This window comes from Setaria viridis, chromosome 2 (genome assembly GCF_005286985.2).
Source record: "Setaria viridis chromosome 2, Setaria_viridis_v4.0, whole genome shotgun sequence".
Classification (NCBI taxonomy): domain Eukaryota; kingdom Viridiplantae; phylum Streptophyta; class Magnoliopsida; order Poales; family Poaceae; genus Setaria; species Setaria viridis.
In genome coordinates this window covers 3,018,195-3,087,603 of record NC_048264.2, presented here as the reverse complement: position 1 = coordinate 3,087,603, position 69,409 = coordinate 3,018,195, and the positions used below count along the sequence as shown (strand labels likewise).

The 69,409-nt window shown below is 46.6% G+C and overlaps 7 protein-coding genes across 9 annotated transcripts; 5 read left to right on the top strand and 2 right to left on the bottom strand.

The window, feature by feature from the left end:
* The first annotated feature begins 4,439 nt into the window (after positions 1-4,439).
* Positions 4,440-9,060, top strand: LOC140221786 (uncharacterized). Its single transcript, XM_072291755.1, has 4 exons — positions 4,440-4,568; positions 5,181-6,456; positions 8,631-8,755; positions 8,845-9,060. The coding sequence occupies exons 1-4, from the start codon at positions 4,440-4,442 to the stop codon at positions 9,058-9,060; spliced, it is 1,746 nt and encodes a 581-aa protein (XP_072147856.1).
* Positions 9,061-29,745: 20,685 nt separating this feature from the next.
* LOC117845749 (uncharacterized) lies at positions 29,746-30,807 on the top strand. The gene has a single exon (XM_072291754.1). The coding sequence runs from the start codon at positions 29,977-29,979 to the stop codon at positions 30,520-30,522; it is 546 nt and encodes a 181-aa protein (XP_072147855.1). The 5' UTR covers positions 29,746-29,976; the 3' UTR covers positions 30,523-30,807.
* A 5,418-nt stretch (positions 30,808-36,225) lies between these two features.
* On the top strand, positions 36,226-38,597 carry LOC117844570 (F-box/kelch-repeat protein At1g30090). Of its 2 annotated transcripts, none has more exons than XM_034725284.2 (2): positions 36,226-36,533; positions 36,823-38,597. In XM_034725284.2, the coding sequence occupies exon 2, from the start codon at positions 36,957-36,959 to the stop codon at positions 38,181-38,183; it is 1,227 nt and encodes a 408-aa protein (XP_034581175.1). In that variant the 5' UTR covers positions 36,226-36,533; positions 36,823-36,956; the 3' UTR covers positions 38,184-38,597. The 2 variants fall into 2 exon arrangements, with proteins under 2 accessions (XP_034581175.1, XP_034581174.1); XM_034725283.2 differs by having other exon boundaries at positions 36,226-36,591.
* A 584-nt stretch (positions 38,598-39,181) lies between these two features.
* Positions 39,182-42,978, top strand: LOC117844572 (uncharacterized). The gene is made up of 5 exons (XM_034725285.2): positions 39,182-39,820; positions 40,048-40,165; positions 40,248-40,340; positions 40,634-40,837; positions 42,356-42,978. Exons 1-5 carry the CDS (start codon positions 39,525-39,527, stop codon positions 42,614-42,616), a joined length of 972 nt encoding a protein of 323 aa, XP_034581176.1. The 5' UTR covers positions 39,182-39,524; the 3' UTR covers positions 42,617-42,978.
* Positions 42,979-47,536: 4,558 nt separating this feature from the next.
* Positions 47,537-50,244, top strand: LOC117843869 (protein TIFY 5). The gene is made up of 2 exons (XM_034724613.2): positions 47,537-48,259; positions 49,589-50,244. The coding sequence occupies exons 1-2, from the start codon at positions 47,972-47,974 to the stop codon at positions 49,922-49,924; spliced, it is 624 nt and encodes a 207-aa protein (XP_034580504.1). The 5' UTR covers positions 47,537-47,971; the 3' UTR covers positions 49,925-50,244.
* Positions 50,144-52,773, bottom strand: LOC117843867 (glycolate oxidase 1). The gene is made up of 10 exons (XM_034724610.2): positions 52,616-52,773; positions 52,334-52,508; positions 51,975-52,099; positions 51,803-51,849; positions 51,602-51,679; positions 51,367-51,491; positions 51,138-51,204; positions 50,929-51,061; positions 50,631-50,836; positions 50,144-50,549 (listed from the first exon to the last, which is right to left on the bottom strand). Exons 2-10 carry the CDS (start codon positions 52,468-52,470, stop codon positions 50,361-50,363), a joined length of 1,107 nt encoding a protein of 368 aa, XP_034580501.2. The 5' UTR covers positions 52,471-52,508; positions 52,616-52,773; the 3' UTR covers positions 50,144-50,360.
* Positions 52,774-53,387: 614 nt separating this feature from the next.
* Positions 53,388-56,369, bottom strand: LOC117843868 (peroxisomal membrane protein 13). 2 transcript variants are annotated; one of them, XM_034724611.2, is made up of 5 exons: positions 56,231-56,369; positions 55,139-55,375; positions 54,743-55,053; positions 54,050-54,142; positions 53,388-53,961 (listed from the first exon to the last, which is right to left on the bottom strand). In XM_034724611.2, the coding sequence occupies exons 1-5, from the start codon at positions 56,235-56,237 to the stop codon at positions 53,773-53,775; spliced, it is 837 nt and encodes a 278-aa protein (XP_034580502.1). In that variant the 5' UTR covers positions 56,238-56,369; the 3' UTR covers positions 53,388-53,772. The 2 variants fall into 2 exon arrangements, with proteins under 2 accessions (XP_034580502.1, XP_034580503.1); XM_034724612.2 differs by lacking the exon at positions 56,231-56,369 and having other exon boundaries at positions 54,743-55,047; positions 55,139-55,403.
* Positions 56,370-69,409: the final 13,040 nt, after the last annotated feature.

Genomic DNA, 69,409 nt, shown 5'->3' with positions numbered 1-69,409 from the left:
GGGGAAGGGGAAGAAGGGGGCGGCGGCGGCCGGATTCGGAGGGGAAGAAGGGGGCGGCGGCGGGCGGGGCCGGGCGCCGGGCGGCGGAGGGTGCGGGCGCCGGGCGGCGGCGGGGCCGGGGGCCGGGCGCCAGGCGGTGGGGCCGGGGGCGCCGGGCGGCGGGGCGTGGGGGCCGGGGGCGCCGGGCGGCAGGCGGCGGGGCGGCGGGCGGCGGGGCGGGGGGCGCCGGGCGGCGGGGCAGGGGGCGGGGAGGGGAAGAGAGGAAGAGGTTCGAGGGAGTAAGGTGCGGTGCGGGTGAACAGTGCGGTGCGGTGCGGGGATAAGGATCGGTTGGGAAAAATAAAAGGTCGCCGAGTGTCCTAGGGTGACACTCGGTGAACGGTTGTTTGCCGAGTGTCTAACCTAGGACACTCGGCAAAGATATTTTAAAAAAAATTTAAAAAATATCTAAAAGTTTTAAAAAATTGTCAAAAATTTAAATGAAATAATATATATTCTCTAATGACTATACAAAAAGTTTTGTAGTCAAATCAAAACTCGACCGTCATTTTAACTCCAAATCTTATGCAATCCTTCTCAACGTTACTATTCTTCTTCTAAAATGCTTCGGTTTGTAAACATCGTACGTGACGAAATGTGCAAAACATTCTCAATTTTTTTTCCACAGCCTCCACCTATGATATCATCACATCATGACAAATCTCATGATTTTCAGACTTTGCTTTTTTTTATAATTTAAAAATACCACTGCCACACGTTCGTGGTCGTGTTCCTGAACAAGATGTTCGAAATTTCTTCTCATTTCATGGGTCAGGTCTCAAATTGGGCCGAATAACATGAATATCATTTTTCTACTCATTTTGTTCCATATTCTGAATCACTTGCAGTTCAAATTTGACTTATACCAAAAATTTCCTTGAAATGCAATTAATTAATTAAATAAATATAGCAAATAAATCCTAAAATATACCAAATTTTAACATGGAGTACCACATGTTGTATGTGGGGAGTAGAAAAAAATTCATGGTGAAAAGAGGAAAAAAATTATTATGTTGCCGAGTGTCAAAAAAAAACACTCGGCAAACCCCCCTCTTTGCCGAGTGTTTTTTTTGACACTCGGCAAACCCTCCTCTTTGCCGAGTGTTTTTTTTGACACTCGGCAAAGAGGGGTCTTTGCCGAGTGTTTTTTATTTGACACTCGGCAAAGCCCCGATTTGCCGAGTGTATTTTTTTTGCCGAGTGTTTTTGGCTTGGCACTCGGCAAAGAGCTTGTTTGCCGAGTGCTCGCAAAAAAACACTCGGCAAAAAAAATACACTCGGCAATTTTTAGGTTTCCCGTAGTGATTCACTTCTTCCGTAAAAATCATCTTAGTATTTACTATATTGGCTACTAATATCAGACAAGACAATCACTAATTAACCTCACTACTGGAAATAGGAACGTTGCGGAGTGTAAAATCTTTCCCGAGTGCTTTCTGTCAAGCATTCGGCAAACACCTCGTTTGCCGAGTGTATACTGGAGGACACTCGGCATAAATAATACACTCGAGAAACAATAGCTTTGCCGAGTGTCGCAAAGAAGACACTCGGCAAAAATCCACACGACACTCGGCAACGATTTGACACTCGGTAAATCTCCAGCATGTGGCTCGCACATGCGCCGGCCATCAGGGCAGTGTGCCGGCCGTTAGTACTTTGTCGAGTGTCCGACACGGACACACGGCAAAGCAATAGGTTTGCCGAGTGTTTTCCACAGGCACTCGGCAAACTTAGACTTTTGCCGAGTGTTTTTGTAGGCACTCGGCAAAGGCAAAACATTTTTTTCTACCTCTGTCCTCCACACTTTTTCTACTACCCACATACGACTTTTGGTAATCCATCTTAAAAGTTGGTCTATTTTTTGGTCTGTTTGCTATTTTTAATGAATTGATAGCATTAATAGGAATTTGTTTATTTAAGTCAAATTTTAACTGCAAGTGATTGAAATAATGGAATAAAATTAGTGAAAAAATCATATTCATAATATTGAATCCGGATTGAGGTCTCAACTAGAAAATGAAAAGAAATTTTGAACATTTTTTTAGAAAACACGACCACGAACGTGTGGTTGAATGGTTGTTAAATTCTAAAAAAAGCAAACGAAGTCTGAAAATCACAAGATTTGTCAAGATGTCATGATATTATATGTGGAGGCTCTCGTAAAAATTGAGAAGGTTTCGCCCAATTTCTGACATATGATGCTTACAAACCGACACATCTCCCGAGACGATTCGTAGAAGTTAGAAAGGATCCGATAAGATTTGGAGTCCAAGTGAATTGAATTGGGGTTTGACTTCAAAGCTTTTTGTATAGGCAATATACAACATAGATTGGTTCATGTCAAATTTTGGAATTTTTCGGATCCGTTTGATAATTTTTATTTATTAAATGCAATTATAGATTTTTAATAGATATAAATTCAATTTGAGCTATAACTGCATGAAATAATAGAATAATATCAGTAGAAAAATTAAATATCCATTGTTGAGTGAATTTGACAAGGTTTTTCCCAAGTATATAAGAAAAAGGTTAGTAAAACACGTTATTGAAGAAGTATACATGAAATATAAGTGTACTTTGCCGAGTGTCTAGTGAAAACACTCGGTAAAGATAATATTTTGCCGAGTTTTTTCGCTAGACACTCGGTAAAGTATGTACACGGGCCCGCTGGCAAGCGCGTGTTCCGATTGAAAATTTAAAAAAAAATAAAACTTCACTTTGCCGAGTGCCAGATCCAGGGCACTCGGCAAAAGATGACTTTGCCGAGTGCCAGATCGCGGGCACTTGGCAAACCTCCTAACTTTGCCGAGTGCCAGATCACGGGCACTCGGCAAACCTCCAGACTTAAGCCCCGCAGCCTTCTGACTCGAACACTCAGGCGCCAAAACATTCCGCTACCCGGTATCACTTCCGCTGCCGCTGCCGCCCTCCGACGCCGCAGTCGGCCGTCCCAGCCTGCCTGGCGCCCCGCCCGCCGCCCGCCGGCCCCTTCCTACAGCAGCCCGCCGCGCCCGCCGCACCCGGCGCCCCGCGCCCCGCCCGTCGCCCCTGCCCCGGCGCCCTCTTCCTCCGGCGTTCCGCCCCGCCCGTCGCCCCTGCCCCGGCGCCCTCTTCCTCCGGCGTTCCGCCGCGCCCGCTGCCTCCGGCCCCGGCGTCCCGCCCCGCCGGCTGCCCCCGCCCCGACGCCCCCGCTACCGGTGCCCCCAGCCCGCCCGTCGCCCCCACCCCGGCACCCCGCCTCACAGGCCGCCCCCGCCATCGGCGCCCTCGGCCCCGACCGCCCTCGGCCCTGGCCGCCCCCGCGCCCCCGCCCCTGGCGCTGCCGCCGCCGCCGGACATCCCCTCACCTCTCTAGGCCGACGTCCCTCACCCTTCCCGGTAATCAATCTTTGTTCTTCAAGTTAGAAAATTGGAATTAGAAATTAGAAAAAGGTAGAGAGGTATCAGGATGAAATAGAAATTAGAAATTACAAAAGTAATTAGTAATTAGGAAAGGATAAGATAGAGAGGTGGTAGGACTTTTGTTTTAGAAATTAGATAAGGATGTTTGACTTGGCAATCTAAGGTATAAGAACTGTATGTGGAAGTCAGCCATCGTGCCATTCCGTTGTTGTAGATGTGGTTGTCGGCCATCGTGCTGTTTTATTTGATGCAGGTTATGGAAACCTCCACATGCAGGGGAGGTGCTGTCAAAAATTTAACTTGACAGTAGTATGTTCTTTTTTTGTAGGAGAGGCTACGTTACCGTCCTTGAGTCGTCACTTTGCAGGATAGCAAGGTGAGGCATCCTACACCTCTATTTTTGTATGATGTTCATATATCACGTAACCTAGTTAGGCGTCTCCTGTTCGAAAGAGATACGGTTGGAAATATGCAGATGTTTGCATATCTATAACCATATCTGTTTCGAATTGTCCATGTTTTTTGGACAGCCCGAGGATGTGTAGGTGGGTTTAGTTTCCATGGTCTACTCTGATCCGAGATAGAGTTTCAGTAGCACCTCCCTATTGTTCTCCGAATACACAATCTCCCTTCCAGAATGTGTATTTGGAGAACAGCGGGGAGGTGCTACCAAAATTCTATCTCGGGTCAGAGTAGACCATGGAAACTAAACCCACCTACACATCCTCGGGTGGGATTAGGACCTATCTTCACCTAATAGACAGTATAGGAATGTGTAGATGCAACATGATTTTTCATATTACTCGCTGATATGCTAGAGGATGGAGGATCGTCAGTGGATGTACACGGGCCGCTCTAGTCAGAATTCATTGACCGATGAATGGATTAACAAGACCGATGCTTTCTTGGAACGAGCATTTGTAAGGATCAAAGGAGCAAGAGATACTTGGTGTCCGTGTAGCAAATGTGGAAACATACGTCAGCAAACCAAGCTGGACATGGGTAAACATCTTGTTAGGCATGGATTTATGTCAGACTATACCAAGCGGATCTACCATGGTGAAGCCGATTGTGGGAGAGACAAGGTCGTCAGACAACGCATCGAGGAATATGATAATGATGCCGAGGTGGGAGACATGTTAGATGGCTAGTATGAAGCACGTAGGGAGGATGAGCTAGAGGCTACCGCAAAGGTGTATTACGATATGTTGTCTGCGGCACAGCAACCCCTTCACGGGCATACCAAGGTCTCTCAACTGGATGCCATTGCACGTCTAATGGACGTGAAGTCCCAGTTTAGCTTGAGTCAAGACGCCTTCGATATTATGTTGACAGTTTTTGGGAGCCTGCTCCCGGAGGGTCACATCTTGCCAAAGACCATGTACGAGGCACAAAAACTCCTTCGTGCACTTAAGATGCCATACGAGCAAATACATACTTGCCCGAAGGGATGCATCTTATTTAGGAAAGAGTATGCGGATGCAAAGTACTGTGTGAAGTGCGAATCGTCTAGGTTCCTGGATGTAGACTCTGGTGACGGTCAGAAGAAGCAGCTTGCAATCCCTGTGAAGATCCTACGATACCTACCCTTCATACCGAGGATCCAACGGCTTTACATGAGTGAAGAATCCGCGAAACAGATGACATGGCACAAAAACAGACGTTGATACAATGCTGAGAAGCTCGTACACCCATCCGATGGTGAAGCCTGGACAAAGTTTGATGCAATTTATCATGAGAAAGCTCTAGAGGCCCGTAATGTATGTGTTGCACTGGCAACAGATGGGTTCAATCTTTATGGAATGGTGGCTGCCCCATACACTTGTTGGCCCATGTTCGTTATCCCCCTCAATCTTCCCCCTGGTGTCCTCCTTCAACGACAGAACATATTTTTATCATTGATAATTCCAGAACACCCAGGGAATAATATGAGTGTGTACATGGAGCCTCTGATTGATGATTTGGTCCATGCATGGGAGGAAAGGGTATGGACATACGACCGAGCTACAAGGACAAACTTTAAGATGCATGTTTGGTACCAGTACTCCCTGCATGACTTGCCGGCATATGGTATTTTCTGTGGCTGGTGTGTTCACGGGAAGTTCCCATACCCAATATGCAAGGCTTCTTTGAAGTTCATTTGGTTGACGAAGGGTGGCAAGTATTCTTCATTCGACAAACATCGACAATTCCTCCCTCCTGACCATCCATTCAGACGAGACAATAAAAACTTTACGAAAGATGTCGTAGTTAACGACCTCGCACCGCAGATGATGACCTTAGCCGCGGTTCGTGCTCAATTAGACACTCCTGAGGTCAATAATCATGAAGATGGTTTTGTGGGATATGGCGAGCAACATGCTTGGACTCAGAAGTCTTGTTTGTGGAACCTCCCCTATTTTGATGACCTTCTCCCACATCACATTGATGCAATGCACACTGAAAAGAATATCGCCAAGGCAATTTTTGGTACAATCATGGACATTCCTGACAAGAAAAAGGATAACGTTAAGGCTAGAGTGGATCAAGCAAGGTTATGCAACAGACCAAAGCTAGACATGGTGCCTCCCAGCGCCGACAAGTCATGGAGAAAGCCTAAGGCCGATTTCGTCCTGACGAGGGCCCAAGGGAGGGAGGTACTAGAATGGTTCCAAACGTTAATGTTCCATGATGGGTATGCAATGAATCTGAAGAGGGGAGTGAACTTAGCTACTATGCGAATCAATAGGCTCAAAAGTCAGGATTACCACATATGGCTTGAGCGCCTACTTCCGGTGATGGTTCGAGGCTATGTCCCTGAGCATGTCTGGCAGGTGCTAGTGGAGTTGAGCAATTTCTTCCGCCAGCTTTGTGCCAAGGAGTTATCTTGGACCGTGGTTGCAGAAATGGAAAGAATCGCGCCTGTGTTGCTCTGTAAGTTGGAGAAGATCTTTCCACCTGGCTTCTTCAATCCGATGCAGCATATGATTCTGCACCTCCCATATGAAGCACGAATGGGGGGGCCTGTGCAGGGCCGTTGGTGCTATTCAATTGAGAGATGTCAAAAGGTTCTTCAAACTAAATGTAAAAATAAATGCAAAATTGAAGCATCCATTGCAGAGGCATACATTCTGGAGGAGGTGTCAAACTTCACAACAAAATCCTATGCTGACAACCTTCCTAGCGTGCAAAATCCACCCCCTTGTTATAATGACAGCGAAGCTGAATCGAGTCTTAGCCTTTTCCGAGGACAACTCGGAAGTGCAAGTGGTGCGACACAGAAGAACTTGAAACATGAAGAGTGGCACACTATCATGCTGTATGTATTGACCAACCTATCCGAGGTGGAGCGGTACATACTGTAAGTTCTCAACAAACTTGTTTGTTCTCAATTAGTCACTATTCTGCGTCCAACTCACATGTTTCTCGTTGGTATAGGGAATTCCATCGTCACTTCTAGCGTAATTCAAGGGAACCTACCCCGCACGAAGCGGAGGCTCTTCTCAGAGAGGGTGCGAGAAATGGAATGCCCGATTTCATTTCTTGGTTCAAACATAAGGTACAATCCAATTTAGCTCATACTTAGTTTGATATTATAAGTTGCTCGTACATGCGAATAATATAACGAACCACCCTACTTCAACTTACAGGGCCAAACCGATGCGTCTATGAATGTCGAGTTGAGACAGGTTGCCAATGACTGTGCCTATAGGGTGAGATTGTTTACCGGTTATAACATCAATGGATATCGCTTTCACACAAGAAGCCATGAGCAGAGTCGGCCCAATTGAAGAACCACAAATACCGGAGTTTTTACGTCAGGCTTTGATGGTGTCGAGTACTACGGAAGAAATGAAGAAATCTACAAACTAAATTTTCATGGTTGCAAAGTTCTTAATCTAGTCATATTCAAATGCCATTGGTTTGATCCATCAGTCATGAGACGGGCCCCTAATCTTGGGTTAGTTGAAATTCGGCAATCATCCGTCTTACCAGAAGACGATGTCTATATTGTGGCTCAACAGGCCATGCAAGTTTATTATTTGTCATACCCGTGCCAAACCGATGACCGTCTTAAGGGTTGGGATGTTGTGTACAAGGTATCACCACACGGTAAACTACATGTACCAAATAATGAAGATTACAACATTGACCCCAATACATATGACGGAGATTTTTTTCAAGAAGATGGGCTTGAAGGGATTTTTGAGATTGACTTAATCGAAGCTTTCGGAATGGAAGTAGACAATGAAAGGGTTGCTGACGATGACGCTGGAGATGAGGTTCATAATATGAAGGAGTTAGAATTACTTCAGCGATTACAGTTAGGATAGGACATTGATGACGACATTCCTCCTTCAGAGCACGGGAATGATTTTATTGACACGCGTGACAGTGATGATGAGACTTATGATCCAGCTAATCCCAATCATGATGATTATTTCTAATACAGGTATGGGCCGTACTAATTTATTTATTATTTGTCATACCATGTTATTTTTTAAGTATGTTTAGTTTATTTTGCATATCTTCCTAAGTATGTTTTGTTTATCTGTGTTGATTGGTTTACTCTTTGTAATTGCAGGTGATTGAACAATGGTGGACGGTACGAGGAAGATCGCAGCGCTTTACGAAAAATTCAAAGCTACAACTTCAGGGTTAGGTACAAGGTCAGACGCATCGAGGGTTCGAGGGAGGCGTCGAGGCAGGGGTGGAGGCAGGGGTGACGCACTGGTCGAGGAAACAGAGGAGGCACAGGTCCAGGGTCGAGGCAGGGGTCGAGGAAAGGGTAAAGGGGTGAGGCCCCCGTTGCCTGTACCTTCGCCCTGGTCGTCTGAGGAGGAGGAGATACCTTCCGAGCACGCCTCTAGTGACGAGGCGGAGGTACAGGAGGAGCAGGAGCAGGAGCAGAAGAGGGACGAAGGGGAGGAGGTAGAGGATTTGCAGTTCAAGATTTGGTTGCGAGGTCCCTCGTCCCTCCCGAGGTGACCAATCCCTCTTCATAGACGCCCACTGATTCAACCCATTGGGGCAAAGTAAGTTGCTTTACATATTCTCAGTACTTTTGATATGTTGAAAATTACAATAGAAACTAATAATTTATATTAATCACTTGTGCAGGAGTTGGATTAAGCTCAGTGAGGGTGGCCACAACCGCAAGGTCAACGGCATCCTTGGTCTTTTGTGTAGGCTACACTTCCCTGGTCTAGTGGTCTTCGCCGAACAGGAGGATCCGGCCTACACGTGGGACCACTACGTCGCCGCCGCTGACGTCGATGATCGTGACCACAGGACATTCGCCAACAAGGCAGAGCGGGTGAAGGCCGAGCTATGGGTAAGTATTCGCAGCACTACATTGGTTAATACATCAGCTTCACTGGACATTCTTGAAATAATAAATGTATGCAACGTGTCTATACGCAGGACTTCTATAGGTGCCAGGAGGGATTCGAGGCTAGGGCGGCCTCCGTCACTGAACAAGCCTCCAAGAAGCTCGTCAAGGACATGCACTACGAGGCATGGGTTCAGGCCATCATCGACTTCTATGATGAATTCAGAAAGATGAAGGTCACAAAAGAAGAGGCAAGGACAATGAACCTGACCAAGGAAGAATTCATGGTGGTAGATACAGAACGTTAATACTTATTATTTATAAGATTAATTACGCTTAATTTCTTTTGTTATATATCACACACTTGATGATGTAGGTGCCTCCGTGGTGGTGCCGGGCCTATCCCCGGTGCTGGGAACAAATGGTGGATGTGTGGTTGCAGCCCAGGTGGTTGGAGAACCACCTTGCTTGCCGGGAGCGGCGTCTGCAGATGCCATATGCATCACACCATCAAGGCAGTCTGAGCCTTGATGAATACAAGGAAAGTTGGGTACACGAATTCATTTATTTATTCTCACGCTCAATACTGCATAATTTCTAATCCTTTTGCATTTTTGCCGCAGACGTCATCACATGATGGCCAGGAGTGCTCCCGGTTCAAGGCATGGGTTATGTCCAAAAAGGGCAAGGCGACGGCCGACATCGACTTCAACCCGGAGGACCCGCCCGAGGTGTACAGCCATCCAAGCATCCACAGCCGCGTCACCGAGTACACATCAATGGCAAGGGAGGTTCATGGGCCAGAGTTCGATCGGAGCTCCCAGGATATTGATGCAGAAATTGTGATGAGGGTGGGAGGAGGCAAGAAGCATGGCCGGTATTGGATGGGAGATAGCGTGATCGACACTGCCAGTACTCCCAGTCTCTCCCAGATCCGAGCAAGGAGCACGGACTTGAGCGCTGCGATACGGGCATGGCCGACCACTGCACAATTACAGATGCAGGCTCTGCAGGTTATTTCTGTTTGCTTCATCTTTCGTTGATTTTTACGTACCTTTTACTTTGCAATAAGATATTGGGATGAAATATTGTAGGCCCAGGTGGAAGTAGAACGGAAGCGACGGGAGGACCTAGAGGCGAGAATCGAGGCGGATCGGCAGATAGAAAGGCAGCGGACGGAGTCGATGTTCCAGTACATGCAAAGTGTTTTTCAGAGTTTAGGTCAAACTCCATTACCTATGCCACCGAACCTATTCCCGCCACCTCCACCTCCTACAGCTACTCCTGTGAGTCACTTGTCAACCTTACAATCAATCTAGAATTAAACTAGAAACTACAGGCACTGGAAACTTACACCAGAAAAGTGACTAATGCAATCTCTTTAACTTTGTGCTGAATCAATCAGCGGCATCCAATGCAGAATCATTTTTGGGGCAGTGGCCACCTACACATCCTCCTCAGTGACTTGTTTGAACGGCTATTGTGTTAAGCAAACTTGTGAATTACTTGTTTAGACTAGAACCTATATGTATTTCTGAATGTTATTTGTGTGCTTGTGATGCTTGTGATGCAATCTATATGCCTGTGATGCTTCTATGGTTGTTATTTGAGAGGGGTACTTTATACGTAATGAATCTGTAAAACAGGGTGAGGAATGACACTTTGCCGAGTGTTAACACTCGACAAAGAGGCCAATTTCTGTTATTTTGGTACTACTTTGCCGAGTGTTTTCGATACAACACTCGGCAAAGGCGCCATAAAAAACTGGCGGAAGCGTCTTCTTTGCCGAGTGCCACGAAATTGACACTCGGCAAATAGTAAAAGTTCGCCAAGTGTCATGAGTACGACACTCGGCAACATTTGAATCTTCGCCGAGTGTTTGTAAAACGGCACTTGGCAACATTTGAATCTTCGCCGAGTGTCGGGAAGGAGGCACTCGGCAACACGTAAACGTTTGCCGAGTGTTCTTCCGTTTGGCACTCGGCAAAAACTCCATTACAGTGACAGTCCGTCAACGCCTTTTTGCTGAGTGTTTAGTTTTGCCGAGTGCCTGACGTTTGACACTTGGCAAATCCACTGTTTGCCGAGGGAAAGTTTGCCGAGTCCTGTTCGCCGAGTGTTACACTTGGCAAACGCTTTGCCGAGTGTTTTTAGACCTTCGCCGAGTGCCCCGCCTGGGGCACTCGGCAAACGCTTTGCCGAGTGTTTTTGGACCTTCACCGACTGTTTCCCGTAGTGCCTGTTGCAAGTTAGGTCGATCAGTTGAATTTGAGATCACCCCTATCACTAAGTATCTACTATCTAGTGATCACCCCTATCTAGCTAGCTATTTGTCGTATCTAGTCGTACGGGAAGCTTATTATCCTTGTCACTACTCACTTAAAGTGACAAACCCTACAAACACGCTCAAATATATGCACGTACACTCGCTTCTACAAACACACGCATGTAACCATACCTCTATAAACATCTTTGAAAGCCTGAACCAGTAAATCCTCAAGATTGATGAAGACACCACTAGGGCCTCGATATTGACAGGCACGTCGCCTACCACTGAAACAATAATACTATTTAAATTTTGAAATAAATTCAGAAAAATGCGAGCACCCGTGCTGAGTCGAGGAGACTCGAACCCGGAGGGGGGTTCCACCAGAAGAAACCTTATCAGCTGAGCTATGCTCAATAACAATTAGTAAAAATTAATTAAAATTAGCAAAATATAGTTAGAATTGTAGACGGGCTGAGGGTGGATATACTGAGTTGCAAGATGGAGCCAAATGTTCCTTATGGTCTTTCACAACCTTTCTAGAAGTTGTGGGGGTGGATATGAGAGGAGAAGAAGCGATACAATGTAAAGGCACCCCGCTGATGATAGACATAGCATGACAAGGATGTAGATGACGATGGACTCTGACAAACATGTTGGAAACATAGTATCTATATTACTGTCTATAACTAATGATAAAATAATCATCAGCTTTAATTTGAGCGACCATGATCCTCTTCCGTACCTGCCGAAGCATGCAAATAACTAAAAGTGGGTAGGCCGGCCTGACACAACATGGCCGCCCACCCGAAGCTTATTAATTGCTATGGACATGAAGTAGCTAGCATCATGCGCCGCATCCTTCTTCCTGTCATCTTTTGAACATCCTGGCAGCATTGCATTGGCACCAGTTATCAGCTGCTCAGCTCTAGCTTTCGTTGCATGCATGGCCACCTTAATTTTAGCCGGTATCCTTAAACCGGCCAGAAATAAAAATGAGTTAACCAGGTTCGCAGGAGTTCTGATCGATGATGTAAGGTCTTAATAGTCAATTGGTCATGCCATTTATTATTACACCGTGAAATGGCAAAGTGGGGCCCGATTGGCGAACGACTATGCATCGCATACACGACGACACAACATTTGTCGCCTGAAGATGAACGTGGCCCAAAGAACATATCGGCCCACGACAGCCTTCTTCCTCCTCTCAAGCGCCACCATCTTCTCGTTCCTCCACTCGTCGCCGACCAACGTGCTAGGGTTAGGGTTCGGGGCTTCGGGGTTCTAGGTTGTAGGGGGCGAAGGTTATCTCCGGTGTGGCCGAACATAAAGAAAGGTCGCCAGCAGCAGGTAATGAGCGGTGGTGGTGGGTTGTGGGTGGGGCGGTGATTGTGGGCTATGCATGGAGGACATCCGGTGGCCTGTGGAGGTGGTAGGGGAGTCATAGTGAGCTCCCTGCTGGGGTGGCGCAGCGCGGAGGGCAGTGGCGAATCCGGCAGCAGGAGTTGCCGAAGACAGAGTTGGGCGCATGGGGGGAGGGGCAAACAATGCCTTGATTTGAAGGAGAAAAGAGCTCCTAGTGGAGCTGGGTTATGGTGGTGGCAGCACAGGGGCGAGCAGAGGACAAGCACGATAACGATGGAGGAAGACAATGCAGGTTTCATGGGCTGCGTTGGGCCGCTCGGCTCCTTCCCTTGAGGTGACGCGTGCATGCGATTCTATGGTCTTCGGCATTGCCCCCCTCCCCTCGTGCCTGAGTCCGACCAATGATTTTACGCACGAAATCATTACAAGCTAGAAAATGTTGTCCCGCACAAAAATAGCGGATCCTCTTGAGGCTCACTGCTATTACTTGGATGATCCCGTTACTCAACGTGGTCTATGAAGCTTTAATATCCGGGTCACGCGCGGTGCACCCCAATCCAAGAAAATCTTCAGAGAAGATCACCTCCTTTTCCCCCACATGTTGTACGGGAAAAGCCTTTCCTCATAGGCACATAGTCACACATAGGCCAGCTACTGATCGCTGCTGCATAATCTGACCCTTGTGCTATGTCCAAGGAAACCTAGTACAGTACGAAGTTATTCATATGTCTTTTTCATACTGTTAGCCTCTTGTGGGGCCGAGGGCATCTCAAATATTTTGTCCTGAGGAAAAAAACCGTAGAGTAGCTACTCCTATTTTTTAAAACCTTATGTCTAGGCATGCAAGTCATAAATATTTTAGGTTATTGATCGGATCCAACGAAAAACTTGATAAATTGACCAATAATGGCATTTCACGTAGTATATTTAGGAGGAGAAATGGACTGGAGTGTCATATCATTGTAACTAATCAGCTGGCCTAGAAAACCCACTTGCATCCCTAGTTAATGTCTTACGTCTTTTGAGAAAAAAAGGTTGTTCTTGCAAATATATATTTGATCTGTCGTTCACAAAAGTATAAAGACCTATGAGTTTGTCCTATGTCAAATAATGCTAAACCTGACCAATTTTGTACGGAAGACTATTAACATCTGTCACAGCGATAAGAAAAATATGAAAATATATTATATAATGGATCTACTCATTTCATATTATAAATAAAAACTATTCATCTTTTCTATAATCTTTGATCGAGCTTAAAAATAGTTTGACTAAGGACAAATGCAATGATGGTTAGTGTGGCGGAGGGCAGTGGCAAATCCGGCAGCAGGAGTTGCCAAAGACAGAGTTGGGCGCGTGGTGGTGGGTAGGGGGAGGGGACAATGCCTTGATTTGAAGGAGAAAAGAGCTCCTAGTGGAGCTGGGTTATGGTTGTGGCGGCGCAGGGGCGAGCAGAGGACAAGCACGATAATGATGGAGGAACACAATGCACGTTTCATGGGCTGCGTTGGGCCGCTCGGCTCCTTCCCTTGAGGTGACGCGTGCGTGCGATTCTATGGTCTTCGGCATCCCCTCCCCCCCCTGTGCCCGAGTCCGACCAATGGTCTTCAGCATCCCCCCCCCCCCCTGCCCGAGTCCGACCAATGATCTTACGCACGAAATCATTACAAGCTAGAAAATGTGTTGTCCCGCACAAAAATAGCGGATCCTCTTGAGGCTCACTGCTATTACTTGGATGATCCCGTTACTCAACGTGGTCTATGAAGCTTCAATATCCGGGTCACGCGCGGTGCACCCCAATCCAAGAAAATCTTCAGAGAAGATCACCTCCTTTTCCCCCACATGTTGTACGGGAAAAGCCTTTCCTCAGAGGCACATAGTCACACATGGGCCAGCTACTGATCGCTGCTGCATAATCTGACCCTTGTGCTATGTCCAAGGAAACCTAGTACAATACGAAGTTTGACTAAGGACAAACGTAATAGTTTGACTAAGGACAAACGTAATGATGGTTACATTTATGGACCGGGGGAGTAGATTTACATGGTCAAATTTATATTTTCTGTAAACCGTTCAATGTCGGTGAAAACAAGTAAATAGTGTTCTTTCAGATAGAGGTACAACTTTCATATACTATACCACAAGATATATGCAACGTTTTCCTTTCTCGGACAGGAAATATGAGCAACATAGAATATGAGCTGAGCTTCCACTGAAGCAGGAATAACTACAAACAGTCATCGTCGGTACTTCAACTTCCATCAGTAATTTTGGAACCAACTTCCATTCATTCATAGGAAAATTACAACCATACATAATACACACTCCGACGTGTTGAGGTAAGCACCACCTGTCAACAACACCTGACGACGGCCGGCACTTTGCATGGTACTAGCAGTCATCAGTAACCCGGGATAATGAAGAAAAGGCACAGAGATAATTAATATCAAGATACGGGTAGTACCCAAGCAGGAAGATTGATTTTTAACTGGTGATGCGTAGTCAACGATCTAGAGTCGCAGCTCGAGGTCAAGCTCATCGCCGGAGCTGGACGGCGCGGTGCTCTCCGGTGGGGCAGAGACGCGGGAGGTCCTCCTCCAGTTGAGCATCCCCACCCCGGCGGAGGGGTCGGCGGCGGCTGCCCTCGGGAGCAGCACGTGGTCCGCGAATAGCGGCGAGCCGCCGTCCGGCACCTCGAGCTTGACGTCGGTGAGGGCCCCCCCGCGCGAGGCGATCGGGACGGCGGACAAGACAGCGGCGGCAACTCCGCCGAGCGCATCCGGCGGCGCCGCGGCGGCGGCGGCGGCGGCCTCATGGTGGCCGTAGACGTAGGGGTTCCAGCCGGCGGCGGCGCGGTCCTTCTTGTGCGCGTTCTGGTGGCCGCCGAGCGCCTGCGACTTGAGGAACTTCTTGTTGCAGAAGAGGCAAGGGAACAGCCGCACCCGCTTCCCGGCGACGTACGCCGTCGGCACCGCCGCCACCTCGTCCAGCTCATCACGGCGTCCTCCGGCCGCCGGTGTCACGGCCAGGGACAGGTGCAACCCTGCCCCTTGCAGTGGCGGCGACGATGGCTCCTGCTGCTCCATGCCAATGCCAAGCTGCCGTGCTAACTGTTCAAGGAAGGCAGGAGGTACCTGAACCTGGCTAGATGTGCGTGCGTATTACCAGCAAAAAGATTAAAAATGTCGTCAGTCCCTACCCACGACCAATCGTGCTTGGTTTTGCTAAAACTGGAGATGGCGGCGGCGAAGTGTATGTTCAGAAATGGGAGGAGAATGGGGGAGACACATTGCTAGGACTTAGGTGAGTGACGGCCTGGTGGGGCACGCTGTCCTTTTGGTAGCAGTGGATACCAAGTCCCCTAAGCCAATAAGGTTGATCAAGGACATATATAGGGCAAAGAACAGCACTATTGTCTCCTCTGTAACTATTTTGTTTCATTATAGACCATGTACATCACTGCACAATTCCTTATTTGCCATTAAAGAAATTTGTAGTCCCTTGCTATCGGTGCACATGAGGTCCCTTGTGTTACTACAATATTGGAAAATTTGGAGTTGATGAGAGAATTGATGATGGCAGGAAAATATTTTTTCTTATAGTTGTTTTGTCCATACTCCTACTTTATTTTAGTAATGTAAAAATATACTCTACTATTTAATACTTAATGGATACCGGTGGGTAGAATAATTAAGAACGAGGTTTCATCAGGAGTTTCATAGCAATTAAATAACATGCCATATCAGCTGATATGGCAAGGTCATTAATTATGAGGAGAGAAGAGAGAGAGTTTCATCCTATGTGAGAGAAGTTTCATCACCATGAAATCCAGTAAAGCATAGTTACCAAATTCTCAGCCTTAGTAACTGTGCACGGAGACTGGCCTAAGTAACTACAATGATATGTGTTATCTGTCTTATAGATTGTCTTACAATGGTATGTGTTAGCTGTCTCCTGCAATTCCACATAGTTTTCATGGTGGTTGTTTCAAGAAGCAAATGACTCATATTAGCTAAAATTTAGGAAAACAAGACCAGCTCCCGAGCATTGTATGAGTTGTTATCGTGCAACTCGTGATATTTCTTTTACTATGAATAAATTAAGAGATTATGCTATTATTAAGTGACAATTATTACAACTTAAAAGACAACACCAATAATGTACGTGCCCTAAGGGTGTCTACAACTATGCAAAATCAGCTAACCATAAAATCTGTTTATATCAAATTTTGCTCTTTTTTAGAAAAAGGAAATGTTTCCGGCTTCTACAACCGCACGTAGCCCAAGTTTACAGCATTCTCAGCTCAAAAGCTGATGAAAAAAGGGAAGGAAAAGATGTACGCATATAAAGGGAATAAATCAAAAGCAAAGTCCATCATTGCTTCTCCATCAATTCTTGACAAAGATATCCAAAGCGACACAAATTTTGCTTATTATGCGAAGAAATTTAGAGTTCACGACAGTAATTTTGGAATTCTAGGGATTGAGTGACTATAACCAACTCTAGTTATACACTTTTCCCACACATCTCTAGTAGTAATACTACACAAGTTCTCTATTTGTTTTGAAAGATAATGTTAAAAGTAGGGCAGCTTGTCAAGATTTCTTGAAGAATCAAACTCTACCTTTTCCGAAAGGCATTGTCAAACATCAGCTAACATTTGACGCATTCTCCCACTATTAATTTGAATCGATGAGGAACTGAGTTCCTATCTAGCTTTATTAGAGCAACTCCAACAGATTGATTTCTCCCTTTCCCCTTTATCTTCGTATAGGGAATTCCCTTTCACAATTCGGGAGAGTTGCTGCAGCAGATCCCATTTCTCCTTTCCAACTTCTCTTACACATGGACCTCACATGTCACACTAGTAGAGAACTCACCTTCCATGCGCCCCATTTTATCCCGGTTTAAAGTTGGCCCGGGACAAAAGGCTCACCAACCAAGACTAAAGCTCGGTCACTGGCGGGGGGCTCACCAACCGGGACCATTTATCCCGGTTGCAAAGGCTATTGGAAAAAAAAAGACCCTGAGAGGTCTTTTATCCCGGTTTGAAACACCAACCGGGATAAAAGACGCTCCTTACCAACCGGGATAAAAGGGTCGAGGACCTTTTATCCCGATTTGTAATACCAATCGGGATAAAAGGGGGTCTTTTGTCTCGGTTGAGTGATCCGGGACAAAAGACCTCCCTTTTATCTCGATTGGTTTATCCCGGATGGATTTTCGGGAGATTTGCACCCTACCAACTGGGACTAATACCGAGTTCTCTACCAGTGTCAGTGGCATAATCAATTTTTTCTTTTTCTTCTTCTTACCTGCTCCTTTCTTCCTTCCTGCTGGGCACGAGCTCGCGAGAGCAAGCCGGCGGCCTGGGCAGGGCCGGCGCGTGGCGCGCCGCCGCCGGCCAGGGAAAGGCGCACCGGCAAGCGGCGGTCAGCCCGCAAGGAGGCGTAGGCGAGGGGGGGCACGGCCGGCCGGCGAGCAGTGGCCGGCCCGCAAGGAGGCGCGAGCAGGGGGCCACCGCAGCCGCCAGGGCACGGCGTGCTGGCAACCGGTGGCTGGCCCGCAAGGAGGCGCGGACAGGGGTGGTGGGCGGCGCCCATGGCAGCGGCCAAAGTAGGGCCCGCTGACGAGGGGTCGAGCCGCGGCGGGCAGTGCTCCATGGCTTGCGTCGGCGGCTGCGATGGCGCTCACTGCCCTGCACGCAGGCGAACAGGCGGTGGCCGGCACGGGCTGAAGGCAGCGCGGAGGGTGGCGGCAGCAGCGGCGCGGCTTGCATGGTGGCTAGCGCGGCGCGGACGTTGCCGTGCGTGGAGCGGTGGAGGGTGCTGCAGATCGGACGGCCATTAATTCGTGGATCGTGCGGTTGACAGCAGAAGGGAGACAGGGAGAAGGGAAGGGAGATGGCTGATTTCCCCAGTAGAAAGGGAGAGATGGGAGATCAAAGGGGATTGAGAAAAAAATAAAGGAAAAAGGGAGATGGAAAGGGAATTTGTTGGAGGAGATTTTTCTCCTATAAATCACCTTTATGGGTAAAAGGAGGAAAGGGGAAAGGGGATCTGTTGGAGTTACTCTTAGTAGGCATATGAGGTTGTTGTGCATCTTCCACCAAAGTTGGATGGCTCGAAAATTTTTTAACTCAAAATTAGGTGTCTATTGTAGATTCAGAACATGCATGTGCATGTATTTCATTAAAAGAAGAGAAAAGAGGAGTTTGCTACAAGAGATGTCATGCGCTACCAAAACTGTATGCACGGTAGGCGATTGCATTGCTTAATCTGTCGTGACCAGGACCTACACCCATACCCTGTAACAATATCAACAGAATGCTCTAAACCTGGCTGCGACTCATACATTCCCTTCATCCATGATCGCAGCGGCAGGCATCCAAGGCATCGAAGCCCTCCTGTCAAACACCCTTGAATTCATTTTTTTACATGAATGTTTACATTTATTTTTTCCCATTATTTTGCATGGTACTCCCTCCATCCCAAATTACTGTTTGTTTGGCCTTTTATATATATAGCTTTTGATATGCACATACATATATATTTTATCTATATACATAGCAAAAGTTATTACTAGTAGAAAAAATGACCTTCCATCCTCAACAAAAATCTCGGTTGTTTTTGGACCCAGAACTAAAGAGGTTTTAGTCCCGGTTGATGACACCAATTGGGACTAAAGATGATCCTCAATAAAAAGCTCGTCCATGGAGACACCTTTAGTCCCCGTTGGTATTACAAGCCCGAACTAAAGCCTATGACCGTGACCTTTAGTCCCAGCTGGTGTTACCGAGGCTAAAGGGTCCCCACGAGTTACTATAAAGGATTGCATCCCCTACTTAATCAGATTACTTAGTCAGATGTGTTGTGTAGGTGAGATGGTAAGGAAGCTACGCGCAAGGTTTGAGGTCGTGGGTTCGAATCCCACGCATCGCGCACGCGCATATTTCGCGTGAAAAATCACGTGACTTGTGACTACGTGGGACCCTCCTAGGAATTTCTAATTTTTTTACGCAAAACCTTTTAATCTGGTTGGTATTACCAACCGGGACTAAAAATGTGCTTTTAGTCCCAAATGATTAGTCCTGGTTGGAAAAATCGAGATCTATGAGGTTTTCTAATGGGAGCTGATACCCGTTTCTCTACCGATGTATATAGTACTTAGAAAAGCCATAACGAATGGTAATTTGGAACAGAAGGAGTAGTCCACTTCTCCAACGTGGTCAATCTGAAACCTGCATCCGGAACCCTTGATGGACTGCTAACATGCTTTTAAATGGACTGCACTACATGGAAAAGCTATGATGACAAGAGAGCAGCCTGAAAGATGCACATGTGGACCTCGCTATTTGTACGGAGAACAGCTTGTTGGGTTATGATCCAAATTCTTGGGCCGAAGTGAAGCGGGCCGAAGCTAAATGGCCCATTAGCATTTGGAGGGACTACACCATCTATTAGTACCATATTGCTAATAGACGAGGCTGTGGGGGTTTTTCCTCCCTATATATATGGACCACCTCCCTCATGGAAAATATGCACCATAGACTTCTATACGGGAAGGCCCCAAGTTAGGGTATCCCCAAGTTGTAAATCTCTGTTGTAACCACACCCAGATATAGTAAAGATTGTTGCTGGCTGGCGCCCGTGGTTTTTCCCTCTCGCATTGGGAGGGTTTTCCACGTTAAATCTCGTGTCTCTCTGCGATTGATCTTGTTTACTTCGTCATTCCTCCGCCATCGCGTATAACAAGTGGTACCAGAGCTGAGTTTTTTCAGATCAGGGCAACGCGATGGCGTCGATGAAGTTTGATCTACCGCTACTCGACTACAAGACAAGATTCTCGCTGTGGCAAGTGAAGATGAGGGCGATACTCGCCCAATCACAGGATCTGGATGAAGCGCTTGTTTGCTTCGGGAAGAAGAAGAAGGAAGAATGGACTCCTGAGGAGAAACGTAAAGATCGTAAGGCTTTATCGCTCATTCAACTTCATCTTTCTAATGATATCTTGCAAGAAGTGCTGCAGGTGCAAACTGCTGCAGAACTTTGGTTGAAACTGGAATCGATCTGCATGTCAAAAGATCTCACCAGTAAGATGCACATGAAGATGAAGTTGTTCTCGCACAAGTTGTAGGAAGGAGGATCGGTGATGAATCACATATCGGTCTTTAAGGAGATCGTGGCCGATCTGTTATCCATGGAGGTAAAATTTGATGATGAGGATTTAGGTCTTTTGTTACTATGCTCACTGCCCGGTTCATATTCAAATTTCCGTGACACCATATTGTTAAGCCGTGATAAACTAACCCTAGCGGAGGTTTATGAGGCGCTCCAAAGTAAGGAGAAGATGAAAGGTATGGTGCAGGGTGAGTCGTCATCCTCCAAGGGCGAAGCATTGCAGGTAAGGGGCAGATCTGAGCAGAAGTCATACGACAACAACAATCGCGATAAGAGCCAGCATGGTAGAGGACGTTCAAAGTCCAGGGATAAGAAGTTCTGCAAGTACTACAAGAAAACGAACCACTTCATCGAGGATTGCTATAAGGTAAAGAATAAGGAGAAGAGGAATGTCGCATATCAACAGAAAAATAAAACTGAAGGTAATGCCTCTGTGGTCTCTGGTGCTGATAGTATTGATTCAGGAGATTCCCTTATCACATTTGCTGGTTGTGTTGCTGGTCATGATGAATGTTTACTCGATTCGGGAGTTGTGGGCCTCCATCCAGATTGATTGAAGAGTGTAATATGATTCATTATGCTCTTAGTTGTGCTGAACAGGTGGAGAACACTCATGAGCCGGCTACGTACACTGAAGCCATTGTTTCTGGAGATCGTGAGAAGTGGATCTCAGCTATGCAAGAAGAGATGCAGTCCCTGGAGAATAATTGCACATGGGACGTGGTGCGTTTGCCTAAAAATAAGAAGACCGTGCGTTGCAAATGGATCTTCAAGAAGAAGGAGGGTATATCTCCTAGTGAGCCTCCGAGGTTTAAGGCAAGGTTAGTAGCTAAAGGCTTCAGTCAGATTCCAGGTGTTGATTACAATGATGTGTTCTCCCCAGTTGTGAAGCATAGCTCAATCCATACATTCTTTAGCATTGTTGCTATGCGTGATCTTGAGCTTGAGCAGCTAGATGTGAAGACAGCATTCTTGCATGGAGAGCTTAAGGAGGAGATATACATGGACCAGCCAGAAGGGTTCATAGTGCCTGGTAAGGAGGATCATGTTTGCAAATTGAAGAAGTCCTTATATGGTTTGAAACAGTCTCCTCGTCAGTGGTATAAGAGGTTTGATTCATTTATGTTGTCAAATAGCTTTAAGAGATCTGATTATGATAGCTGTGTCTACATTAAATTTGTTGATGGATCACCTATATACTTGCTGTTATATGTTGATGATATGCTGATTGCTGCCAAGAGTAAGAAAGAAATCACTGCATTAAAGGCTCAGTTGAGCAGTGAATTTGACATGAAGGATCTTGGTGCTGCTAAGAAAATTCTAGGTATGGAAATTACTAGAGACCGTGCTTCTGGTTTATTGTTTCTTAGTCAGCAAAATTATATTCAGAAAGTACTTCATCATTTCAACATGCATGATTCAAAGCCTGTTAGTACTCCTATTGCAGCTCACTTTAAATTATCAGCTTTACACTGTCCTAGCACTGATGAGGAAGTTGAGTACATGTCCAGAGTTTCGTATGCTAGTGCTGTTGGGTCTTTGATGTATGTCATGGTTTGCTCTCGTCCGGATTTATCTTATGCTATGAGTATGGTCAGTAGATATATGGCTAATCCTGGAAAAGAGCATTGGAAGGCCGTTCAGTGGATTTTCAGGTACCTGCGAGGCACATCGGATGCTTGTTTGAAGTTTGGCAAGACTGAAAAAGGACTCGTTGGCTATGTTGATTCTGATTATGCTGGTGACTTGGATAAGCGAAGATCGCTCACAGGTTATGTTTTTACCATTGGAGGTTGTGCTGTGAGCTGGAAGGCACATTTGCAGGATGTTGTTGCGTTGTCCACCACTGAAGCAGAATATATGGCTATTTGTGAAGCAAGTAAAGAGTCAGTTTGGCTAAAAGGTTTGTTTGCTGAAATTGCTGGAGTTGATTCTTGCATTAACCTGTTTTGTGACAGCCAGAGTGCAATTTATCTCACTAAAGATCAGATGTTTCATGAGAGGACAAAGCACATTGAGGTTAAATATAATTATGTTAGAGATATTGTTGCAAAGGGCAAGCTGAAGGTATGCAAGATTAGCACTCATGAGAATCATGCTGATATGTTCACAAAGCCAGTTCCTGTTGCTAAGTTTGAGCTTTGCTCAAGCTTAGTTGGTATTACTGTTTAGCCCAAGAGGCTATTTGGTGCCGAAGGTGTTTTCTTTGTTTGTGTTAGGGTGAAGGTTTGTTATATGCTACAAGAAGGAATTTGTCTCAAGGTGGAGTTTGTTGGGTTATGATCCAAATTCTTGGGCCGAAGTGAAGCGGACCGAAGCTAAATGGCCCATTAGCATTTGGAGGGACTACACCATCTATTAGTACCATATTGCTAATAGACGAGGTTGTGGGGGTTTTTCCTCCCTATATATATGGACCACCTCCCTCATGGAAAAGACGCACCATAGACTTCTATACGGGAAGGCCCCAAGTTAGGGTATCCCCAAGTTGTAAATCTCCGTTGTAACCACACCCAGATATAGTGAAGATTGTTGCTGGCTGGCGCCCGTGGTTTTTCCCTCTCGCATTGGGAGGGTTTTCCACGTTAAATCTCGTGTCTCTCTGCGATTGATCTTGTTTACTTCGTCGTTCCTCCGCCATCGCGTATAACACAGCTACCCTGCGACCCATCAACCCGTGACACGTGTTGTGCAGATTGTGATTCCCGAGCAATGTTGTTCATGATTTGATCCATCCAACAATGGCTTGTTGCAATCTATTAGGTGTGCTTGCATCTCGATAGATTTGGCCTTGTACCTTGAATGCGTCGTTTCGTGCGTCTTGGTAGGAGCATCGACACAGTGTCGTGCACGCGACCTGCTATCTTGGTATTTTCTTCTCTCTCTTCTTTGATTCCTATGCCATATCAGATTTTTCTTATGCGGCACTACGCTAGAAACAATTTGTGCTGGTAAAAGTGCTGACGGGCATAAATGCCACCTGCCAACACAAGAGGTGCAGGGGCTAGCCTGTTAAAACCCGTCACCACAAATACATAAGAAAAATGGATGCCATTTGCGTTGACGGGTGCTTCCCGTCAGCACAAATGCATTTCAATTTATATTGATGAAGAGGGTCAAAAGTTTCTAACTAGCCAAAAATTAATCGTACGTATCCCAATATATTTTTAACATGTATTAGACTACGTATATGTTATTGTGTAGGACTTTCAAAAATTTTAGAAGTGATTTTCAATTTTCTAAGATTTAAATGATTATAACCATGTTTATTGAAAAATTGATATTTGAACTAATTTTTTCACAAATAAGATTCAAAAATTTCATAAAAATGACAATAAGGAAATATGTTTCATTTTAGCTCAAATCATGAAAGTACATGTGAAATTTCACAAGTTTGTTAATGTATTTATCACTTTTATTACAACTATTGGTGGAAAAAAGTTCTAATAATATGAAAATATGGTTTGAAAATTATATAAATGGGTAGGGAGTCATTTTGTCGGTCTACAACCTTGATATAAAAGTATCAATATGTTTTACAAAAATTAGACTCTATATTATTCACAAATGTGTACTTCACTAACAATATTTCATATAACTCAAGTCACACTTTAAGTTTTTCAACTAACTTAGCAAAAAAAATATCATATATATCCTAATATATTTTTTACATATATAATACTATATATATGTATATATATTCTGTTGTAGAACACTAAATAACTTTTAAACTAATTTAATCATCTAAAAAATTAAAAAATGAAAAATGTATATAGATTTGTGTTGGCGGGCGATAATGTCACCCGTCAGCACAGACACATCACCCACCAACACAAAAGATCAAAAAATTATGTGGACACTAAGCGCGGAGCCAAAAAAATTGGCATGCTGGAGCAAAGCCACCTCTCCCTTATCTTTTGTCTCCCTCTTATCACTTTGCTCATCTTTATCTCTTTCACCTGCTCTTCCATCCTCACATCTCTATCTCTCATCTCCAGGAGCTGCAGCAATGAGGGCAGCGGACAACGGGAGCCATGACCGAGCAGCCGGCCTGCGGGAGCTAGGGCCACAGCAACCGGCACGGCCGGGGGGAGCAACGACCGAGCGGTCGGCCCGCGGGAGCAGGGGCCATGGCAACCGGCGCGGCCGGGCTGAAAGTGCATTTGGCCCCCTAAGTGGGTTTTGGTGTTCATGACATGCATAATTAAGGGACTAATGATCTTATCAAATAATTGATAGGTTTAAATCCTAAGAAGTGCAAAGGTGTAAGAAAAGAACCCTAATTTGATTGAAGAACGGTGTTGAAGTATAAAAGAAAATCTTTTTATACTTTCTATTTTTTGAAATTGAGTATAGAAACACCGTACTGCAAAAGGGGATGCAGATGGTTAGCTTGAAAATGTCAAAGTGCTTGTTTGAGATGCTAACCGCCCATGACAGACACCACTCACACACTTGCACATTTAAATTTCTCACCATTTCTGTTATTGTCGGAAGTTCCGACATGGGGTCGAAAGTTCCGACACCTGCTGGAAGTTTTCAAAAACTTCCGACAGGAGGTGCTCAGTGGATTTAATTTAACAGAGTTGGAAGTTTCGACCCTGTGTCGGAAGTTCCGATATTAGGCACCGAAAGTTTCCAGTAACTTCCGGCAGAGGGTTCCCAGCCGTTTTATTTGAACTGTGTTGGAAGTTCCGACCCTGTGTCGGAAGTTCCGACAAGCACATAACAGAACTGCAATGGCTAGTTTTTGGGGCTCGAGTATTTATACCCCTCAGACCCCCTTCATTTGCTGCTGACCTAACCCAAGACAAATACCCTCTTGAGCATTCAATACTCCTCCCAACTCCCTCCTTGAGCTAAATCTTTGAGAGTTTTGAGCTAGAGCTTGGGGGAGAGAAGGATTGGAGGTGTGAGACTTGGGGTTTGAGTGTGAGGTTCAACGAGTTCATCTCAAGAGCACTTGAAGCATCTTCGGCCTTCGATTCGCATTTGTTACTCTTGAAGGTTGCTTCTAGATGGTTTGGCGTTGCCCGTTTGAGTGCCCTCTTTGTGTGGTGCATCCAGGAAGTTTGTATCACCCATCCTCTTTGTGAGGATTCATAGTAAGTGACTCAATCCTCCTTTATGGTTGATTGAGAGAGGTAAAGGGTTAGTGAGGACTCAGCTCTTTGTGAGATCCTCAATGGAGATGTAGCTTCCTTTATGGGAGTGAACTTGGGTAAACAAATCCTTTGTCTCGTGTGCTTGTTGTGTTCCTCTAGTTCTTGACCTAGAAGCTTGTTATGTGCCGATCTATATATTTGTGAAGTTCCTTTTATATATATCATCTGCAGTAGTCTCTTTTCATCATTTCTAATCTTTTGATTCAAATAAAATTGGCAGTTTCAAGTTTTATTTTGAATTTCGTTCAGCTCATTTCCTGCCGTCAGAAGTTCCGCCCCTATACCGGAAGTTCCGACTGTGTCAGAAGTTCCGACACAGTGTTGGAAGTTTCGACGTATCTAATACCACTGCGATGTTTTTCAGGAAAATTTTAAAGTGAACCCATTCAGCCCCCCTCTAGGCATCACAAGATCCTTTCATGGGTGGCGGGCTTGCGAGCGCCAGGGCAGGTCCAGCGCGGGGCAGATGTAGGCCGCGCGGCCTACGGACGGAGGAGCCGTGGCGACGCGGGCGTTGATGCTAACGGAGCACGCCGACGGGGGCAGGTCCTTCGTGGGGCTAATGCAGGCGGCGAGGAAGCTAGTGGCGGCTAGTGCTGTCAGGGGCAGGGCTTGCAGGGCGACCGTTGCCGACGGCGCATTCGGCTGGCGGGTGCAGGACCCGGCAGGGCAGCCGTGGATGAGGCTGACATGAGTGGCCGGTGGTGGCAGGGCCCTGCGGGGCAACTGGTGGCGGCCAGCGCCTGCGGGGGTAGGGCCTGCGGGTGGCCATCGCCGGAGGCTCGTTCAGCTGGCAGGGCAGCCGTGGAAAACGCGTTCAGCCCCCCAGGGCGGCCTGCAAGCGGACAGCGGATGGAGTGGCCGACATGGGCAGCGGTGCGAAGTGACGTAAGCAACAGCGTCGGGCGGCGGCGCATGCGGCAGCGCGGCCTCTACAGCCAGCGTTTTTTTCCTAAAAATATCTTTGTTGGCGGACTTCCTAAGCACGTGCCAGCCCAAATCGTGATTGCGCTGGCGGGTAGATGTCTGCCAGCAAAGATGATCATTTGGGCTGGCAGTTAATTGTTGGCGGGTGCTGAAATAAAAATTGACGGAAGCTAAGAGAGGCCCACAACACTTCATCATATATGCAGCTGAGCAGCTCTGGCCAGTAGTGCGCTTGTCGTCTTCCTCGCAGCTAGCTGTTGGCGGACAGGTGGGGACCTCGACTCCATGTGCACGTACGGACTGATGACCCACTTCGTTCTGTTGGCCTTGCGCAGATGCCTTATTTAGCCTAGTACTAGGTGGTAATAATCTGCATCGGAAGAGGGTGTATCTTATTACTTTTGCTTGCTTCAACTAGGTATAGGGGTTTTATTCTCAATAGATGAGGTGTCGTACTCGTACATGCAAATCTGATGATATATGACATTAGAGTTATAAAAGAGATGACTGGGGAGATGGTTCATCATCTGGACTTCTATGTTTCACATAGGTGTTAAAACAATAAAAATGACACCGTATTGGAATAGCTTGTTTCGATCATTCATATATCAACTCACAAAGCGCTCTATCATGACACTCTTGAAAACAATAAGGAAACTCCTCATTAGAAGTGGCCTTATGTATAAGATGGTCTCGCGCAAACTTGAATACCAGTATGGACTAAAGTCATGACCGCATCACTCGGTACTATATATACTCATCGTCGTCAACCCTATTAGTTGTTCATGTAGTTACAGTAGTTACAGTATAGAAATCTTATAGGGGTGCAATAGATCCATGCGTTAGTCAAATTAATGTTGTCTTTTTCCTAGCACTTGGCTTAATTATCTTGCTAATGGCATATATAGGCATGTAATAGAAAAGTCATTGGTGTTAATTTTTATAAGACAATTGCAGGTAATTTATAAATACGGATAAAGGCTACTTGTTGTTGTAAATTTAGGCATTGAGAGTGAATGATGGGGCTCTTTTAGACAACTAGTAACATATAGTTATGTGAGAATGTTCGCACAAAACAATATTATCGTATAAATTTACGGTATGACCGACTGTAGTACCTTTAGAAAAGGAAGGGAAGGTAGATAATTTTTTTCCCCGATCTTGGGAGGGAATGTGACAGTGTTACACTCTGGAAAACAATAATGAAACTCCTCAAAACTCCTCAGTAGGAGTGGCCTTATATATAAGTTGGTCTGGCTCAAACTTGAATATCAGTATGGACTAAAGTCGCTCACCATATGTTCTGAGTAGTGGGCCTTTAGGATTTCACCACAAAGCTGTTTGGACAAAAAAGACCAACAAGTCCCTTATAGAGTGGAACCAATAATGCATAACTACTATATATACATTCTCCGATCTCCACAACGATCAAATATTTCTTTCCTAAAAAAACGATCAAATATTTCTAAACGTGTTATTTTGTTGGTTCACCAGAAGATGAAGGATTGAAGGTGCAAGGCCAAATCGATCATTCATGGATGGCTCAGATCGAACAACATTGCTCGGGAATCACAATATGCATAATACGTGTCACCGGTTGATGGGCTGCAAGGTAGCTGTTCTCCCTACAATCAGGCAGTGAGGTCCACTGTGCATCTTTCAGCCTGCTCTCCTTGTCATCATAGCTTTTCCATGTCTTCCATCAAGGCCCTGCTCGAGGTGCTCAGCGCAAACAGACAGATGCCATAGTGCTATCAATTTAAAAGCATGTCAACACAGAACCCCTCCATTCAGGGGAATAAAAATCCGAAGCCAGATTCCAGTTTAATGACCTTGCAAAATAGTGGGAAAATAAATGTAGCTGTTCACTTTTTAGAAATAGAAAAGGGGGTTAACTAGGCTATAGGTGTACATGTTTTCATTTACGAAGAAACAGACATCCAATTTTGGAGTTGAAAAGGAGGTGCATGTACAACTACAACGAATCTAGGGCAAATCTTGAGCGAGGGCACATCTTAAGAACATCTAGATTAAGAAAGCATTCATATGGTGAGAATTTGCTGGTTACTATAACATCAAAAGTTTGAGCGAGGGCCTGCGCCCACGATCACCTCTAGGTAGGTAGTAGCATAGTTCCTCTGCGATTTAAATTAATAATAGGGGATGGGGCAAGCGTCAGCTGACATTTGATAACTCCTTTTGGAAGGAGATGTACGTTTGATCCTTGAAGAGATCTCGACAAGCTGCCCTAATCATTAATATCAATTATCTTGCCTCACTTTAAAATTAATTATCTTTCAAAACAAATGAAGGTAACTTGTTCAGTATTGCTACCAAAGATGGGAGGCAAAAATATATAACCAAAGTTGGTTATGACTTATGACCACCTATAGTTCCTAGAACTGCAAAATTACCATGTTATCATTAAACAATTTCTAAGAACACGAATAAGCTCTAAACTTCTCTAGCAAATAACCAAAATGTTGATGCAAAGCTGATTTGGCACTGTTGTAGCTGCCCTTAGACAAGTGGCCCATGCGTCGTTGAACACCGATGGCAAATAAGGGATTGCAAAAAATTATTTAATAGCAAATAATTAAGAAATTATCCCTGAACTGCAGCATGGTCTAATAATGAAATAAAATAGTTATAGAAAGATAACAATAATAGTGCTGCCCTTCAGCCTATATATTTACTTGATCACCCTTATGGCTTTTAGGTAGTGTTTGGTTGGCTCAAATGTAACGTAATCTGATTACTGAAGGTAACGAATCCCATTACATATGTTTGGTTGCGGTGGTTTGTAATCAATTGACACTGTAATCGAATCCCTTACCTAAATAATATCTATACAAGCTTGTTACCCCTCCTCCCCCACCGTAATCAGATATAGCACCCACACAGTAATCTGATTACGTTACCAGAGTGCAACCAAACAAAGAGGGCAATCACCTATTCCACCTCTAAATACACTGTAATTTGATTCCCTTTACGTTTACATTACCTTAGCACGAACCAAACACTATCTTAGTTTTAGGGGACTTTGTATCCACTGCTACCAAAACGACAGCGTGTGCCCGACCCATCAGGCCATCACTCACCTCAAGTCCTAGCAATGCGTCCCTCCCATTCGTCCTAGCTTCTCCCATTTCTGGACATACACTTCGCCGCCGCCATCCCCAGTTTTAGCAAAACCAAGCACGATTGGTCGCGGGTAGGGACTGACCACAATTTTAATCTCTTTGCTCGTACGTACTACAGCTAGAGTGAGGTGTGCTTCCTGCCTTCCCGGAGCAGTTAGCACGGCAGCTTTGCGTTGACATGGAGCAGCAGGAGCCGGGGCTGGACCTGTCCCTGGCCCTCGCGCCGGAGGCCGCCGGACGCCGTGAGGAGCTGGACGAGGTGGCGCCGCAGCCGACGGCGTACGTCGCCGGGAAGCAGGTGCGTCTGTTCCCTTGCCTCTTCTGCAACAAGAAGTTCCTCAAGTCGCAGGCGCTCGGGGGCCACCAGAACGCGCACAGGAAGGACCGCGCCGCCGCCGACTGGAACCCCTACGTCTACGGCCACCACGCCGCCGCCGCCGGGGCTTCTGTCCCGATCGCCTCGCACGGTGTCGCCGCCGCGGAGCTCCCCGCCGGCGTCAAGCTTGAGGCGCCGGACCGCAGCTCGCCGCTCTACGCGGGCCACGTGCTGCTCCCGGCGGTGGAGGGGGCAGCCGGCCCTTCCACCGCTGGCGCGGGGCGCGGTGGCACGGTAGGGATGCTCAACTGGAGGAGGACCTCCCACGTCTCCGCCCCACCGGAGAGCACCGCGCCGCCGCCGTCCAGCTCCGGCGACGAGGAGCTCGACCTCGAGCTGCGAATCTAGATCTTGGCGACGCATGCACCTTGAGCAGGCTCATCATAAAGTTAAAATCAATCTTCTTGCTTGCTTGGCTACCCGTATTATCCAGCTCTGTACTACCTTGCTTCAATTCACTACCTCTCAAGCCGTTTCACCCCAAATAAGCTTGATTTGGATAATCATTCTAATTTGCTTATGAGGGGATAATTTGTCAGTAACTACTACTAGTACAAAACATTAATTCGAAGGGAACTTGGATCCAAAGGTATGTAATATATTCCTGCTGTGCATTATTCGTTTAAGTGCTGATGACTGTTTGTAGTTAATTGTTCTCGCTTCGGTGTGGAAGCTCATATTCTATGTTGCTCATGTTTCCTTTTTCCGGAGAAAGGAAAACCTTTTGCAGATCTTGCAGTACATGAAAGTTGTATATCTACCTCTGACGTTGAACAGTTTACATAAATTTTACAAGCCTAGATTTATATTTGTAAACATCTTTTTTTTAAAAAAAAGCATACGCCATAAGGTAAAAACAATAAGAAAGTCTACATTCTAGTTTTAAATATATATAATGTTTAGGATAAATTAATTAGTTTAAAAAAGAGTATTAACTTGTCCTAGAGGCTGTATAATTAAAAACCCGCCGGGAGCAATAATACTGAAAACAGGGACAGTGTAAAAACAGGACGGATGAATAAAATTTTACGAGGTTGGATTGCATGCACATAGCACAGGGGTTAAATAGCAGCAGTGATTCAGTGACTGGCTTACATGTGACTGTTTGTGAGGAGAAAAGGCTTCCCGGACGATTGAATGCGACAAGAAAAATGTAGGTGCTCGATCGCCAGATACTCTGGAGATTTGCTTGGATTGAGGTGTCCTGGTGTGGCACTAGACGCAGGGCTCAAATAGATAACGTTTGAGTAACGGATCGTAGGGCATAGCAGTGGTTGCACCGGTTCACGCTGAAAAGCCAGACCGTGTATGCTGAGGTTCCTTTTTAGTGTGAGCTGCCAGTGATATGGACCCACAAACAGAGATGTGATCGAGGTGAAAGATGTTGTTGCCTCTAGGAGCAAAGGGTGTTGATCGGTCATATTCTTCTTTTATTTGCTATGAGTCGGTGCAAAACATTGAATCGACTATTCTCCCTCTCCTACTCGATGTATACTCCAGCATTAGAATCGACTCATCCTATGCCTTCCTCACTAGAGAAGCTTGTAGTAAAAGTACCACGGATCCCCATTTAACTACCCTCGCTTGCTTCGTGCATCCTTTTACATTTAAACTCCTCAGTGTTTTGGTGTGCGCTACCATTCAAAATGAGTTCACAGAGTGAAATTATATATATTGTCAAATATCTTGGTTCGCGGCAAAAGTTTACTGCATGCGCTTGGTGTTAACATGTTAACGGGAAAGCAATTACCGACCAAAACAAGCAAGAAAACGTAAGTTACTTTTTGGTGCCCGATGCTATTCCTTACTTGTATGATATTTGTCCTTAAACGCCATTTTAAAAAAAAAATAAGAATGGAGGGAGTACTTACAATTTCATGCCTAAAAGCATAGGTCGATCGAGCTTAGGCACAATTTAGGCCACGTTGGTATTTCGCGGTGTAATCATATATAGGTAACATGACTGTTAATAAGACTGTGTTATTGCACGTGATAATTGTTGCCAAAAGATGACAGGAATGAGCAGGCAGGGGCGAGCCAGACACAGATTGCAGAGGGCCAACTTATAGATTTAATAGAGTTATTGGAGAGAGATTAAGCTTAATTTCCACTAATCTATAGGGTAAATTTGAGTGTGCACAAAGCATAGGGGAGCCGCGTGGGCAAGACGACGACGGAGCGAGGCACGTACGGCGCATGTGATAGATGCTGCCTGCACGTCCATGGCAACAAGCTTCGGGGTGGAGCCACGTGGTGTCGGGCCTACACAATTTAATCATTTGCATGTTTCGACAGTGTACGGAGGAGGATTTTTGTCCCTTTTCTATGAGATTTTATTTCGAGACAAATCTAACAGTATCAATTGTGAATAATGTTCCTAGCTCTGTAAAACATTCTAAAGGTTATGATAATTCCAGTACATAGATCTGACAGAAGGCGCACTTCTTTTTCTTTCTTTCTTTTTTAAAGAAACAATAGGTCACCTGTGCGTGTGCTAGCTAGCATACGACAAAATCAAGTTAGTGGTAGTTGTCTTGTGCGACGGCGATGGTCTGTTTGGTTCCACCTTGCTTATTCTTAGGGACTAAACTTGTTTATTTTTAGGGACTAAAGTTTAATCCTCCTATTTGGATGTAGGACTAAACAACATTAAATGACTTGAACAATGACCACATTAGCCCTCTGCCCCTGCCCTTTTCCCCTCCTCCTAGAAACGAGCGCGCCGTGGCAAAGAGAAGACCGCCGGAGTGGCGTCCACGGGGAGGTTGGTGGGCGGGGGACGCGGCGCCTTCTCCACCACGGACACGATCTGCGGGGAGGTTGCCGGGCGGGGGACGTGGCGCCTTCTCCGCCACGGACATGATCTACGGGGAGGTTGGCGGGCTCCTCCCGATGCAGTGCGGCGTGGGCCTTGACCTGGAGCGCGGGCGACGGCGTCGGGGGGAGGGACGATGGCAGCGGGGACCGAGCGGGAGGGCGGCAGGCACCGAGCGGGGGCCACGACGTTGGTGGCCGGGGCCGGGCGGCGGTGGGGGCGATGGCGGCGGGGGTCGAGTGGGAGGAGGCCGGGCAGGAGTTCCGGGAGGAGAAGCAGTGGCGTGGCGGCGGAGCGGGGTCGCCGGCGAGAGGGCGGAGGGTGCGGCGGCGGCGGGGACAGGTGGGTGCAATCGTGCGGAGGGGTGCGAGGGGGAAAGAGGGTAACAGACAGGCAATTAATGAGGGTAGGATATGTGCAGGGTACACTTTAGCCCCCATAAGCAACCCCTTGGTGGCTTATTTGGTCATTCTTAGGTATAGTCCCCGTAAGCAAGGGTGTTTGGAGTTTTATGGATAAAATGGACTAAACTTTAGTACATAAGTGAGGTGTATCAAACAGGCCCTAAGGCCTGGTTTGGTTGGTTTGCTTATTTTTAAGCACCCGTCACATCGAATGTTTAGATACTAATTAGGAGTATTAAACGTAGACTATTTACAAAATCCATTACATAAGTGGAGGCTAAACGGCGAGACGAATCTATTAAGCCTAATTAGTCCATGATTTGACAATGTGTTGCTACAGTAAATATTTGCTAATGATGGATTAATTAGGCTTAATAGGTTCGTTTCGCTGTTTAGCCTCCACTTATGTAATGAGTTTTGTAAATAGCCTACATTTAATACTCCTAATTAGTATCTAAACATTGATGTGACACTTGCTTAAAAATAAGCAAAGGGAACTAAACACCCCCTAAGTTGGAATGTTCTTGTCTCAGCTAAGCCGTCGATCTGTAGTAACTTTTTTTTATATAGGAACGAATGAGACGGCTCACGGCCAGCTGTTTGTTGTCAGTTGCTCCCGGTTCAGTGGAGCTCACTATTCGTGCTCCAGACAAAGGAACAAAAGACTTTGCAACAAGAGAGAGAGGTTGTCAACATGCGCCAAGAACAAGGAGGTTGTCAGACGACGAGACAGCGGACGGCGACGGAGGCGTGGAGCCCAGAGGCGGACCACCCAGCTCGGCCCCACCCATCCGTCGTCCCAGAGGCAGAACAGCGGACATCGTGGGTTCCCAGGATGGGGGCACGTGTTGCGTCCCTGGGAGGGTACGTGCTGAGACGCCGTCGACCTCGCAAATTGGTTTGGACTGGACCAACTACTTGCAAAATATGCTAATTTTAAGCCTTTTGGGCCCTGACCTGAGAATGAGGCTAACAATGAGTACCACAAAAGTTGGTGGTCTGATTTTCACAACAAAAATCTAGTGGCCTGTACTGGATTGGCCATTTGATCTCATTGGCACACCATTAAAAAATGTTCAAGCCCAGCTCCGTGTTTCCGGTCCGTTTTCTCTTCTTTGTTAGGCTGGCCCAGCTTCCTTTCCTCCTCTTTTTCAGAAGCAGCCCAAGATTATCAATTTTTAACACAGCCCCACGTAAAATCAGCTGGAGAAGGTCTCACCTTATGGGGAGGAGAGTAGTTTTTTTTTCTTAATTTTGGGGTGGGGGGGGGGGGGGGGGGGGGGGGGGGTGGAACTAGCTTCTTCATTCATTCAGAATCCAGATTACAATCCTCTTGTGGAGGTCGCAACAAGAAGGTAGGGGGTTCTCTATCCAAACATCAGGAGTACTAGAACTAGCATGCTTACCACAAATATGGGCGGCAACATTAGCCGATCGCTTAGCATGAACCATGTTGAAAGTTCCTGAATCTCACGCAGAATCGTTGCACTCTCCGATCTGTGGTTGCTGCGGTCCTTCCAGAGCGCGATGTGAATCCGTTTCCAATATAACCCCTCCACGAACACCATCCTGTAAAAGGCGAACTCCATCACGACAGGCTTCTGCTTCCGCCGCCAGTGCAGATGCTACCGAGGGCAACTATTTTGCCATTCCCCTCAGGAATGAGCCATCTGCCCTTCTCACAACAGCGCCAGTAGCGCCCTCGCTGATATCTTTCAAGAATATCCATCAGCCTTTGTCCACCTCGAGTTGTGGCCTGGGTAAATATCAGACAATATAATCATCGGCAAATAACAAATGGGAAATCCATGGTGCGTGGATCCGCACTCTAAGTTTGATACTAGGTGCTAAACTTTAGCAGTATCATATTGGATGTTCGGATGCTAATTAGAAGGACTAAATATGAACTAATTATAAAACTAATTGCAAAATCCCGAGCTAATTCGCGAGACGAATCTATTAAGCCTAATTGCTCCATCATTAGCAAATAGCACCACATTATCAAATCATGAAGTAATTAGGCTTAATAGATTCGTCTCGCGAATTAGACTCCATCTGTGCAATTAATTTTATAATTAACTTATATTTAATACTCCTAATTAGTATGTAAACATCCGATGTGATAGGCAACTTTAGCGGGTGTTATTCCCTTCGCAAGAAACTGAGGACCTGTGTACTTGAGGAGAGACGACAAGCCTTCAGCGCAGCACACGAGGAACAGGTAAGGAGACATCGGATCACCTTGACGAATTCCACGTGACGGAGAGAAGACCTCCGAGAGATGCCCATTCACCCTCACAGAGAGCTTCATAATGAGACACACCAAATCCTCATGGCACTGTTGTTGGCTTGTTGCTGAGAGAAAGTTAAAAAAGAAGAAGAGGAAGAAAGGTGTACCTATAACTTGCCATAAACGTTATATATCTGTCTTATAAACGACGGAAATACGTCGTAGACGGAGGTGTAGAGGGCAATGTTAAGAAAGAGGGACCTGCTTGTCGTGCAGATCATCACACGTCACCCACACTTGTTTTTTTATCCTTTAGAACTGGGTTTCAGATTTGTTCCAGCCACTGGAGGCACGGCAGGAGTTTGGTTGGTAGCGCAACGAGCCAACGACCATCTCCCTTATCTCTCTCTCCCCGTTCCGTGTGTGTCCAATGCAAGCCGTCGCGGTCAGCGGGCGTGTCCCCTTCCCTCGCTAATCACCTCGGTGATTGCCGATTAGGTAGCCTCACCAAACCCCTCGCTAATCACCTAACACGAATCCGGTGTTGCAAAAGCTAATTACTGAAGGGGGGAAAAAAGGAATACCAGGACGAGGATGGATGGCATGGCGTCACGTGCTTCGTTCTCCTCGCATCCACGACCAAAAAATGTGGCAGAGAAAAATGGAGATTGGGAGACGGGATTGTGGGGCCCGGCCACCGAGTTGAAGCTGCTGGTGTGGTGACTGGTGAGTGAGCTGCCACTGCCACTGCCAGGCCGACCCTATTAATTGCCTGCTTTGACCTCACCCTTCCCCTTCCTCTATCTGGTTCCGGCGTCGCTCGCTGGGCTGGTGGCGGTGGTTGGAACGACGGCGTCAGCTGCTTCGCCGAATCCAACACCCGAAACCAATGGCCGCGAGCTGAGCTGAGGTGAGGTCTTGTCTCCGAGAGAAGGGCATCTGAGAGATTCCAAGCCGGCGAGGTTCAGGTCAGTTCAATTCCTTCCCCTTCTTTCCGGAATCCACCCGTCTGCCGCTGTTCCTTCCTTGCCGTGGTAGGAGAAGAGGGAGGGTTCTTGGTAGTAGTTAGTTGCCCTGTGCCCTCCCTCGAGCTGGTTGAGATCGAGGGTGAACTGAATTGGGGAGGAAGACGAACTTACCTACCAGGCCGGTTCTGCTGAGGAGGGTGGTTGATTTCTTGCCACTTCTTGGTCTACCAGGCTGCTCGATTCCCCGGCGATTGAATCCTCCGGAAGGGCAAGGAATTGTGTGGGGGGATCTTCTTCGCGCACGCAGGAACAAGAACAAGCCAGCTGAATTCCTCGCCGGCGCAGCAGCAGCAACCCGGCGGAGCATGCGCCGCGTCCGGGTCTCCTCCCACAACGCCCCCGTCCACAAGCTCGGCGACGCGCAGATGGCGCTCACGCCCAAGTTCCGCCTCGCCACCACCAACACCCCCGCGCCGCCGCCGCCCCCGGAGGACCCGCAGCAGCCGGTCTGGGACACGCCGCTGATCCCGGGCCTCCCCGACGACGCCGCGCTGACCTGCCTCCTCCGCCTCCCCGTCGCGGCGCACGGCGCCTGCCGCCTCGTGTGCCGCCGCTGGCACCACCTCCTCGCCGACAAGGCCCGGTTCTTCTCCCAGCGGCGGGCGCTGGGCCTCCGGTCCCCCTGGCTCTTCACCCTCGCCTTCCACCGCTGCACGGGGAAGATCCAGTGGAAGGTGCTCGACCTCGGCCACCTCGCCTGGCACGCCATCCCGGCCATGCCGTGCCGGGACCGGGCCTGCCCGCGCGGCTTCGGCTGCGTCGCCGTCCCCGGCGACGGCGCGCTCCTCGTCTGCGGCGGCCTCGTCTCCGACATGGACTGCCCGCTCCACCTCGTGCTCAGGTACGACGTCTACAGGAACAGGTGGACCGTCGTGACCCGGATGCTCGCCGCCCGCTCCTTCTTCGCCGGCGGCGTCATTGATGGCCGGGTCTATGTCGCCGGAGGCTACAGCACCAACCAGTTTGAGCTCAATTCGGCCGAGGTTCTTGATCCGGACAAGGGCGTTTGGCAGCCGATCGCTAGTATGGGCATAAACATGGCTTCATCTGATTCAGCTGTGATCAGTGGTAGGCTGTATGTCACTGAAGGATGCGCGTGGCCGTTCTTCTCGTCGCCGAGAGGGCAGATCTATGACCCAAAGATCAACCAGTGGGAGGCGATGCCGGTCGGGATGAGGGAAGGTTGGACAGGGCAGAGTGTGGTCATTGACGGGCGTCTGTTTGTGATTTCAGAGTATGAGAGGATGAAGGTTAAGATCTATGATCCGGAGACGGATTCATGGGACTCGGTCAGTGGTCCTCCGATGCCCGAGCGGATTATGAAGCCCTTCTCGGTCAGTTGTCTGGACAGCAGGATAGTTGTCGTCGGCCGAGGTCTCCATGTAGCCATTGGGCATGTTGACAAGCAGCCTGCTGGTGGCGGCAATTCTCGTAACAGGAGTTCAAGCTACTCCGTTTGTTGGCAAGATGTGGATGTTCCCAAGGAATTCAGTGATCTGACACCTTCAAGCAGCCAGATTCTGCATGCTTAATTCATCTTTTGAGCCACCTTCTCCGGTACTATGATCGATCAACTGTTTAAACTGCCCCTTTGAGCTGTGCAACTGGGGTGTTCTGTATAGTAGGCTCTTTCCCAGTCAGATCTCTATGATCTGGAGCTGTTGTATTCTATACCTGTCAAGAAATAAATCGAGTTTCTTCAAAACCGAGGGACTTTATAAGTAGGTGCTTGTCAGTTCATGAACAGTAAGTTGTTCTATTTCTCTGTGGGTCTTTATATTGGTCAGAATTGTTTGCTGAATGCATTGTGCCAAATGCGTTTTGCTTTGTTGACAAACTGATAGCATAACTGCACTTGTAACGAGTCTCTCTCTATAAATTACTTGCAGATTGCAGTACATTGCATAAATGTGCTTATTGCAGTTAGCAAGCTGTTGATTCCTTCATTTTACACGTCTATTTCACTCTGCCATCGTTGTGCACTGATGTCGTTATGACGTAATACTGCTTTCCTCAACTCTGCAAGTATGATGCTTCAGTTGCCCTCAAAAAAAAAATGATGATTCAGTTCTGACCTGCACCTTGCATTGCTTGGTCCACAAACTGATACGTGCTTGTAACCAGTTCTTCCTCTGAACCAGATGGAAGGCTCTAATAAAATTACTCGCAGACTTACAGTACATTGCATAACTGTTTTTGTGAAATGTTAATTAGACAATCACTCATGGAAAACGTAAGCTGTTTTTGTGATCAGAATTCGGAGCTAAAAGTTATTGATTCCTTCATTTTCCGCGTCTATATCATTCTGCGCATCTCAAAAAAACATAGCAACGGTTTCTGAAAAGTTTGCAATTGCAGATTTCTTATTTCTCTTTGGGTATCTATTTGGATGCCTTTTAGCCAGATAAAGGTAAGTGTGCTACTTCTCCAAGGGTAAAAAGGGGAGCAGATTCGATTATCACGCTTTTGCTATTTCTTTTCTATCTGAAACAGGGGTGCTTATCCTGTTATCCACATGACTGGTATGACCACAGATGGATGCAGTTGGAGACGTGGAGCGGAGCCATCCAAGAACCGGATACAGTACCAAACTCTAATCCAAATGGGCTCTTGTGGTCTGGGGCGAGCATCAATCAAGTCAGACAGGATATCTTCACGGATCAGCTACCAAAAGAGAAAATTACTACCACTTTCACTGCAATGATTTACCAATCAGTAACTTAGTTCATGCTGATAACGAATTTTCAGGAAAATACAAGTACTAGTAACCATGAAGATTTTTCTTCAAATTAAAAAAATAGAGAATTTAAAAAGATTCCAGTTTCCAAAGTGAATCTCTGTCGAAGCAAGGCCTGTTTCAGGAAGGGTCGTCCATGGAGGCGCTCTACCTGCTCGCCTCCTTGGCCGCTACCCTCGTCACCTCCGCCTTCCAATCCCTCCTCCTCTTCCTCCGCCTCCTCTTCCAGCACCGCCATGACTCCGGCGGTGGGTCCGCCGCCGGCGCCACGAGGCTCTATGAGGGCCGCGTCCGGCACTCCCGCCGGCGCCCGGCGGCGCACGCTTTCGAGTACCCCGTGCGCTACGCGCTCGTCGACCTCGACCGCCTGCCACTCCCGGACCACCTCTCCGCCGACGAGACGCGCCGCATCGCCTCCACCTCCGGCCCCGTGTGAGTCCCTCCTCTCAGCTGCTGTTTCTGAGCGAAAATTTCGCTCATTACTTGTAAAAATCGCTCCTTTCGTGCTCTAAAAATACAAAGGAGAGCCATTTTCTCCTGTAGAATTCGCCAATTTATTGTACCATTGCAAAAGGCAGAGCGTTTCATCATATTTAAAAAAAATCTTCCCTTGTGGAAATGTATGGCCGCTGACTCGCATTGTTCTGTTCTTGCTGAAGGCGTCTCCTGACAATCCCCAAGAGCGTGGGGTACGAGCAGAACCCGCTAAGCATTTACTACTGCTACAATTCAGCAGGACAGGGACAAGATGGAGAGCTCAGGATGTGCATTGCTGAAGTGAGATCAGTGTATAGGATTTATCTTGATTGGGTTATGTAAAATTATTTGCACTGCAATAATCTCTCGATATTGGTGTCAGGTCACAAACACTCCCTGGGGTGAGAGGGTGATGTTTACCTTCCAACCGGACTCTGATCTTGTAGCGAAGCCCTTGCATGTCAGCCCCTTTATGGTATGACCTCACTTAAGAATCAATGATCCAGCTAAAAAGAATGTGCCTTCTGTATTCAGATTTCAGACAGTGTATTCAGATCAGTTTATGGCAAAACTTTTTTTTTTAAATGAGCCAGCAGGAGGGCTGCTGCTATATTAATATAGAGGAAAGCCCGACGGGCAGTTTATGGCAAAACTGATATAATTGCAGCCAGAAAGTTTACTTTGCTCAATTCACTTGCTTAAGGGAGCTCATTATAAATTCTTTTGCGCACCTCTTAATGGGTTTCTTTTTGTTGGCATGAGTTGTAGGATATGCTCGGCAACTGGAGTATTCGTGCTGACGCCCCTGGGGATAGCCTTTATGTTGTCATATCAGTTCAGCATCCAACACTTGGGAACTATTTCACTGCAGCTCTGCACGCCAAATTAGTTGGACACACAAGTAATTCTTTGAGGCTGGCAACCTTCTTCTGGCTGATGCCACACAAAGTTGCTGCATGGATATACTGGGAGGTAAGAATCCTATGCATTCTACCCTTTCTGTGGTTGTGTTTATGGTTGCATTTTCGTATTGATAGATATTAATAGATATAAAAAAAATGAGATAAATTTGGTGTCTATTCTTTTTTATTCTTCTTCCCTGTTTGTTGGTTTATGAATAATCTGTCATGGTGGTTGAACCAACAAGCATATCATAGTGATTATTCATCGAGTTTATGTTAGCCTACGATAAGTCTAGAGTTGGAGATATTGAGAAAGTTTCTAGGATTTTTTTATGGGCTTCGTCATTGTATTCATGTTCAAAGCACTGTGAGTCAGATCAGTATCAGTGGTTTTGAACTTTTTAAGATGGACACTGGCAACTAGTGCAGTTTCGAGTTATGAAATAGAATAACAGTGCTCTGTTAGGGGTTATTCTTTTTTTTAAAAAAAAAACAGGATGGCACAGCATATTACAGCTCGAAGACACAATGTCACAATTCTTGTACCAGTCATGCTCGCGCCTCACGCTAACATCCCACGTGCACAGGAAATGGAACCGGGATATCATGTCCTGGTAGCACTCCAGCATAATTTTATTAGTTTATTAATCCCTCAGGTAGTGTTCTTTACTCCATTTCTGGTGATAGCATTCATATCTTGACCAGATGCATTGCACCTTGCAGAGCTGATAAATCTGAAAGGCTACCATATAGAATAGTTGAAACTAGCCTAACTTGAACGTGCCCTGAAGAAGATAGGAAAACCTTCATGTTTAGTTACAGAATCGTGTAGCTTTTACTTAAGAGCTCTTCAACAGACAAGGTTTAAGAGAATTCCTGCTAGTACATAGTACTTGAAAACCATGTCCCAAATATTCTTTTTTGTCTCATATGCATCTACTCCCTCCCTCCAAGCTTTTTTCGTTGTAAGTGTTCTTGCCAAAATACAATTTTAGCTTCTGACGAGCAAATAAACCATGATTTCATTGGCGATTTAAGGTTCTACATGTGCTTTAGTCTCTCCTCTCACATACCCCATTATTGAGAAAGACAGGCCACTATGCATTTATGCTTTCATGAATCCTGATATCAGCTCACCTGCGTACAATCCATTAGACTCCTCAATTTGTGCTTGCTATTCTCATCGAAGTTTCTCTTTTGCTTCAACAAAGGTTCACAGTTTAGGAGATGACACATCTACTTGAATCACATTATACGATGCTATGAACTGCTAATAGTTCAGAAAATTTCCCTTCTGGGTATTATACTATTAAACTTTTCAAGTAGACGAGATTTTAGCAAAGTTGAAGTGAACATATGGCATTTCATTTGCTGATATATTGTCACCAACCGATAAGTTATAACTGATGACCATGGCAATCGCGACCTGCGCTGGCTGACATGTCATCATCAGCATCTCGGTTGTATTTAGAATTGATTCTTTCAGAAAGTTGCATACTTTGCACATGGGCTGCTGCTACAATATTCATCTCGTTTCTTAGTGCTGTTTTCTGGTTAATCTCACTGGTGCTCTGCTGCTATTGTCCAGGCCCTCAGACTTTGGCTGAAGAACGTCAAATTCCTGGACCATCCCAGGTATCTGAACATGAGTTACAGGGATGAAGCACTGAAGCGTGATCTCGAGCTCCGTTCCTCTTGCAGCTTCCTTCAGAAACAGAAGGCGAACAACCAAAGAAGCAGCAGCACCGACAAGACGTGTGAAATCTCCAACCATCCAGATAACAAGGACGACGAGAACATCATGAAGAGGTGGTGCGTTTGGAGGGATGCTCAGTGGCCATGGTCGTGACAGTGCAAAGATATTCCATTTTGTGTATCGCAGTACCGTCTGATGCCCCCCACCCTCACCCTGTATCATCAATCATCATCATTTGATTTGATTGATGCGTCAGCCGACACCGCAAGTTGCGAGCGCGCGATAATTGACATTGTCCCTTTCATGCTCACTATTAAAGAAGAAGAGAACACTTGTGACATGTTTTCCTGAAAAGAAACATTTTCTTCAGTGTGTCCATCTAGTTTTTGACCAAATTTTCAGTCTTGTTTCTTGCATCCCTATGGAATGTGCAAGCAGTACATGTTTAGTCTGCAGTTTCAAAATGTACATGTGCCTGATTGCTTCCAGCTATATAAAGTGCCTGATTCTTAGCAGCCGGCCAGGAAAGACTCCTGCCTGCTATCTTGAATTATCAGTCAAACTTCTGTACTTGGAGAAGCTTTGCATCTCCTTTCTCTCTGTCTATGTATTTTCCTTTTGAAGATTGCATCATCTAATTCCTTTTCCATCGTATAATTATATGTCAATTAATTAGGATATTTCATTCATTCATACGTGCTGCCTAACATCCGACATGCTGTTCCTCCGTGGGGATACGATGCTGTTCATCCTCAAAAAGGTTTCGTTCTGAATCTTCTGAACATGACAGTTGTGGACTTTGCGGCAGTGGTTCACAGCTCAAAGCTGTTCTCTCTGCCCACTGAAATTTTGTCGGAGCGATTCACACGGATTTACTTTCGTGTTTGGATTTAATCGCACGGAAACCGTTTGAATTAGCACGTTAATGAACCTGCGTGCTTGCGTGTAGGGCCCTAGTGCTTGCGTGCCGCGTGCTGCGACATGGGCCGACAAGTTGGCGAGTACTAGTAACTAACTGACGGAAGTATAAGTAACTAACACGTGGCTCCCATGCTTGTGCCTCATTTTGCACGTGCTGGGAGAAAGAAAGCGTGAGAGCAGCGAGGTGAGTACGTAGTGGCGTGCGGACAAAGCCCAATTGCCCATCCCTGAGATACGACTTCAATTTCCTTTCCGTCAAAGTCACATCATGCGGATGCAGAACGTGCTACCTCTCCTTCCAGAAATCAGACCGAAGAAATAATTGTTTAACACCCTTATAATTTGCGGAATTACGAGTAAATTAGTGCGCTATTGTTTAAATTGTTATGATTGCGCCTAGTGAAGTTGTGTTTGATTCTCGTGAGAAAATGTCACAAAGCCCCTGGTCAGGAACATTCAAAAAAGATGCATGTACGTGTACACGCACGTGTAGATATTAGAGCATTGTCTCAAAATGCCCGCTACTTTTTCTCAACTGTCAAAGTGTGTCTGTATCTTTATTCAATTTCAGCTGCGATCTTTCTTCTTTTTCCCTTAAAGCTTTTACAAAAAGCCATATGTTTTTTTTTCAATTATATAAGGATATCTGACATGCCCATGGGAGTGCCTCCTGCACACATCTACTAATAAATCGATGGTTACTTTTATTGTTCTATATGAATATCAATGAGATATATATGGCATTTGCCATGTTTGCTTTAGTTTCCATTTTTACAAAGTTACATACAAAGTGTGTAGTACTAGGTCGATCTCCTCAAAATTAGATTCTTCTTTTTCGAGTAGCCTGAAAATTAGATTAGAAAAGTATTTTTCAAAACAAGTTTGTACGTACGTACTTTTTATTAAACTTTGAAGTACTGTTAATACTCTCATTTTGCACATATCTTAATGCACTATCAATACCATCCCTACTGTTTAAATTGGTCACCAAAATGATATGGCGACTACAACCGGGATGCATGAAGTACTTCAAAAAAAAAATCCTTTTATGTAATGTAATATCGTGAAAACAGATAGGCTATTTGATAAAGTTTTTTTTAAAAAGGATTTCTTTATTAACTGTATTTCCTAAAAACTATAATTTTTGTTTACCGTGAATACAATGTTTGGACCACAGATTTAAGAAGTCCAATGTCTGATCAATCTTTCTGTGCTGTTTCTTGACCTAACTACTGGCCAACGTCTCCCAATTCAAAAGGCACATGTGTGCTTACCTTTATGTCTCTCTCTATGGATTCACCATGCATGCATGGACGAATTCCCTGTTTAAAAAATTAAGGACATTATAATATTCTATCAAGAAAACAATTGCAGCTTCCTGACATGTACTAAATACTAAAGTTGTACACAAGTAAAATAAAAATCTTAAGATATACAGGATTTGTACACAAGTTGTACGCCCAGACTTTTGTTAGGACTTGGATTATTCCTTGATTTTCCACGTGGAAATGAGGATGCATATGCATGAATCGCACATGTCTCGTTCAAGGCCAACAAAACCCAAAAAAAATCTCAAATTATTCCACAGTCAACTTTGCACGGTTATGACCGAGAAATTATTGCGATCAAATAACAATACTGTTCTAAACATGTCTTTTAAGATTATTGTTAGTAAACTGCAGGATTAAGATCATTGAAGCAAAAGTTTGTTTCTAGAACATTCAAAAAATATTTGAAGCATATATATACACGCACGTGGCTATATATATTAAAGCACTGGAGCATAAACAACCAAAAAGAAAGTAGGACCATTTCAAATATTCGCCACTTTTCCCAATTCTCAATAGTATGTGCATTTGTTTCATTTTGTTGGCTAGTCGACCTTCTCTACTTTTCTTGTCACCTCTGTGAAGTTGTTGTGGGTCAGAGGCTAAATTAGCCAAATTACATTGTTGTGCTACCCTAACTGTTCGAAAATTCATAATCTTGTGTCCAGTGTGTCCAAACTTCCTTAATTTTACTTTCAGTACGTACTACTACAATATTATTTAAATTGATGGTACAAAAATAATAAAGTTACAATGTATTATATTTCCTCAGCAAAAAAAATAGAAATGCATTATCTTTTGTGACTTTCAACTATCATATTATTAAAAAGCCGAATTAATGGACAATTTGCTTACTATTTGAGACCATCTCACAATGTTAGGTTTTATTTCCACACAGTGCAAGAAGTCTGACTGAATTAACCTTCTTTAGTGCTGTTTCATGACCTAACTCGGAAAGACACATGCCTATTTTCCCCCCTCTTTGATTCACCGTGGACAACTTGGCGGTTGAAAGGACTAAAAGAGATTCTATCAGGAAAAGTATTGCAGTCTTTTAACACGTACTTACTAAGATAATATTGACTAATTAAAAAATAATAGCAAATAAAAATCTTGAGATCTCTGCAGAGATTTGATCGCCTAAATAGAATTGGTATAGGAACTCGGTTTTCGCGAAATGGGTATGTGCACGTGCTTCTTTGATCACGCCGACGGAATCTGAGAAATCTCAAACCAAAAGAGTTGATCAGGAGGCTCCATCATGAACGTACCAGCCTTTTACTACGTGGCGCTTGGAAAAACGATCGTCCCTTTCATTTTCATAACAGCCTTTCATTTTCTCAAACCAAGAGTTGATGAATCTCTCTTTGGTACAAGGAAAATATGTCCAATTTGACCGGTGTCATTTTGATTCAACCTGTGTATTCTTCACGCCTAGGACGTGGTGTATCGTAGCCATTCGTAAGGCTGAGTATGTATTTCTGTGGGTGTCTACATTAGTTTCGTAAAAAAAAATCAAGACGGACAAAACAAAATAAATTTCTACACGTTTAGTGGCCAGCCTATTGCTATTGTTTATTTTGTTGGGAATTATTGGATGGGATTCTTGTTACCGATTTTTTTTTTGCATATTACCGATGAATCTTCAAGTTAAACTACAAAACCCTTGATCACTACCTTGGTAAAGATTCTTGAAGAGGATGACTCGTATAATCTTAAATCATATTGCTGGGGTTTTCGTCCTAGCCAGCAGCTACTAGGTGACATCTTCTTTTACAAGTCTCAAGCTCGACAGTTGACCAGCTCACATCGAAGACAATAATGACAAGGTGTATGTCCAAATAAGTCTTGCTATTCCTACACGTTTGAGAACTATAAGAGAGCCGAAGCGTGGTGCACCAGCCACCACAACCCCACAAGATTTTTTTTTCTCTCAAACTCGTCGGTGCATGAGATCGAACCCATTTCAAATTTTCAATGCAACCAAGGACCCTTTTGCTTTTGAGCAAGGTGAGGTAACAATCTCTCACTTTCGATACGATCCTCGTGGCGTGGGTGGAGTCAACATCTTTTAAGTAATTTATAAGTAGTTTTATTGCTACTTCTGCATAAATTGACTTGTTGCAGTGACGGAGTTGCAAGCCGGATTTCAAAGGCATCAGATTCCACGACGACGACACTAACGCATCAGCCGGGCAGCAGTTGAAATTGGAGGGAAGACAAATTAATTAATTACTCCCTCGTTTTGACTTTTCTAGATTCATAAATATTATTATACATCTAGACATACACTGATGTATAATAATATCTATGAATCTAAAAAACCTTAAAACGACCTACGATTTGGAACCAAGGAAGTAATTAATTAGAGAGTGCTCTTAGTTAAAATGGGCCTCACCGGCAGTCTAAACGTGATTGACGGTGAAAAGAAAGAGTACTGAGAAACATCTGCATGTACTACTTTTTTCCCCTTGAAAAGAAATATAGAAGCACGTGCCTGTTACAAACCAACCAGCATACAGAAGACAGCAACGCAGCATACAGAAGACAGCAACGCGCCACTGAAAAGTGGGGGAAAAGAAAAAAACATGCCGACAATGAAGAAAAAAAAGTAGGATTAATTGCTATGAGTTGTGCGTGAGTGATTGATCTGAGAGGAACTAAAGAGAGACAAAAATTAAGCACACGTTTTCAATTAGGGGAGATATTAGAGAAAGAGATGGGGGGGGGGGGGGGGGGGGGGGGGGGGGGGGGGGGGGGGGGGGGGGGGGGTCAAGTCTTTGATTTCGATTAGTGTGTGTGGTTTAGACAAACGGAGCAGGCAAAAAACCAGAGTTTGGAGCACGTTGAAACGGGCAAAGTAAAGCTGTAGGAGCAACGAGGGAAAATGCTAGACCAAAATAAAGGCGCCGCACCCCACTACTACTAGTAGTCGGCCTCGGCCAGCCAGCAGCCAGCAGCCACCGCCGCGCCGTTTCTCTCTTCTTCTCCACCACCCCGTCTCGTCTCGTCTCGTCTCCCTCGCGCATTCTCCACGTGCGCGCCGGGAGCCCGGGACCAAACCACGCCGCCCGCGCGCGCACACACTTTGGTAGAGGCGGAGTCGACAGGGAGAGGATTGAGTACATATACGCGGGCCAGCCCACCACGGCGCCAGAGGAAGAAAGACGACGAGTTGAAGGGAGCGGCCGAGGGGAGAGGTAGAAGAAGACTAGCAGAAGTGGCGGCTGGAGTCAAGAGGCCGGCTAGCTTGCTAGCAATGGAGGAGGGCAGGAGGGAAGTCGCCGCCGGAGCGGGGCGGCGGTGGCGTCGTCGTTCTGGTGGCAAGGGAGGAGACAGCGGTGATGAGAGCGACGGGAGTAGCGGCGGCGGCGGGGTCGAGCTCAGCCTGCGGCTGAGGACAGGGGACAGTACCAGCGTTCCGCCGGCGGCGCCTGTGGCGGTGGCCGAGGAGGAACGGCATCAGGCCGCGGCGGCGGAGGGCAGGAGGAACATGACCATCTTCTACAACGGCCGGGTGTGCGCCGTCGACGTCACCGAGGTCCAGGTAATTCATCAACTGATGCCCCATTAATTACGTATACCGAGCATGATTTTTGTTCCAGCGATGTATCAGTTTGTAGGAGGAAATCTGTTTGGCAATTGCGTACGGCAGCTTTCTTCATGCTACCTGATGCATCACGCGTGGCATGATTTGTTCCTAGATCCTCCAATCTCCCATAGTTGGCACCTTATTACCTCAAAATAAAAGGCCATATACTACGCTTTTCATTTGGTGTATTGACCTAGTAGGCAACCAGCTAGAATCAAATCGGTACACCTGGTCATATAGTACAATCCTGATTGACAAGAAACTAGAGTTTACTACATCTTTTTCTTTTGCTGTTTATCCTTCACCCCAAATTACAATTCGTTTTAGCTTTTTTAGATACATAGATTTTGATACGCCTAGATATATAATAAGTCTAGATACATAGCAAAAGTTATGTCGCTGGAATAGCCAAAATGAATTATAATTTGGAACGGAAGGAGTTGTGGATTATTATTGCAAGTTCTATTTGGTTTTGTTAAGCAAAAGTTGGTTTTTGTTTCTTAATTTGTATCAACCGGTACTCTTTCCAAAGACCTAAAAAAAATATCATCATAGTACAAAAGGAATTAATCGCTTTATTCTCAGAAAACACTTGAGATACATACATGTACACACAAAGAAAAAACTCTACCTGTTTAAAGTACCACGCGTGCTAGTTCGATCAAAACGAAATAGCAGTACTGCGTGTTAATTTGACTCCGACTCTCCGGGGTCTCAGTCATTGCTGGGTCCGAATCTTCCATACAGGGATACGGTTACGTTGAAAGTTCCCACGAAGCAATTTCCGCACGTGCGTGCTGCGCTACATGGAGGGGACAGCTAGGGAAGAAAGCATCGTCATCAGCTGGTAGATGCGCAGCAGTTGACCTACGCGCACGTCAATTCAGCACGCTGCTGCTGCATGCGCTGCGACGATCAACTCCTGTAAACGCCTCGCCGTCTCAGACTCGGCCTCCTCCCAAAACCTTGTCCTCGTCTTCTCACCGTCGTCGTCTCCGTCTCCACACACACACGCAAACACACGCAAACGACGCGACGACGAACTCGCACAGAACCAACACAGACAGGGGGAAAAAAGCAGCGCCTTTTTGACTCCGACAATCGAGTCAGTTATCGCGATTCGCGAATACAGTATGCACGTCAATTTCAGCAAGAGCACGTACGCACGTCTTCATCGTTTTTGCTGTTTTTTTTACATGCTTGTATATAAAAAGGTGATCTCTAACGCGCAGTGAAAACTTGTGTTATTGCCACTGCTAATTACTATTCTATTGATTGGCGCAGGCGAGGGCGATCATATCCATGGCGAACGAGGAGATGATCATGGCGGCGGCGGCGGACCACCACCGGCAGCAGCACCGCCACCTGCAGGACAGCGGCAGCAGTAGCAGCGCCCACGTGAGACCGGCGGAGGTGGCGCCGGCTGCGGGTCCTTCCAGTTCCCGGCAGGGCTTCGCCGCCGTGGCCGCCGCGCCGGTGATCGACCAGCAGGTGGTCTCGGGGCTGTCCATGAAGCGGTCGCTGCAGCTGTTCCTGCAGAAGCGCAAGGCCAGGGCGGGCGGCGCCGTCGCGCCGCCCTACGCCGGCGGCAGGCATGCTCAGGCGATCATGAGACACTGACCAACAGACTCCTAGATGAATGAAAGGGCTCTCTTTTATTTCAGTTTTCTTGACATGAGGGGCGTGCATTATAGCGATCGCAGTACATATATGCTAGTTCGTTGGGATATGATTTGAATTTCATTGGGGTTTGTTGTTCTGTTCTGCTTCGTTTTTGAAGGCGAATTGCTGTTTAATTTGTTCTTCGTCACACAGCTAGATGTATAGGCACGCACAGAATGATGGTATGGAGGAAACATTTTGTGATCAAATACTACAGTCCATGTAACCTGTAAGATTTAATTTTACGGTACAGTAATCGATCCCTTGAAGCAAACATATACGCGGTCCAAAATTATACTATCATCGAGCATGCGTGCATGCATAATCCCAATAGCGGCCGGCGGCGAGGACGAACGGCGAGCCTCGCGCGAGGGCGGCGTAGTATGCTAGGTATTTACAAGCGCGACGGCATGACGGTGCGCTTGTCAGATTCGGTGATGATGTGGTTGCGGGTGATGTCGGCGAGGCAGGTGCAGCCGCTGAGCGCCATGGTGAGCTCGAACTCGTCCCGCAGCATCTTGAGCACGTTGGACACGCCGGCCTCGCCCGCCGCTGCCAGTGAGAACACCACCGGCCTCCCGACCTGCGGCGGTCACCGATCAGCAGAGCAACTCAGACGGCTAGCTAATATATGCATGGATCGGATCGGGATCGGGGTACTCACGAAGATTCCGGCGGCGCCGAGGGCGAGCGCCTTGAAGACGTCAGTACCGCGGCGGACGCCGCCGTCAAGGAAGACGGGGAGCTGCCCGCGGGCCGCCTTGACTACCTCCTCCAGCGCGGTGATCGTCGCCGGCACGTAGTCCAGCTGGCGCGCGCCGTGGTTGGACACGATGATCCCCGCCGCGCCGTTCTCCACCGCCAGCCTCGCTGCAATGCCAGTCCGCGACGTCAGTTCAGTACTGAACCACCATGCGTTTCGATCAATTTCTGAACTTGTTCAGGGATGAGAGAGGGCCTACTGTCTTCTGCAGTGACGACTCCCTTGACGAGGATCGGCAGCGTGGTGATGGTCTGCAGCCACTTGACGTCCTTCCAGCTCAGGGTGCGGTCGATTTGCCCGGCCACATACGAAGCCAGCCCTGAATCAGCAGCCTGCACAGAACACACAGGTTCCATGAGAATGTAGCCATAAGGAAGCTCTAAAAACCTTGAGCTCTGCTCAGTTTACCTGGTCCATCTTGCCGAGGTCCAGGCCCTCGAAGTTCTTGAGCGTCAGGTTGGGTGGCAGAACAAATCTGCAGCAACAGCAGCCACAATCAGCTTACTTGTCTGAAGAAAAATCTGACAAATGAATATTTTTCATTCTTGTTTCTGCACATTGTAGGCTAATACCATCACCAGCCCTGTGCAGCTGTTTTGAGGTGAGGTGAATAGATCTATCTGTAAAGCCAGCTCACCTGTTCTTGATGTCAGCTTCCCTGCGACCAAGGCGCGGAGTGTCGACAGTAAGCGCGATGGCCTTGAATCCAGCCCTTTCAGCTCTCCTCACAAGCTGCTCCACCACCTTCCTGTCCTTGTAGACCTACAAAGATTCATGGCAATAATGCAATACTATTGGTAAGTTAAGTGGTTACTCTAGTGAAGGAAGGTGCTTAAGTATGCTAGTATCAGTGCAGTGTCAGTGTGGCTTACATAGAGCTGGAAGAAGCGGATCCCCGGTCCAGTCGAGGCAACCTCCTCAACACTTGAAGTAGCCCAGGACGACAGTGTCTGAAAATGAACAGGCCATGAAGGTTCATTTCGTCAGTCTCATGAGCCATAGCTACATAGCTCTGCTATTGTGTGCAGTTTATCGTGAAATTCTATTGCAAGCCACGGGAACATCTCACCGACCATTACGGTGTTTGCTGCAGATGCGGCGCGTGCGGTCGCCAACTCTCCTGAAAAGCAGGATGAAAAGATGCCAATTTCAGCTCGACGATAGTAGTGAACATGTTATGCTGTTGTGTGGAGCATACAGCTGAATGAATCGACCAAGAGAAAATGAAATATCACTGTGACATACCATCTGGGTGAGCCATCTTCTGAAAGGCAGTAGGAGCAACCATGATGGGCATCGAGATCTTGAATCCCAGCACAGTTGTGGTCATGTCAATCTTGGACACATCGATCAGTATGCGTGGGCGGAACCTGGCCAAAAAAAAAACAGAGTTTATAACAGAGAAATCATGATGGGCATCGAGCTCTTGAATCCCAGAAAAACAGACAAGTTAGATTTCACGGAAATTAAAGGGGTAGTCGAGCCTGATATCGATGAGCAGAACTGGCCTAGACGTACTGAAGCATGATGACTAGGATCGCAAATTGCAATCACAAGCAGAAAACACGCACGGCAAAGTCGGTAAGGGAGATGGAGGAGCTCACAGGATCCTTGAGAAGGCCTCCCTGTTCTCATTCAGCGTCCACTCGTCCTCGGCGCCCGACGCGTAGTAGTCGTACGCCATCTTGGGCAGCTTCTGCTTGGCGATGGCCTGGTACTCCATGACATTGGTGATCTCCATCTTGGCAGGAACCTCGCGAAACCTCAACTCTTCTTCCGCTGCGTGGCACGGAACCGGACTGTTACTGAGCCAAGAATTCACCTAGACATATCCAAAGTTTGTACAAGCGATTCATCTGCTGAAGACGGTGATGGATTTGTCTTACCTTTGCAGTAGGCTGTGGCTGCCTGTCCCCTGCAGGTACAGGGGGTCTGAGAGAGCAGGAGGAGCAAGAAATGGAGGTGCGGTGGGGATGAGAGTAATGCTAGAGATGAGGTCGTCAGTCTTGGAGCTGCTGCACGTAGGGACAAAGCAACCAGAATTATTTCCGTGGAGTTGTAGAGAGAGAGAGAGAGAGGGTGGCTCTCCTACACTGCTTCCTCATCCGCTTCTGCACCGCGGCTGCTCGCGTCCCGTCCCCAGGAAAACAGAGGACTTATTTCTGAAACCAAAATTTTCGGCAGGTTTATCTCTTCTCCTTGTCACAAAAAAATGCTCCCGGCTTTCAGGATCTCTCTCTTTTCAGAATGCTTTTACGTCTTGTTCAAGATAAGACAACTGCAGCAGTTTGTTTTCAGGGTTTATCAGAAGCGTGCCTGCTTCCTACGTGGCACTCTGTCAGCTTACGGTTAGATTATTGGCAAGGGACGGCCAAGATGATGCTGATCAACCGTAGGTCACGTGACAATCCATAAAATAAGTAAGAAAATAAATACAGGAATTCTTCGTCTGTGACCTCACCGTTGCAGCTATCTTTTGGGCTGCTGTCAGTTTTTTTGCCGGGCAACTGACATGATTCAGCAAAGAATTGCCTAAAGGCACAAATATCGACCAAGTTCATGGATAAGAATTCCAGTCTTCATGCTAGTATGCTACTGTGACAGTTCAGTGATCAAGCATACTCTCAAAAAAGGCACATCACAAGTTCACAACAGAAGGGTTCAAAGCCAAATTAGATAAGATGGTAAAGGTACACATACATTTACTGTACTCTCTTCACGGCAACTATACCCAGAGAGATATACAACCAATACCCACATACCCACCACAACAGCAGCTACCAATCAGCGTACTGGTAAACCGATCTTCATCAGGGTTACAGTCGCGATGAAACTCTGCTGGTGTGATGGGCCAAAGCAACGCAAAGTTGTGAAAGACAGAATATGCACAGCAATTTCTTCACAACTTCCCCTAGTTCCCGCCGCAAACAGATATCCGAACTGGAATCCTCTTTTCTGATCCAAAAGACAGGCAAGTCCTGTGTTTTGCTTCTTAAACTGTATGTATTTCTATATGATAAATCTTACTGGGCACGCAGGCATCTTAATTTCCCCAGACGTTGTCCCAGTTGTTTCCACCTTTCGGTGCCTCCATGAACGGCTGGCTGGGTCCCTCAAACGCCGGGGCCTCTGGTCCCTGAAGGCTGCCCTTCTTTGGCTTTCTTTTGACTCCTAGCAGACGCAGCACAAAACGTGCAAGCTCGCCATAGAGCATACCAGATCGATCAAAGAGCTGACACCATGATGATTGCAGCAATGTCAGTATAAGATGAACTTATTTGAAAACTAACACGACAAGAGAAATTGTAGGACAACAGTACCTGCAACATGGCTGTCATGAAAAAATAGGATGCTTGAGTATTCTGTTCAACAAGAAACGAGATTCGCCCAAAGAAATTAACGACACCATGCATCTGCAGTCATTGAAACCAGTTAAAAGTGCTGTCCTTAACAGATTAAGTGTGACTTAAAGCATGAAAAAAAGTGGTGGTTCTTGAACAAACACTTTGTAACAAAGATACATAACTTAATTACAGTTGCATATTTCTGAGAGGGGATAAATTACCCCTAAAAAGTACTACTAAATATGGCCAAATATAATAATTCCATTATGATGAAGCACACATATTACAACAGTGAACTAAGCGTGAACAGAAATGGCAAACATCAGCGTAAATATTTTTTAAAAAAAAATAAAATGGTGTAAATAACTTAGGGACCCATGTAACTACAATTACAGAAATAGGTTCACCCTGCTCAGAATTTATAACAGCCTGGATTTCAGGGTACATGAAAGGGAGTATTTTGGATTCACAAGGGGGTAAGAATTAAGGTTGGGTGGCTTTGGTCCTTCTAGAAATAATTTGGGGGAGTGAATCTGACTATTGGACATTTTGGAACCCTGGTAATGCTACAAATGCTCATAATCAACACCTCAGATAAAATACATGTTTAATCAATTTTAAGGATTCACAGTAATGATTAATGGCATGTATCATGAATAAGTATCTTACCACTCGTAGGAAGGACACCCAGAAACCTGGCGGTGATGCCGGAGGGCCCATTGCATTTGGATCCTGATTACCATAAGGACCCATTCCCATACCACCCATGCCACCCATTCCACCCATGCCGTAACTACCATATCCTCCCATCCCGCCACCACCGTACATGCCTCCACCATACATCCCGCCACCACCGTACATGCCTCCACCATAACCACCTCCGTAACTCGAGTACATGCTGTTTCCATAGAGCCCACCAGTACCATAACTGTTGCCGTATCCACCGTACGAACTATACATGTTGGATCCATATCCTGCACCTGAAAAGCAACTGTCAAAGTCCGAACTCTGAAGCTGTGTTTCCTAAGACAATCAGACAAGTAACTTTGGAAACGTTGGGATTACCTCCATAGGTGTTTCCGTAGCCTGTCTGCTGCCAAGGCCGTTGCGGCACAGGCCTCGAGACAGTGCTATTTACATTGCCAGAGGCATTCCGTTCTGCCGCGGTGACGTTTTCTCCAGGTTTAGCAGTGCCAGAGGCTTCGACGACATCGCTGGTGCTGCCACCAGATGGAGGCTTGAAAGGTGCCGGACCAGCCGTGCCCTCACCTCCAGAACGCTCCCATGGCTTTGGCGGCGAGCCTGTAGAGTGCATTTATATACACGCTAACATCAGAAACCATCTCAACCATTAAGTCCAAGAGATTATGCCAGGCACAATTCTGACGAACAACTTGAGAGCATGGCAGCAGCTCTCAAAATTGAGCCGGACTGGCAGTGATTAATTTTAGCAGAAAAGTAAAGCGTGCACAGTGGCTAAAATGGTTCCTGACGGCCACGCAGAAGGATGCATGAACACAAGGACCCCAGGAAAAAAAAAATCTTAAGAGGATAATAAGCTGGGTGCCTCATTCAATTGCCGCACAGCACACCATCACTATTATCATTTGTGTTTTGTGGAACAAACAGCGGTTTGATCCAGTTCAGTTCTGAACATGAATGGACTAGGAAGGGCCAGGCCCCCAGATCACGAGGCGTGCAAAACCACATCTCATTGCACCCCATGGTTTTCCACGAGCTAACCCAAACAACCTACATAGCAGAATTTAACCGGCACCACACCATCCCACAGATGCATCATCACCGAACCCCTCGCCCACCAGGAGGACCTATCTCCCAGCCTAATCAACCTAGCGAAACCCCACGACTCCACCCCCCCCCCCCCCCCCCCCCCCCCGCACCACCCCCAAAATCCCTCCTCTTCCTCTACGCGGGAAGGAAGACTGGGGCAAACAAGCAAACGAAACTCCAGCGTTCCCCGGCAGCTCGGGGCACAAATCAGGCCCCGGATGGAGCAAACCCGCGGTACGATTCGCTCGGGCGCTCGAGGAAGCGGGCTATCCCGCGCCGAATCGAGCGGACCAATCGAGAAAATCGGGCACGAATTTGGGGATCTAGAGGTGGGGAAGGGGGGGAGCGAGGAGCTGGCGGACGAACCTGACATGGCGTGCGCGTCCTCTCCTCTGCTCTGCCCTCTGCTATCCGGCAGGCCGGGTGGGCTTGGTGGTGGTCTGGTCGACGCGCTCGGGTCGGTCGAGTCAACCGCGGATATAAAACCCGGAGACGCGGAGTTGGAGCAGGAGACGGCGAGACCGACCGTGTCCGTGCGTGCACGCACCTCGTGTATTCCGTTGTGTGGGCTCGGGATTTTCCTTTTTGGAGAGGGTGTTTGGGCTGAGGATAAGGCTGGGCTCCTGTTGAATGGGCCGAAACCTAACCTGAGGCCCACCTACCTCGCCAACCACATAAAGGGGAAGAAATCAAAGCCCCCCGACCAAGAAGAGAAAGCAGCAGGCAGCTAGCAGAGCCCTAGGCAGCCGCCACGCCGCCGCCCTCCGGTGCCGCCCGTGGTCGCTCGTCTCGTCTCGTCTCGTCTCGTCTCGTCCCCCATGGATCCGGGCACCGGCGAGTCGTCGCCGGCCATCTCTCAGGTACGCCGGCCTTCTGCTGCAACAGCGCAATTACTCGATCTTTTCATCGATCACCGTGCATGGAGGCATGGAGCACGTCAACAAATTAAAGCTCTCGATCAGCGCCGAGGCCGCGAGCCCGCGAGCTACTAGACTAGTTCTTGGGCCTCACCGCCAACTGAGATCCACGCATCGCCCGAACGCGGCTTGCATCGTATATAAACTGCTACTGCTAGCATTGTACATTGGTTAAAACTAACGGCGCGATCGATCTAGAGGCTAGAGCTAGCAACCGAATCTCGAATGATAACTACTAGTATTGCAGGCCGACGACGATGGAGCTCAAGCCGATGTTGCTAGGGAGGAGGTGGCTGACGACAATCATCATCATTTGTTCAAGATTTTAAAGGATGCAGGGATGGAGATTGACGACGACCTAGCTACGGCTATAAAAGACGAGGTAGCTAGGATCAAAGCTGAAGGCGCAAGGTAAATTGATGCTAAGTCATCAAAGCCGCCACCATCAACAACTAACACATGCTTTTTACTTAAACTCGAATAAGACAGCCGCAATCCAATCATTATCATTTAACATGTGTGTTGATTGAATCCACATGCATGCCTTCAATTCGTCTTATGTTTTGAATTCTAGAGAGGCGGCCATCGACAAGAGGTCTGCAGGAGGGATCTTGCAGCGGTTGATCAAGGGCGCGGCTAGTGGTATCGGCTACGTGATGATCCATAGCGCGTGCGGTTGTGCTGGTATCATCCTTTTTCTTTTTATCCTGGATCGTCAGCCGTAGGCCACATGGTGAGTGAAGACAGCGGCGCTGAAGAAGCTACTTCTGCTGATGCAATTGTTTGATTGATAGCGGTGTGTCTGTGTGCACACATGGTGGTGCCCCATTTTGAGATTGATGTCGATCACCTTTTTATTTCTCGAACCTTGCTTTGTTGCAGAATTGCATTGCGGTTGTGGGCTAATTCTAGCCTCAGAGATGGAGTATTCATCAACAGTCTGTTTGATATGATGCCCTGTAATGTTGTGTAAGGCTCTACAAAAGTCTGCCGTATTCTCAGACCATATAAGTCCATGACCAACATACAAAAGTCTGAACTTTCAAAAAAAAAGTATGAATTCTATCGCATAGTATGAGTATGACGCTAGTTTCTAGGGCAAAATTGGTCAATTTCCGTGCAAATACTACCTCCATCGGGTTGCCCTTGCACATCGGCAGGACAAGAAGAGAAGATGCGCAGGTTTTCATTGATAAAATTGGTGCACGCTTACCCGGATGGAAAGGTGGCACTAGTAGAGAATTGGCTTTCGATACGCCCCCTTTTGTCCCGGTTTAAAGTTGGCTCGGGATAAAAAGTTCACCAACCGGGACTAAAGCTCGGTCACTGGTGGGGGGCTCACCAACCGGGACCTTTTATCCCGGTTGCAAAGGCTAGTGGGAAAAAAAAGACCCTGAAAGGCCTTTTATCCCGGTTGGAAACACCACCCGGGATAAAATGGGTCACCACGGCAGGTATTACCAACCGGGATAAAAGGGGGGTCTTTTGTCCCAGTTGAGTGACCCGGGATAAAAGACCCCCCCTTTTGTCCTGGTTGGTTTATCCCGGATGGATTTTCGGGAGATTTGCATCTTACCAATCGGGACTAAAGGCCAATTCTCTACTAGTGTGGACTTCTCGCGTGGCCTGGATGCTCAAATGATGATCAAACTTTTCAATGAAATAGGCACAATCTTGTTCGTTCAAAATTGGTGGTCAAACTCGCTTCTGTCCTCCATCTTCATCCAAATTAATGAACTAATATGGGTTAGTATTGGCCTGTTTCAACCAGAATGCCATGACGGTTGGCATCATCGGCAAACGAATAAAGTTTTGGAATGATCGTACGTTTGGTTGATCAATGGAAGAGCGCCGAAGGACATCGATCGCACCAGAATGCTTCAGTTTAGCGTGGCGGAAAAACCACTCGTAGGTGGCCATGATGGCCTAAGGCGAATCAGCACGTATAGAGACCGGACTTTGCCAGTGCATCGAGCCATGCCCCCCTCGCTAAGAAAAGAAATAAACTTAGATACATTGTTAAAGGAAGAAACACGAACATTTGAAGAAGCAAGCAATAAGCCCTAGCCGCTCCCACGTACTCCTCCGATCCCATCCAGATCCTGCTCCCGCCTGCCATGACGACTCCTGATCACGAGGCTCTTCCGGCCTCCGGTTTGTCGCCGCCGCCGTCTCTCTCTTCTCAGGTATGTGCGTCGTCATCTCATTGATCGATCATCTGGATCGGATCAATCGACGTGCCATGCATGCAACCTGTGTGTTCTGTGCAGTACTGCACCTTGCCTGCTACGAGATTGCAGGGGCACGTATACGCGCGTGCCCCTAAAAGGAAACAGTTCCAGTAATGGCCGGCAATCTAGACCTAGCAATCCCATCACCACTTCTTCCAGATTGCAGGGGGTTCGTCTTAGTTTATTTGACCGATGGTTTGTGCTACGATGAATTTCACTTTCTTATGTTCACATTAGGTCTCGTTCTTAAATATATAAAAATATATAATGTTTAGGACAAGCAAATTACGAATATCAATTTTTCTAAGGACTGGAGTGCAATTTTTCATAATGTTGTGGACCAATTTTTCTAAGAGGGGGAGGGGGTGAATTAGGCAAACTTAAAACTTAAACCTATGATGACTTCCACTAATTGCATCAAACATAAACTAGATCAAGCTATCTAGATGTGCAACTAAAGTTGGTATAGTGTGAAACTCTCATCCCAAAACAAATTTTGCAACTTAGAGCCAATCCTAGCAAAATACTATACTAAGGAAGTAAAAGCACACAAGTTGCATGTATGGAATGTAGAAACGTAAAGAAAGGGATGAGGAGAAGCAAATTTTTTGACACTAAGCCACCACTAGTCCACGTTGTTGAAGCACTCACACAAGAGTATTGCTTTCCGATCACCAAGTCTCTTTTGGAACACCCCTTGACTTGCCATAAAGGCTCGGCCACAAAGGCTCATGCCAAATTTTCCGGTCACCTTGATGCCGTCTCCACTAAGGAGCTGCTCCACGAAGGAAGGGTGTCTCCACGTCCCCCGCACATGGTCGTCGTCGCCATCACCGCCGCCGCCACTCCACACCAAGCTGGAGGGTCGAAGACTTGCCGGCGAGTCACCAAGACTCCAAGGCACCGATCACACCTCTTGTACAGTGTGATTCACTCTAGGACCTAATCACAAGATATGCACACCTTGCACTCACTCATCTCTGGGCCTATCATATCCTATCACTAATCACTCTTCTAAGCTTGTGCTAAGCCTTTGATAGATCACTTAAGCACTTTTGGTGGCTTGGATGTGTTCTTGATGTGTCTTGCATTTCAATGGACTCCTGCACACTTCAACTTCATCCAGCAACCCCAAAGGGGCGAGTGGAGGGGGTATAAATAGCCCAAGGACACAAAGAGCCATTGCTCCAACGGCTAGTTAAAGTATACCATCGGATGTTCCAATGGTCTATTTTTAGCATGCATCAGAACATCCGGTGCAACTAGCCGTTGACTCCCCTATGCCCAAGTCCTTCACTAACACATCCAAAATCCATCTGATGCTTCATCCGACGCTTCATTCGACGCACCGTCGAAACATCCGGTGCTGAAGGGTTTCTGGTCAAAACCTCTCTGGAACTTTGCAAAGTAAATATGCTTTGTCCAATGCTTACCTTGGCCTACCATCGGATCATCCGATGCTATAGGATTTCCTTTGTCTTCCAAGCCTTCTCCTCAGAATTGATCCGACGCTTTCAGAAAACCACCCATCGGAACATTTGATGGTCTTCACTCAGTCAGTCATCTACGCATTGTACCAATTGCTTTGATGCTTGCTCCGGTGGACCATCGGAACATCTGATGGTACTGATTTTTCTGTGTTGAATACCACCACTTGCACATCAAAGATACCATCATTTGGATGCTCTATCATTTGAATGGTTGAATACTATAGAATAATCCTAGATACTATGGCTTGGTCACTTGAATACCATAGCTTGGATTTTTGAATATCATGATTTGGCTATCAAGATGACATGGCTTGGATGCTTGAATACCATGATTTGAACCTTGCCATAGTTTGGTTTGCATACTTGGAACCTAGAAAATCTACAAGGCACATACTTGATAAACCATTAGTCCCAATGACTATGTTATCACTCGATCACCAAAATCACAAACTATGACCTAATGAGGCCATGTTCGCTACATTAGGTCAAATAATTACAGAAGAACAAGGTAATTTCATCAAACCCTATCTTCTATGATTCTATCTTTGCTATTGTCTGGCTAAAAAGCTCATGGGACATCGTATATATAATTTGTTAGTATAAAAACAGTTTGATCGGGGTCTAATGGTCAATTTGGTGGGCCCGTGTTCTGAGGCCAACAGCACGACAGAATCCAGCCTCTCTGACGACAAAAAAGAAAAAGAGTCGGACCAAACTTAAGCCCGAAATCCTCCTCGTCGAATTGTCGAAAGAAAAAGAGTCGGCTAAACCAACAATAAAATTATTTTCAAAAAAAACCAACAATAAAATAAAATGAAAAAAGTACATCTCTGATTCTCTGTTTTTAGTATACAAAAGAAAAAACAACTAAACCAACAACTAAATTAATCTCCGTCAAAAAATAGAACCGACAACCACCATGCAAAAACCGGCTGAAAAACAACAATAAACCAGTCACTTTTCGTCTTTTCTCTAAGGGTGCCTAGTTTTTTAAGTCGTATGTAGTCAACTCTTTTAACCAGCTCAAGAAAAAAGTGAACAAAAAATATACTTATAGCACTTGGAAAATAATCACATGGATACTTACGTACGTGCGTGCATGCATGTTTCACAACTTTTCACTCGTTTTCCCCAGCAAAAAGAAAAATACTCATTGTGTGACATATACGTCTAGTACCAACTTATTTACCGTTGAAGTCAATTGATGCATAACACGTACGTATCACATGGCATAGCGATGCATGGCGAGGCCGCAAGGCGGCAAGAGAGGGACGGCACACGACGGGGCGCAGGAGGGTAGCTCAGGCCGGCAGCAACGGTCGGTGAGGTAGAAGCGTGAGGGGCCGGGCGACGACGGAATTGTCCGCCGGCCGGAGGTGGTACGGTTGGGGGACAGATACGAACCTTACGCGGGCAGCGGATGAGCATTTGGTATTCAATCGCAACATTCTAATCCAAGCCAAATTACACTTAAGGAAGGCTTATCTATGATTCAAACTAAAAGCTAACACTGTGTGAGACTAACGGATGGTTGTTAGCAATCTAGTGCGCACTTATGACTACCAGAATCCGGAAATTTCGTGAGAGCCCAAAACACTCCACGAAAATATCAAATACCGTCATGTGTATCCATCAGTTGTTGTTTTTGTGCGAGTGGCTCTGGATTCCGAGCGGTTTAATAATTTCTTTGTTGCAGCGGCCACCGTGTAGTTGAGTTTGTCGTGTGGGTTTGGTTGTCGTAATAATGTTATTTTTATATTTCATATAATTTATAAATCATAGATATCGTAGGGACTTGTCTTAAAAATAATATTGCGTAACGTTGACAGAGTTATAAAGGAACTGCTCGGTTATGCTACCTGCTGCTAGCCTGAGCTGCAGCAGCCAGCAAGAGCAAGCAACAGGTGCTGTAGCGTTAGCTTGTTTGCTTCTGCGGTTGCAGCCAACGACCACAAGTAGCACAACACGAGCACGCTGAAAGTTCCCATCGCCTTGCCCCGACACGAAGGTCCACAAAAGTGCATTATTGGCCCTTGTTTAGGATTTTCTGTGACCGTTTTGCACGCATCTAGTGGTTAATTACGTGCTTTGTTGACATAAAAGATCTTGCCAATGCATGTTGAGAGCGACCGTTACTTGCACTTGCAACACCATACAAGGAGGACGCGCGTGCTTTGCTGGGATCTTCTGCATCTTCGTCGCCATGCATGTAGTGAGCTACGTGTAGCTGCCACCCTATGACCCTAGCAAAAAAACATGCCATGTCAGGCCTTGTTTAGTTGCCAAAGTTTGGAGGTGCCAAATTACTGTTACAGCACTGCAGCACACTGTAGCGTTTCATTTGTATTTGTGAATTATTGTCCAAACATTGACTAATTAGGTTCAAAAGATTCGTCTCGCAAAGTACAACAAAACTGTGCAATTAGTTTTTAATTTCGTCTACATTTAGTACTCCATGCATGTACCGCAAGTTTGATATGATGGGGAATCTTCTTTTTGCATAGTGCCAAAGTTGGGAGTTGGGGTGAACTAAACAAGGCCTTAAACGCACAAGTTAGCTTGCTGCATGACTAAACATCTCCTTGACACCAGATGTTGTGCCTTTAGGTCCTATTTAGTCCTTTAGTCCCTAAATTAAAGTTTAGTCGCTTCCGGATACTGGATTAAACTTTAATCGTCCCTATTTAGTTCTAGTGACTAAAGACCATTAAAGCAGTTGAACAAAGCCCTTTAATCCCCTTTAGCCACTCTTTAGGACTAAAGGACTAAATTTTAGTAACTAAACCTTTTAGTCATCATGTTTGGTATTTTAGGGACTAAAGGTGACTAAAATTTAGGTTCCTAAAGTTTAGTCACCCCAAATCAAACATGTCCTTAATTAGATCCCTTCGTCGTTCAATAATACCTCTCGCAATAGGCAACACAGGCACACACCTGCTGCCTCCGGGTTTGATTCTATTTTTTTTTGTGGCAGACTCGGACTCCGACTCGGATTTGCACTCGCTGCAATTGGCTCAATGATCGCTTGCCGTATGTCAGCACTAACTGGGAGCCTTTGCCGTTTCAATGCGATGGAAACATATATAAAACCAATCGAGCCGGATAGCTTGCACTGTCTCACGAAATCAGTGAAATAAGGTACTCCCTCGGTTAAATCTACAAGTTAAATCTAAAGTACATTTGACAATAGATATAATGATACACATTTTACTTTAGTTAACTAACTTGTTCGATAGATATTGGTAATCAAAGTTAGAGTAAAAAGTCAACGGTGTCGTATATTTAAGAACGGAGGGAGTATCTTGTAGTCACGGAGTTCCCAGGTCAATTGGTTGAGAAACAAGATCGAGGATTTAGAGCTAGGCTTTGTAAAAGTACGGTGTGAAAAGGATATATCCCCTTTTAACTATAAATCACTATGTGGAATCCGACCCCAATTCACTGCCTCCGGTAGGATGACACGAAGTAAAGACAAAATCCTATTCACACGTGCTACTAATAAGGAAAGTTAATCTATACGACCTCACTGTCCCACCCAAACTTAGGGTCTGTTTGGTTTCAGGCTGCTAAAATTCTAGCTCCTAAAAGTTTTAGTCAGCCTTTAATCAGCTCCTAAAAGACTATTTGGTTCTAGTGACTAAAAGTGACTAAAGACAATAAATGTTGTGACAAGATTATCATGCTGCTCTCCCCACCAGTTGCCCTGGCGCTACTGCCATCGAGCAAAGAAGCACCACATCGTGGGAGCAGTCCAAATCACCGAAAGGCGCAGCATTTCCTAGAACGCAAGGCCACACCACCATCTACCATCTTCCATCACACAATCCCAATCCTCTAGCAAAAAACAAAACCGACAGCCTTGCTGAGCATGGGGGACGGCGTCGGGTCGCCTGCGAAACTCGCTAAAGACGCTGCTCACGGTGGCCGGCGACGGGCAGCTCTTGGTAGGGATGGGCTCATCGGCATCGGCATTGGCATCGGCGGTGGCAGGTTGCGGAGGAGGAACGCGGCCTGGTCGAGGATGGGGAACGATGGGAGGAGGACAGAGTGGCGGCGCTGACTCGGGCCCCATGGCGGCGAGGAAGACGGAGGGTACATGGAGGCGAGAAGCGCCACCACCATCTCCAGGTCCAGTGCGAAGGAGCGGCGGACCGGTTTGGGGCCGGCGGATCCGACGAGGCGAGGTCGGAGGCGTGGGTGGGCAGGGTGCGGGAGACGGATCCAGCGGGGAAAAGGGCGGTGCCAGCGGCCGGTACCAGTGGGCGGCGGGCGGCGTCAGGGAGGGGAGCGAGCCGCGGCCGGCGTGGGAGGGCGTGGCTGCCGATGAGAGGGCGCAGCCGCCGACGTGGGGAGGGGGAGCGAGCACCTCCATCAGGCGGCCGGGCAGGAGGGTGGTGGCGGTTGTGGGGGCCATGGCGGAGGGAGCTGGGTGGGAGGCGGCGGCAGGCACGGGTCTAGCGGCACGAGTGGGAGCGGCGAGGTTGGGGGTGAACGGGTTGGGGGAGAAAGGGTCTGGCGCGGGGAAACGTGCGACGGGACGTGGGTGCGGGGGCAGTGGAGGTCCAGGATGGGGTTTAGTCTGTTTTAGAAGGGGGCGGAGCTCCTAAAGGAATTGAAGCCTCCTAAAATTTTTTAGTCACTTTTAGTCAATGTGTTTGGTTCTTTAGTCACTTTTTAGGAGCTAAAGATTCTAGGGGGTGGAACCAAACAGGCCTTTAACCCCTACTAATCCTCAGCACCAGCATGCAGCAACATATTTTGATCCTCAGAATTGTTCTAAATCGGGACGCGACCAACCTTGAATGAGATGTCGACCCCATTCGACCCGACCTTGAATCGGGATGATGACTCCGGGTTATGGGACGAGGCATCGATCCCGAATTCTATGACTATGATGTATCTTTCGTATTTGCGAAACACAGGATATAAACCAAATAAATTATACTTCCTCTGTTTCAAATTATAAGTCATTTTAATCTTTTTTAGACTAGATGTATAGTAAAATCTATGAATCTATAAAAATCTATGAAAGTATCTGTTGGCGCTAGAAATCGGTCAACCGAATCCCAGCAACCGACACACGACCCGGGAGAATCTGCTTAGCTCCTGTTCGGGTGAATGCCCTGGTGCGGTTCACGCGGCGTGCCAGCCAATCTGACCTGTTGATTGGCAAGGAAGAATATGTGTCAGGTTCAGAAATCTCGATCGGCTATGTTTCGATTTCGAGAGAATTTATCAGCGAATCGGCCGATTTACTGTAATACTGAAATCAGCTATGAGACAGCCTGATCTCTGTAGCCTTGTAGACAGGGAACTGCTAAAGTAATCGGTACAAAGCTATGATAACAACACTAGGAACAGATCCAATCGGCAATAGATGAATTTATCAATAGAAAACAGAGAGAGCCGACACTACCAATTCCTAGCTGAATAACTGGTGATAAAGACTAGAAAAACAGGTAAAAACCTATGAATCTAGCAAATATCGATAACTAGTGAATAAATCTAAACGAAACAACAGCGATACGCCCGGAGTTAAAGCTTAGATATTACTCGATAAACGGAACTTACAGAATCGGCCGGAGATCAAGATGATGCAGCCCCGCCAACCCGCACGAACTCGTGGAAAAGAGAAAAGTAGTAGCGAAGTCGCTTGAAAGTAAATACGAGGAAAAAAGTAGCTTGTTGTATTGATTGGTTGATGATTACAGATTTACAAAGGTAGCTATTTATAGCCCCGTACAGATAACTCCTTAACCGACTAGAATCCTATCTCTAATTCAAACAGAAAACGAATATCTACAAGCACAATTCGTGCTAGGTTAGTTACTCCACGCTTCGTGGGCTGACCTCCACCTTATCCTTCCATCCCTTTCCAAGCCCATACAGGCCCAATTAGTCCACTCCCCTAATCGGCCGATCCCTTATCGGCAAAAGATTACCGATTGGGACTCTGGTGCATTCGTCCTAAAGCGAGACAAAAGTCACCGGCCGATTCCGCACTATAGCACCATTTGGCCGATTCCCAACTGTGCTTCTTCGATTTCCCTTCTTCTTGGCGCCGATTTTACTAGTGACGAAATCTGGCGTCAACACATGCCCCCCAGTTTCGGAGTAAAACACAGTCTTTTACTTCGAAATTCTTTATAACCTCCCCTCCGAAACGGCCGCAGTGAAAATATCCTTCCGTTTCGCGGTCTTCCAGTTGATCATTGCAATTTTTCAAAACGGGCGCCCACGACAGCCACTACCCCCAAAAAACTCGAAGCGCCGGCGCGGTGAAAATTCCATTTTTACCCCCCCTTCAGGCATCCCTTAAATAGCGCTTCACCGCACCTCATCTTCAAGCTCACGTCTCTTTTCTCAGCGCGCGCGCATTCTTCCTCTTTCAATACTTTTCCCTTGCCACCGAAGCTTTCTAGCTCCACCTCCTGTTACTTCTTCCCTCTTCTCTTCCAATGGCGGCTCCTTCCGGCAGCTCTCCCGCACGCGATGCCCCAGAGACAGCGCCTCCGGTGGTGGTGGCGACGACCGTCACTCCTTCCACAGATGAAGGAGCTTCATCAGAGATCCCAATGGCGATCCCCATCGCGGCCCCGTCGTCCGCATCCGCATCGGCGACCACACCGATTACTCAGAACTTCATCCCAGAGGTAAATACCGAATCCTTCTCCTATCGGCAATGTATTTACCTTAGATCTGTTTCTTACATTTCCATACTCTCTTTCTTTTTTAGGCAGTTAGGCATAGAATTACTATTCACCTTACGGGAAGTCCTGGCCTTGTTTGTCTCGGTCCTATGGGAGATACAGATCCAATAGATCTTATAAATTTGGAAACCGACCGGATACCCTTCAAACGATCTGATATGAACTTAGATCACTGGGTGGGTACTTTTAGATCCTGGCCGAATGAAACCCCAGGTTGGAGGGAATGGTACCAACGGGTGGCCGCGTCAAAGAGCGTCTCATGGGACGAGCTCAAAATCGGCCAGTGCATCAACCTTTCCCTGTCTCAAATGGAGAAAAATGAGCCGTTAGTGATGGCGGCTTCTTATTTTTGGTCTGATGCACTTAATGCGTTCTTATTTGGGCATGGTCCTATGACCCCCACACTGGCCGATGTGGTCCTGTTGACCGGCCTTGACATATCCTCCCCGGACACACCCTTCCGCCTTTTGACCACAACGTCACATCGGCTGGACACAAGGGGAATCGGCGGTTGGAAGGGCTTCATCAGAAGTAATAAGAAGACCGGGACCGTTGAGAACAGGGAGCACGCGGCTTTCCTGATGATGTGGTTAGAAAAGCACTTCTTTTGCGGAAGAGCCGCCGGCCCAACAACCAACACCCAAGCCTTGGCTGAAGCACTGTCCAGAGGAGACCGTGTCCCCCTCGGGAAACATCTATTAGGGGCTGTGTACCACATGCTTCATCAAATCGGCATAAGATTATCCAAGGGAGAGCCGATCGGCAATCAGGGCGGGCCTTGGTGGTTCGTCAATCTGTGGTTGAATCTTTATATGAGCAGAATCACCCAGCAGCCGGTGGACCGCATGTCGTTTCCCAATGTTGAATCGGCAGAGGACCCTACCGAACGCCGCCGATGCATGTCCTTTGGTGAAGCGGCGTCAGCTTTCCCAGGTTGCGCGTATTCTTCTACAAAGGTAACCGAGTACTTTCGGTGCTTTTACAATGGATTTAATGAAGATGCAACCATTTGGTTTCCGTATCAAAGAGACGACCCAGTCTTCGAGCTCCCCACCTGTTTCGATTCGGCCTCTGGCCGATTTGATGAAGATCTTTATGAAGGGTTGATCAAACCAGGACTCCTACCGGCCAACTTCTTCTCAGGGAAAGATGCCCCTACGTACGAATTCTACAACCCCTCCGCTGCAGCAAGACAATTCGGCATGGGTCAGCTGCCGATTCAAGTGTATTTTGCAGGCCGAATCAAGTTTAGAGATGAGCTCAAATCTGGCCTGGATTACGGTCGGTTGAGAGACCGAATTCCGGACTCCAGCACAATTAACTTGAACGACTGGCTATTAGCTCCATTTGCCGTCCAGCCGTTCAAACTCTGGTGGGCCGATTGGAAGCAATTTCTTTTCTGCAACTCAGCATCGGCATACTGTAATCTTCTAGACCCGGCCAACATTGACCCAAACGCCGAGGTACTTCACATAGCTGATTTTTATTTTTCTTAACATGATTGAGTACTAATGATTTTATTATTTCTTTAGGCCGAGAATCGGACCCCTCCAACGCACAGCCGCAGCGGACGGTTGATAGAGAGCCATCCATATACCACTTATCCTCTTATCGGCTATAACGCTCCGTCTGTTGACGTGATTGCCGGCCGATCAAAGCAAGTTCATAAGAGGACCACTAAAAAGACCAGTCGCCGAGTCAGGGCTCGTACGGAATCGGCGGATCCTCCTGTGCTCGTATCGGCAGAAACTTTGACCGCACCACCTTCCCAGGTCACTCAAAGTGCCGATACTCAAGCCATCACACCAGCCGGGGTGGCTGCCGCATCATTATTGTTGGAAGCTATACAGGTAAGCCCGAGTTTTACTATCTCGATTGTCATTCTGATATTAACTCTTCTTAACTTTGTACTTCATAGAGCACCCCTATGGAAATACAACAATCGGCGACAACTCAACCGGACACCGACGTGCCCCCGCCCCCATCCATTGAGGTATAGTACTTATCTTACGGATTTCCTTCGGGTATTTGCGTAATGTACTTAATCGACCCTCTGACACAGGCCATCGGCACCCCGAGCGCTCCTCGACCACCGATCTCTTCTCAGGGAGCTGGTCCAAGCACCGCGCCGATTATCGTGGAATCTTCCTCATCCGATGAACCCATGGCGCAGGCTCCTGAGCAAGGCACGACGGCT

Excerpts from the sequence above, each read along its gene's own strand:
- LOC117844570 (XM_034725284.2), top strand. The coding sequence starts at position 36,957 with ATGCGCCGCGTCCGGGTCTCCTCCCACAACGCCCCCGTCCACAAGCTC.
- LOC117845749 (XM_072291754.1), top strand. The coding sequence starts at position 29,977 with ATGGAGCAGCAGGAGCCGGGGCTGGACCTGTCCCTGGCCCTCGCGCCG.
- LOC117843869 (XM_034724613.2), top strand. The coding sequence starts at position 47,972 with ATGGAGGAGGGCAGGAGGGAAGTCGCCGCCGGAGCGGGGCGGCGGTGG. Across the intron at positions 48,260-49,588 it reads TCGACGTCACCGAGGTCCAG|GCGAGGGCGATCATATCCAT; the intron begins GTAATTCATCAA and ends TGATTGGCGCAG.
- LOC140221786 (XM_072291755.1), top strand. The coding sequence starts at position 4,440 with ATGGGTAAACATCTTGTTAGGCATGGATTTATGTCAGACTATACCAAG. Across the intron at positions 4,569-5,180 it reads AATATGATAATGATGCCGAG|AAAGCTCTAGAGGCCCGTAA; the intron begins GTGGGAGACATG and ends ATTTATCATGAG. Across the intron at positions 6,457-8,630 it reads GGGGGGGCCTGTGCAGGGCC|TGGTCTTCGCCGAACAGGAG; the intron begins GTTGGTGCTATT and ends TCCCTGGTCTAG.
- LOC117844572 (XM_034725285.2), top strand. The coding sequence starts at position 39,525 with ATGGAGGCGCTCTACCTGCTCGCCTCCTTGGCCGCTACCCTCGTCACC. Across the intron at positions 40,341-40,633 it reads TGCATGTCAGCCCCTTTATG|GATATGCTCGGCAACTGGAG; the intron begins GTATGACCTCAC and ends CATGAGTTGTAG. Across the intron at positions 40,838-42,355 it reads CTGCATGGATATACTGGGAG|GCCCTCAGACTTTGGCTGAA; the intron begins GTAAGAATCCTA and ends GCTATTGTCCAG.
- LOC117843867 (XM_034724610.2), bottom strand. The coding sequence starts at position 52,470 with ATGGAGATCACCAATGTCATGGAGTACCAGGCCATCGCCAAGCAGAAG. Across the intron at positions 51,205-51,366 it reads GAAGCTGACATCAAGAACAG|ATTTGTTCTGCCACCCAACC; the intron begins GTGAGCTGGCTT and ends CTGTTGCTGCAG. Across the intron at positions 50,550-50,630 it reads TCGGCGCCGCCGGAATCTTC|GTCGGGAGGCCGGTGGTGTT; the intron begins GTGAGTACCCCG and ends TGACCGCCGCAG.
- LOC117843868 (XM_034724611.2), bottom strand. Across the intron at positions 55,054-55,138 it reads CTACGGAAACACCTATGGAG|GTGCAGGATATGGATCCAAC; the intron begins GTAATCCCAACG and ends GTTGCTTTTCAG. Across the intron at positions 53,962-54,049 it reads TCATGACAGCCATGTTGCAG|CTCTTTGATCGATCTGGTAT; the intron begins GTACTGTTGTCC and ends TCATGGTGTCAG.